General features: G+C 37.9%; 1 long non-coding RNA gene across 1 annotated transcript; it reads left to right on the plus strand.

The window, feature by feature from the left end:
• Positions 1–17,553: 17,553 nt before the first annotated feature.
• On the plus strand, positions 17,554–36,858 carry LOC142028636 (uncharacterized). The gene is made up of 3 exons (XR_012649648.1): positions 17,554–17,814; positions 35,530–35,748; positions 36,734–36,858. It is a non-coding gene; the product is annotated as an uncharacterized LOC142028636 (long non-coding RNA).
• The last annotated feature ends 35,231 nt before the right edge of the window (positions 36,859–72,089 follow it).

Raw genomic sequence — 72,089 nt, forward strand, 5'->3', positions numbered from 1 at the left:
TATGGTAAACCATAAGTCATGTTGTGTATGGCCCATAAACACATGCTTTATTTCAAACACTTGACTAATCCTATCGTTGTGCAGCAAAGCAGTCATCTCCTTCAAGTTAGTGGGAGTTGAGAACAGAATTAAGATAATATGTGTACTTGAGTGCTTTGCTAAAGCAGTACTCAAAAGAGCTCCTTTTGTGTAGTCTTTTCTGTGAGGCATACAACCTGCTACATTCCATTTCAATAATTCCATTTTGTTCATAAACTTGTATAATTATTCTCAGTTGTAAATTTTCATAGCTCCAAAATATGTTGGCTTAAAAAGCAAAATGTGGTAGTTAGCATTGGATTCATAATGAGTAGTGGGTAGATCAAGGGGGGGAAAAAAATTATTATTACTTCAATAAATGTCAAGCAATCCTTGCATTTATATTGTCAGCACTAGCTAATTTGTACATAAAAACATTCTAGAAGGTAGCACTTTCAACCTCTTAAAGTTAGGATTTCTTAACTTTTTTCTTTATGAATATGTGCTGGTTTTGGCTGGGTTAGAGTTCGTTTTCTTCATAGTAGCTAGTATGGGGCTGTGTTTTGGATTTGTGCTGAAAACACTGTTGATAACACAGGGATGTTTTCGTTACTGCTGAGCAGTGCTTACACAGAGCCAAGGCCTTTTCTGCTCCTCACCCCACCGCACCAGAGAGGAGGCTGGGGGGGCACAAGAAGTTGGGAGGGGACACAGCTGGGACAGCTGACCCCAACTGACCACAGGGATATCCCAGACCATATGGTGTCATGCCCAGTATATAAAGTTGGGGGAAGAAGAAGGAAGGGGGGATGTTTTGAGTGATGGTGTCTGTCTTCCCAAGTAACCGCTACGCGTGATGGAGCCCTACTTTCCTGGAGATGGCTGAACACCTGTGTGCCAATGGGAAGTAGTGAATGAATTCCTTCTTTTGTGGGATAATTAGAAAAATAGACACATAGTGAACAAACCAGACACAATGGGACTGTTCAATCTGAGCCAGAGGCCTCTGCAAGCAGCAGGCTTCAAGAATACTGTGAAGGACAACTGTTGCTACAAATTTGATGAAACAAGCACAAAAAGTAAAATGAAGTCAGGTCTACTTGATGGAAAACAGGACACCAGGCAAGACACAGACAAGAGGAATCATTCGCGTGATCAGAAGACCTTATCCAATCAAACTATTGCTTTAGGCGCGTGAACAGCACATGTTAATCAATCAGCAGATGGCTTGTACATGGTTATGGTATATAGCCAAATGTTACACAGCAAATAAATGGAGAAATCGCTTGATCCACAGTATCTGTGTTGGTCCGTTTTCTCCCCAGGGCGAGTCCCTGGTGATGCATCGTTTCTCCTAGATTGTCGTGACGAGGAAAACGTGACACTTTTGTTTTGCTTGCATGCGTGGCTTTTGCTTTACCTATTAAACTGTGTATATCTCAACCCACAAGCTTTCTCATTTTTACTCTTCTGATTCTCTCCTCCATCCCACCAGAGGGGAGTGAGCAAGCAGCTGCGTGGTGCTTAGTTGCCAGCTAGAGTTAAACCACAACAGAATAAAATTATTATCCCCATGTTATTTTAACTTGTAGCTATGATTTTTTTGTTGTTTTCTTTTGTTTTGATTTTTACACCCATTGATAGCATATGTTCTATGTGGAAACTGAAACGAGTTTGGAGACAACACTAGCACTTCCGTATGACTAATATATTTAAATATCAGATACTGAAATATCAATACTGCAATATATGTTTGTAAAGACTAGAATGAGAAAATATAGGTCTCACAATAGTGTTAAAGTTGTAATTAACTTAAGCTAGATTCAACACTGATGATTTAACTTGCGATAGGTATTGACCTGCTGCAGTAGCCTGATACAGGTACATGTGGTTATCCTATTTAATATTCTTCTGTGCAGAACTGATGACATTTAGAATATCTGTGCACATATGAGCATAGTTAGTTAATTCAATTAATAATGTAATTGACCAATTAGTTTCCTTAGTTTCATTGAATTCCAGTTCTTAAAAAAAGTTTCTCAAATTTACAATGATGTTTTGCTGATTTACTGAATAAAACCACTTAGGTGAAATTCTGTATGCCATTCATTTGGTGAGATCTGTCAGGAAAAAATACATATTTCTATCAATTTTATATATACATATAAATATATAAAAAAGGAAGGCATGCAGAATAGGCTTAAGGCTTACATACAGTCAGTAAAGACTGCCTGGAGAAGATTTCAGCCAAAATGAAAAGGGCTTTTCTCTAAAGTAAGAGGCAAATCAACAAAATAGTGCTCATTTAGTACATAATACAGAGTTCCTTCAAGATCCATAAGATGAATGACCCCAGGCATGTTATTTGGCTGCCTTTTCTGATTAAGTCCGTGGATCATTCCACTTTGAGGTGAAGTAAATGGAGTTGGAATGAGCCTTTGTTTAGAGTTCTCATAATTAAAGTGCAATTACACATTTTTTGCTGTTAAGTGTTTAGTGGAAAATGGTCCCCCTGGCAATCACGACTTCAGTGGAGACCCATTTTTGACAGCCTAAACATAAGACATTTAACATTTTTGAACATTACTTCCACAGGTCTATCTCCAAAAGATGAGTTTCAAATGGAATTAAATTTGGACTTGAGGCCAAAACTGTGCCAGATTATAAAATGATTCCTTCTAAGTGGGAGTGTTGTGAAGACATGTCTACCATACTCTAGCTGACTTGTGGTTCTCAAAGGCTGTAAGCTAAATGAACATCATTTTCATCTTGGCAATTAATGAACTACAGTGAAAGCAATATGTTATTATTACTGGTGATAAAAGAATAGAATCCAGCTATTAGTGTCTGGCTACATTTATATTGACCTAGAAGCAAGAGAAAATAATGACACTGTAAAGTAAGATTACTAAATGTTTTAATATAATTCAAATAGAAGTTATCATAAATTAACACAGTTTCTTATGAAATGTTGATCTTTGTAGGTTCAGTTTTCATCTAAAGATTTGCATCCTTTGGTGAATTTCAGATAGAAGACTAGTTGCACTTCTAATTATGGGATTTAACCTACATAAAAAAACGTAGCTGTACCAGAGCTTTACACTCTACTCACTTAATTACTGCAGTTACTGATATTGTAGAGGCGTAACTGAGGATGACCTTTTGAACACTCTGTATTCTCTTTATGCAATGCAAATTTCATACCACAGGTACTGGCTCTGGGTTTCCAGGGCACTGAAAGGAAAGTCTAAAGGTCTGAAATGAAGACATGAGCCAGCAATGACCATCTGAATTGAGTGGGTTCTCTGTTGATGCAGTAATTAGAGTGTGGTATCCATCAGGTTAGTCTTAGTCAACTAATCATTTTTCAAAGACACACTAAACCTTCTTTTTATCAACTCCTTATCAGAGTATCAGTCTGTTACTAACAATCTCCACAACAGACGCTGTCACGCTGTGACAACCAGAAAGTGAATTTGCTCTGTTAAATATTATTCCTTCTTACTCTTAAACCTTGATCAGTGACTTCTTGGCTTTGAATTGTGATACCATCTCTGGTGCAAACTGGATCATTTAGCAAACAGCCACATAACTGAGAATTCAGGAGTAGCCATGTGTGTAGCCATGTGTTGCTGAGGATTTATACAGCCATGAACATTTCTGTAATGCCAAATCCATCTCCACACTGCTGACCTGCCCAAATTTTGTTTTCACATTCTTGACTTTGTCATCTTTGTTTAAATCTCCATTTATATCTTTGTGCATTGAAAATTTGTTCCCAACCTTATTTTATCGCTTATAAATTGGAAAAGGATTAGCAGGAGAGAAAACTGAATACGGGAAGCCTATAGCACAATTTTGGGCCATATACTCTTCCTCATCTCATAGCATAAAAGAAAAAGCTTATAGCAGTTTTCTAATGTTTTGCCTCAGTGGCAAAAGAATTGAGGGTCATTAAGCAAAATGACTCAATACTGATGTAACAAAGGAAATTTCAATGTTCCCCTTGTTATGCAGACAAGAATTGTCATTTAGGAGATGGAAGGAATTATAGCCAAACAATTTAGCACTCTGTTGTCATTACGTAAAGGATAGTAATGCCAAGGATTTCTGGCAGGTTCTGTGTATAGTGCTGTAAGGAAGATTGCTGCAGCCAATGCATCCATAGGAAACAAGTACAAAGTGACTGCATGAGAAAGAAGGATGGGGAAAGAGGTTATAAAAAGCAGAAGTCACAACTTTTTTGCCTAAGCAATTGATAGATGTATAACTCTTCTCAGCAAGATAAATTTTTCAACAGATGTATATAACTAGCGATTCTAGTCTTCCCATTACTTTTCTACACCTGTCACCAACTTCAGATACCCTGTGTGGTAAAAGAAATGAAAAAAAACAATAACGTGGGGGAAATTACTTTCTGAATTGTATGAAATTTTTCATTTGTTAAAGGAAAACTGTATTGTAATCATTACACAGCATACAGAAAATAATCTGTGCTCCTGATGCTTGCTGTATTTTATCTGAGATTTTATGATTACTAAATAAATATGAGAAGCTTTTTTTATGCTGCATTAGTTACACAATAGAAAGTGTTGCAATAGCATTGCTAGTCTGTTTCCCAGGTGACAATTCTTCACGTTGGTTAGACGAGAAGACAGTGATTTCTCTGTAGTAAAATTAGCAGAGCTGAAAGTATTTTGGTAAATGTTACCTTTAAAAGTTACCATTAAAATGATATATAATTACTAGCTTTGGAAAATGCCATCCTTAACATAGAAAGTGAGTTATCTGAAATCATGTAAATGAAACATTATTCTGGGGACATCCTTGTCCTGCAGTGATCAGCACAAAAAAGAAATATAAGTGATATAAAATCAATGTCATTAGAAAAAACAAATGCATCAAAAATCTGACAGCAGTCTAATACTGGAAAAGAGGGGAAATTTAGGAGAGTAAAGTTGTTGTTACTAAGGGTTTAGGTTTATAAAACTTTTGTTTTAAAAATAGTAGGCCAAAGGCATAACAAACATGAAAAATATAATTACCATAGTCAGAAATTCTTATGGGTTTTATTAGTTATTATTAGATGTGCTGCCTCTGTATCACTGATGTTAAATAAGGTAAGAGCATGGAAGAGCACAGCTATTCTCTGGTTATGACAACATCATATGCCAACATTAAAAGTGGAAAAGAAGAAAAATCCTTGTAGGTAGAACAATAAATTCTTCAGTAATTCCATTGTTTTTTAAATGGACAATAGCCAAGTGGATTGATAAATATACCTAAACAGAGACCTCTTTTTGAGTAAGATCTTAATTTTAGCTTCAGGCTAAGAAATGGAAAACTTTGAGTCATGCATGGTTCTGGATAATGAAATTTAACAATTTAATAAAAACTAACTAACGCTTATAGATGTCTCTGTGCTACCAGCTGTCATTGTACATACTGCAAAATTCACAATATCCTTGTGGTCTCCTGCAGTCTATTCTGAGTCTGTTTTGAGCCCACTTTTATGCCAAAATGTTTCTTCTAAGCAGAATAGTTGATATTTCTTTATTTTTTTTAATGTTTTAAGTAAACACCACATACATTTGGTTAGAAACTCAGTTATAGTAAATTGTTTCTATGAAACAACTGGACAAGATTTTATGAAATTATAAAAGAAATATATTGATCAGTTACACAATTAAATGAGACATTAAAGTTATATTACTGCAAATGTTCCAAAGAGTTTATTAATTCAGAATGCAACAAAGGTATTTATAGGGATTGTTTAAAAATGAAGATCCTAAGTGCTTTGGAACTAAAGTGCCTAAAAACATTGCTTGAAAGATAGATGCTACAATATTTTCTAAGTTGAAATGCTGAAAGCAGAAAACCATGATGTAAAATGTGTTGTGTGCAAAAATTTTTTTTGCTGTGTCACTATTGATATTTTACCAGAATGACTTTTCCTAATTCTTTTTTTTTTTTTTTCTGGGGAGTGTGTCTTTCACTTTTTTCCTATTCTCCTTTATAATACCTTTATGATGTCTCAGTGTTGCAGCCTACTGCAAGCAGTGTTTTTTAATAAACCATAATCTTGCCTCATCATATAACAAGCAATAATAAACAGATTCTTACTGATGTCTGAGAACTGACACAATGACACTTAACATAGAGATATCACATAGAGATACTAACTCTAGTACCAAAAGCAATATGATGATATTAGCACTGTAATGTGTGCTTTGCGAGTAAAACTATTAAACTCTGCCTCTCATCATAGGTAAATAATTTAAGCGCAGGACAGTCCTAGTATGTCTATACAGATCCTCATTCTGGAAATAACTCAACTGCCGCTTTTTGGTTTCTTCTTTGTTGTGAGGACATGTCCAGAACTTCAGATGACAAATAATTCATTTAAATGTGCTGAAACTAACAGAGGAGATAGGAGGAGAAAGAAAGCAGAGAAAGAATGCCTGGGACAGCAAAGCAGGCTACGTCCATACATTATTGACAATTTGAAATTGTTACCATCCTTATAATCATGTAGTAGCTGCCAGCTTCATAATTCTTAGATGCAAACATTATGGCCTTTCTAGTTGCACTCTCCCAACTATAAGATGAAATCAATGATGTGTACATAAAACATTTGGTTTAGTTTACTAATATTTCACAAGTATATTCCTCTTGTTCGATGATGTGTGTTACAGGAATCACAGGTATCTGATATCACTTTAAACTTTTCCTATCTGTAGTAGCTTTAACGAGCAGTAAACTTTAATGAACTTTAAAGAATAAAAAAGAATGCCAAATGCTTTGCAGTTGCTTTTGTTTTTTCTCTAACAAAAAGTAAAAGTAACAGTGTCACTGATTATATACCAGATGACAGTGTTGTTGTAACATAATTGTGGTAGCAGATAAAGGCAAGTCAGGGTCTGGTCTCCAAAATATAACTTAATGTAAGAAATGGTGTCCCAAAAGCACTCATGCTCCCAGTGCAAGCCTAGAATGAATGCCAGAACAGAGCCAAAAAAGAACAGGAATGTAGGAGACACTCAGACAGTTACAGCTGACGTCTTAAGCAGTAATGCCATACTAACTGCCTAGCCATCAAATGTTTGGTAGCTGTCATGAAATGTAGAGTTTTGAGGTGAGTAAGTAGAATGCCAAGGTCATTCTTTTGCAGATGTTTTGGAACACTTCTCCCATGAAGGAAGGAGACGTCCTTTGATTTGATAATCTAAACCAAAAGCTAGCAGAATGCAAGAGGAGGTTGGAAAATCTACCATGTAGCATTTTACTCAGACAAGAGGGAATTAAATATCTATTTTTGTTATTTTTGAGTTGACTCTCCGTCCATCTCATTTTCCTTTTAGAACTTCTTGAAAATGTTCTGCTATATTGTCTTCTTTCTCTTTATACCACCTAGTGACTAAAAAAGATGGGCATTGAAAGTTAATGCTGGAAATTGTTTTGATTTGGTTTGTTACCTGACATTTCTTGTTTGTGATTGTTTGCATGGCTAAAGAGATTGATACAACCTATAGGTATCTGAATGGTACTGACTGGTTGATAGATGTATGTAACCATAGTTGCTTTTGTACTTCTGCTTTACCTGACAAAGGACTGAACAGAACTCTTAAATTTCACAGAAGACTACAGCACTACATGATTAGCATTCTTTGAGATGTTTTTGTTCGGCTCTAAATCAAGTCAGGGGTAATAACTTCAGCATAATCTTCATATGCACTGCACCAAGTATGCACACGAAATTGTTTCAGCTGTTTGGATTCTGTACAGCATGAGGACAATAGATGAACACCAAAATGCATATGTAATGAGTTCATGTGGTTGAACCAATAAATAAGACTATTGCAGCATGCAATCAAGTTTATTATGTACATATACAATAATCTTGGCAAATGAAGTGCTGAGTAAGTAAACTATTAGGAACCATTTGGGACTGTTTTGTATTAATTTTTTATTTTGTGTTTGTGTGTGTGAAACATTTTTTCTAAAATTATTTAAAATCACTTCTAGAGTGACCTGCTGTGCTGTCCAGCTGGCTAAGTGATTTCTGTTACTATATCAAACAGCGTAATGACATTTAGAGATGAAGAAGGAACTGTGTGCCAATGCTACTTTAGTCCCTCCTGGAGACTCACAAAATGTCATTTGTGTCATGCTGAGTGCTGTTTATTTTAGAATAAGAGACATTTACAGGTTTGACTCCTAAAGTACTTTGAGACAGCCTACTAAAAAGGCATAAACAAAAAATAAATAGAAGAATTGCACGATTTTAATGCAGCATTACTGACTTCCAGCAGCTGCAGAACCACCCTGTTTGTATTTCATAAGTCTACAGAAGGCTGTCTCAGACTATGAGATGTTTTCCTATGACAGTGTGTGATTTCACAAGAAGTTAAAGCAGATCTAGAATTGTGATCCTTACTAAAAGAACCATCTTAGCTGCATGCTGTTGCTGCTCTCCCAGCATTGGTTCAAGCGATTGTATGTGGTAGGATTGAACAGTAACTCTTCATCAGCAAAGCTTAATTTAGTTTTCAGTGGAATCAATGAGCATATTCAACTTCCGAGGTGGCTGTAGAATACTTCTATCTGCCTAGTAGTTCATACCCTATATTAACAACTTCCTAACCACTGTCCTATATTTCATATAAACATATCAACAGCCAGCAAAAGCTGGGGGGGAGAGGTGTTATGTTTGTTTGCTTTGGTCTGGATTTGTTTTGATTTTCTTTTTCTTGCCTTATTTTCACTAAGATAGATTTTTTTTTTTTCAGGTGTTGCACAGTGAGCTCCATAATGATTTCAGCTGGGAAAGGATTAAACTGGAAGAGCTGACAGACTTGGTTGCTTGGGTTTTTTTACTTGACAGTATTACTTTTTACATCCAGAAAATAATGCAGTCACAATACTATCTATGCAGTCAATAAGCCTCTGCATCTCAGGAGGTATATTTTTCCTCCTTTATAGGTACTTAATGCCTTCTTTGCCTCAATCTTTAATAGTGAGTCCAGTTATCCCCAGGGTACTCCACCCCTTGAGCTGGAAGGTAAGGATGAAGAGCATAACATACCCCCCCTTAATCCAGGAGAAAATAGTTAGGGACCTACTATGCCATCTGGACACTCACAAATCTATGGGACCTGATGGGATCCATCCAAGAGTACTGAGGGAACTGGCAGAGGTCCTTGCCAAGCCACTCTCTACCATCTATCAGCGATCCTGGTCAACAGGGGAGGTCCCAGATGACTGGAGGCTTGCCAGTGTGACTCCCCTTTATAAGAATGGTTGGAGGGAGGATCCGGGGAACTACAGGCCTGTCAGCCTGACCTCATTACTGGGGAAGATTATGGAACCGTTTGTCTTGAGAGCACTCACATGGCAAGTCCAGGATAAGAAGGGGATCAGGCCCAGTCAGCATGGGTTTACGAAAGGCAGGTCCTGCTTGACCAACCTGATCTCCTTCTGTGACCAGGTGACCCAACTAGTGGATGAAGGAAAGGCTGTGGATGTTATCTTCCTTGACTTCAGCAAGGCCTTTGACGCTGTCTCTCATGGCATACTCCTTGAGAAACTGGCGTCTTGTGGCCTGGATAAGTGTACTCTTTGCTGCGTGAAAAACTGGCTGGATGGACGAGCCCAGAGGGTTGTGGTGAATGGGGTGAAATCTAGTTGGTGGCGGGTCACAAGTGGTGTTCCCCAGGGCTCGGTGTTGGGCCCTGTTTTTAATAACTTTATCAATGATTTGGATGAGGGGATTGAGTGCACCCTCAGCAAGTTTGCAGACGACACCAAGTTGGGGGGCAGGGTCGATCTGCTTGAGGGTAGGAAGTCTCTACAGAGAGATCTGGACAGGCTGGATCGATGGGCCGAGGCCAATGGTATGAAGTTCAACAAGGCCAAGTGCCGGGTCCTGCACTTCGGTCACAGCAACCCCATGCAGCGCTACAGGCTTGGGGAAGAGTGGCTGGAAAGCTGCCCGGCAGAGAAAGACCTAAGGGTGCTGGCTGACAGCCGGCTGGATATGAGCCAGCAGTGTGCCCAGGTGGCCAAGAAGGCCAACGGCATCCTGGCCTGTATCAGAAATAGTGTGGCCAGCAGGAGCAGGGAGGTGGTTGTTCCCCTGTACTTGGCACTGGCGAGGCCGCACCTCGAGTACTATGTTCAGTTTTGGGCCCCTCACTACAGGAAAGACATTGAGGTGCTGGAGCATGTTCAGAGGAGGACAACCATGTTGGTGAGGGGCCTGGAGCACAAATCTTATGAGGAGCGGCTGAGGGAACTGGGGCTGTTTCGTCTAGAAAAGAGGAGGCTGAGGGGAGACCTTATCGCTCTCTACAACTACCTGAAGGGGGGTTGTAGTGAGGTGGGTGCTGGTCTCTTCTGTCAGGTGGCTGGAGATAGGACAAGAGGAAATGGCCTCAAGTTGAAGCAGGGGAGGTTTAGATTAGATATTGGGAAAAATTTTTTTACTGAGAGGGTTGTCAAACATTGGAATGGGCTGCCCAGGGAAGTGGTTGAGTCACCATCCCTGGAGGTATTCAAAAAGCAAGTGGACAGGGTACTTCAGGACATGGTTTAGTGGGCATGGTTGATGGTTGGCCTGGATGATCTTGAAGGTCTTTTCCAACCTAAATGATTCTATGATTCTATGATTCTATGAAAGCTCCTCCATCGATAAGTATAAAGCAAATATATTAGGATTTTATTCTTAACCATACTCTGTAGTCACCTGCCTTTTCTATTAACCTTGTGATAGCTTAATGTGCACACCTTTCTCTTGGCATTCAGTGTTCAGAGATGCACCTTTGATATTCTGCCTGTTTGTGTTATCTCTACTAATCAGTAGATTGATTTTTGTCTCCTTCATAATTCTCAGTCTCAGAAACAGAAATTCAGATAACTATGTTGATATTTTTTCATTGCTTCCACAATAAGAATCAATGCACACAAATAAACCTGGGTGGGAGGTATGTGTAAGTTACATATTTTACACAATATGTGCTGCGCAAATATATGTGTTTATAATTTCCCAGCATTGCATTATGCATTCTCCCTACTTTAAAAGGCTGATGAAGTCTCTTGCACAACCCACTGAGATATTCTTCTATATTTAATTTACTTCTTGGGAGCAGAGACCACTGAGAAAACAAATAGATTAGGCCTGCCCACAGATTTTTCTCATCTGAATTTTTCATAATTAACATTAGCTGTTCCAAGACTTTTATTTTTTCTTGGCAAAACAGTGTATTAGGGCAGCTGAAACCACATTCATTGCTCGTGAATGTTTCTAAGATCAGCAAACAAAGTATTACTGCAGAAAATTCCCATCTTTTATTTCTATTGACTGAAAACGAATACAGATCCAAATGAATTGCTCACATTTTGAGAATCAAAAGATGTTCCATAATGTATCTGCAGTGCTTAACTGAAAGGAAGAATATTTTGCATGTGATGTTTTTCAATGGCTAGCAGTTGCCTAAGAAGATAGACTTTATTTCTGTGACAGTTCCTAAGTAAAGTAATTTTAGATTCAGCTTCTAACAGACTGGTATTGATTTTTGCAGTGTTCAGTTTTTGAATCGCAAAACATGAGTCAGAAAGTAAGATGGATGTGTATGTACATTTTGCTGAAATTCAAGAATTCAACAGTCAGCAGAGACAGGAGGGCTTGCAATGTGAGAGCCAGTTGCCTGCATTTTAGGGTAATCTGGCCTCCATCACATATTTAGATTTAAGTGAGGTGATTGGTGGTATTGCTTGGCTATGCAATTACCCTAACAGAATAGTTGTGCTTGTACTGAGAATAGTCATGTGTGTCCTACTGAAAGGAAGTACAAATACACAGGCTTAATAATGAAAATATATTAGGAACACATATATCCCTAACCAATGTTCTCACACAAAAGATTTTGTGTATTAAACATTTGCTGACAGATAGTACATAATCTGATGCTCTCTGTGGCAAAGTTAATAATGCAAGTAGAGTAAATTGGTGCAGCTAATCACAGTTATCTCAACCAGTAAGTCCCTGATTGTGCTGAAACAGAAGAAACATAATTAATTAAATGAAAATGATAATTTTGTGTGATCGGATATGGGAGGAGTCTGTCTCTTCTGAGTGGAAGAACTTTTAGTTCCCTCTTCCAGAGAGATATCTGGAGATGCTGTAAGCTGAAGAACTCTACTAAATTGACAGACATCTGCCACCTTGCTTTTCTCTCTTCCCTTCTAATTCTGAATTTATGGAAGAGATTATGTCTACATGATTATTATTGGGATATCACTTGAAGAATAGTATATTAAAAAGTAACTTAACATCATTTATATATTGCTGGAAACATGATATGGTCTTCTACTGTTTAACTACATGGGAAAGAGTTCAATCCATTTGGAAGTCATGACTGTGCTTTCAATATAATTCAAAGTCATAGCCATAAAAAGGAATTTTTAAGTGCATGCCTAAAAATTGATTTGAGAATCTTATTTTTTCTTTGTTGTTAGTAAATCTGGCCAAACTCAGTAAAAAAATTCTATGATTGTTCACACATGTATTTCTTTCATCAAGTTTTTTAATTTGCAAACTATCAGTTCACTTTTTTCCCTTAATTCTCCAAGCATTCCCAAAGGCCCAAAACTGTACAATGACTTATTGTTTGTGATGTTGCTTTTCTCAAAATATCTCATCGTCTTAAACCCACTAATATAAAGTCTTCCATGGAATTATCCATTATTTTCATGTACTTTCTTCATAAATAAGATGAGGAAAATGAGTAAAATTGCGTATTTTTAGTATTCTGATATCATTGGACAATAAATGTCATGGAAAAACTAAGTAGTATTCTGTCTTTAATGCTAAATTTAACTTACAAAAATCTTAACGCATGTTAAATGAAATTTTGTTTGTATAACTTTACACTTTTCCATGATGACAGAAACACTCACTAAAAGCAAAAAAAGAAAGTGAAATTAACATAGGCTCATTCAAATTCTTTAATGATGTGTTATTCAAAGTTTTAAATTTATCATCTATGTTATGAGATGTACCAAAAAGTGACTTGGTCATTTTTTTCTCTATTTTTTAAAGGTACAGAGGAAATATATGTTCAGCAAAATTTGCATAGTGTTTGTCACTTTCCCAGAGATAGAATAAAATGAATCTTAAAAGGCTGAAGAGATAGACATTTTCTATCTTAATGATAAGATACAGTAAAAATTCAGTGTCTAGAATTAGAATTCCACAGTTCTTCAACATGGAAATCTTTGACAGTTCTTACAGTCTAATTGTAATATTTGTTGTTTTGCAAACACTTCTTATATGCCGCATTGTACGTTTTGTCACACAAGTATATTTATATATATATAAACCATATATATTTAGTACTCATATATATTTTTATATATGAAGTACATACACACATAGAGATTTTTTTGTTCTTAAATTCTTCATATCAATTGCTTAAGTGTTATTTTTGACAGGTTGTAACTCTTAAACAATATAAATTAACATTGCTATGCAATCATTGCATTAGCATGCAACATTCAGTAATACATCAGCATTGCATTAAGCCTTCATTACTCCCTGTATCTGTGGGAAAATTGGTTAAGAGTCCTAATGTTGATTGAGTTTTTCTGCTGGTTTTGTCCTTGGAAAAGGACCCTCATCTTACTCCTACAGTCATCATGAACCCTACACTACCAAAGAAATACATACAGTTTATAGCTTCTTATGAAGATATCACAGGTGAAAAGGCTTTTCAGATCATAGTCTAAATTTAAACTTAACCACGGAAAGTATGTCAAAGGAAGTTTGTGTTGGAGATATAAGAATTTCTGTCAGAAGATTTAAACAAAAACTTTTGAGGTCTCTAAAATGTCACAAAACCGGGAATGTAGTTAGATATTAATCTTCTTTCATTTTTTATGTTGTCTCTTTAGAATGAAAATGAACTCAGTTTCAGTCAAAATTAATATAAGTAAAATTGATGTGCATTTATCCATCTACACATATACAGAAAGTTTGTGTGCATAGTAGATAGTCCTAGTTGGCATATTGATCAAGATTATATCATCACTAAATATAATCACAGAATCATAGAGTAGTTTGGGTTGGAAGGGACTTTTAAAGGTCATCTAGTCCAACCCCCCTGCAATGAGCAGGGACATCTTCAACTAGATCGGGTTGCTCAGAGACCCGTCCAACCTGACTTTGAATGTTTCCAGGGATGGGGCATCTACCACCTCTCTGGGCAACCTGTTCCAGTGTTTCACCACCTTCATCATAAACAATTTCTTCCTTATATCTAGTCTAAATCTACCCGCTTTCAATTTAAAACCATTACCCCTTGTCCTATCTCAACAGACCCCACTAAAATGTTTGTCCCCATCTTTCTTATAAGCCCCCTTTACATACTGAAAGGCCACAATAAGGTCTCCCCAGAGCCTTCTCTTCTCCAAGCTGAACAACCCCAACTCTCTCAGCCTTTCTCCATAGGAGAGGTGCTCCAGCCCTCTGATCATTATTCCTTAATTAATTTGCTACTTTTATTGAAAAGTTAAGCAATTCACTGTCTGTGTGTAACATAACTAGTCCAAAACAATTACATACCTGTTTTGGGTTTGTGTGGCGGGGTTTTGGTAGCGGGGGAGGGGGCTGCAGGGGTGGCTCCTCTGAGAAGCTGCTAGAAGGTGCCTTGGATCCAAGTCGGACCCGCCTCTGGCTAAGGCCAACCCAGTCAGTGATGGTGGTAGCACCTCTGGGAGAATAGATTTAAGAAGGCAAACCTGCAGTGAGTAAGGGGATTGGAATGTGAGAGGAACACTGATGCAGATACCGAGGTCAGTGAAGAAGGAGGGGGAGGAGGAGCGGAGGAGGAGGGGATGCCCCTGCAGCCCGTAGTGAGATTGCAGGCTGTCCCCCCCAGCCCATGGAGGTGAGCGGGGGAGCAGATGCCCACCTGCAGCCCGTGGAGGACCCCATGGTGGGGCAGCTGGAAGCCCCTGAAGATGACCGTGACTCCATGGGAAAGCCCATGCTGGAGCAGTCAGTGACTGAAGATTGGGCTATGGAAAGGACCCACACTGGAGCAGATTATGAAGGACTGCAGCCCGTGGGACGGACCCCACGCTGGAGCAGGGGAAGATTGAAGAGTCCTCCCCCACGAGGACGAAGGAGCAGCAGAGAAAACGTGTGATGAACTGACCGTAACCCCCATTCCCTGTCCCTCTGCACTACTGGGGGGGAGGAGGTAGAGAAAACCAGGAGTGGATTTGAGCTGGGAAGTAGGGAGGGGTGGGGGAAGGTGTTTTAAGATCTGGGTTTTATTTCTCATTATCCTTGTTTTGACTTGATAGGTAGTAAATTAAGTTGATTTTGTTTTTTCCCCAAGTTGAGTCTGTTTTTTGCCCATGACCATAGGTGGTGAGTGATCCCTCCCTGTCCTTGTCTTGACCCACGAGCTTTTCTTTATATTTTCTCCTCCCCATCCCACTGGGGCTGGGGGGGAGGAGTGAGTGAGTGGCTTCGTGGTGCTTTGTTACCGGCTGGGCTTAAACCATGACAATATCAATATTCTATTTTAATAATTTCTCAAGCTATACTATTTTCCAAACTCCTGAACTGACTAAACACTCTACTATTATGCGTCAGAGGGCAGAGAAATTCTGATGCCATGAGACTATAAGTTGCTATGGATACTTTCAGTAAATGCGTATATCTGAATTTCACACCAGGTAGAGAGTAAAGCCTACCTCTAGTAGCAAAGGGGATTGGGAGGTAAAGCTTATCCTACAGTGTGTGTAAGAGACCTATAATTTCCGTTCTCATGGTGGAATATTCCTGTACTTTTGCATTGTGCTGCTTTCTTCACATACAGCAAGAAATTTGATGATCAGCATTCAGGTAGGTGACCTTAGAGTACGGAGTCAAAAAAATAATTTTGGTTGGGAATTGCTGTGTTCCTAAACTGCTGCTTCACTCTAATGTAAATAATAGAGCCAAATCCAGTGTTATGATTGCGGCATTTTGAACATTTGATCAGATGAACAATTATATTTTATTCCAACACAAACTTTGTTTCTTATTTGAGTGGGCCTTTGAATGTCACTCTGTCAGTGCCCAGCTCTCCATAGTGGTAAGCTTCAGGTAAAAGGAACCTTTGTGTCTTGGAACTTGACCTCAATTATTCCAGAAGACAAGTGTTTAAGTGCCATGGCAAAATACCACCAGAGATTAAACAGTGACAGTAAAAAAATGGAGTATTTCAGCCTGTCATATTTTTTTTGAAACACAGAAAGAATCACAAGCCTGAACTGACCCCAAAGCTCAAGTAAAATACTCTTCTATGGTATAATAGTTCAGGCTCCAGGTTTGTAGTAAAAGTGTCTAATGTAGTTGAAGGGACTTTAATTAAATAAAGATAAGATCAATCTCCAGTATCTACAAACATTCTTACAAGTACATTTTTTTTGTGAAAACCAAAGAAGGAGCACTATGCATTTTATATGACACAGAGGACTTCACTCATTGCAGATTTTTAATGGCAAAAGATGCCTTCAGGAAGAGAAAGTAAAATAAGGCAATATATAGAGAAAGTACAGAATGGGGACTTGGAGGATACACATTCAACTTCTGGTGCATTGCAACAACTTCATGCAAGTAAGTGAGTTTATTACTTTTCCTCAATGAAGATAATATGTCCCTTGCTGCCCTTAAAATGTATGGCAGGTAAAGATTTGTGTTGTCAGTCCTCTGGGACGATGTGATACCATTATTTGGATCCAACTAGCTTACATGTCTAAGCCTGACATCAAAGATTTTCACTGAAGTTAGCTGTTCATTTAGCTGAACAAATGTCAAGTCACTGCTTTTATAGTATTAGAAGATACTGATAGTGTAACTGCCTTAGGTGGGAAGAGAAGCACATGAGAGAAAACATGGATAAGCGGAATTGCTGTAGAAAAAATGAGAAGTGAAGAAGTTTGGTTAATAAAGAAATATGTCTGTTACAGATTGGAAATACATTGTGCTGGGAAGAAACATTCCTCAGGAATCTAAACAGAGTTGTGGGCCTTAATATGTATGTAAGCCATATCAAAGAGTTTTCAATGTTTTATCATATGAAATTAAAAGCAATTTGACATTCTTTTGTCACGTTTATTACAAGATTAGGCACTCCACCTATAGAATAATTATTTTTAAAATGGAAATGTCTTGAAAATGTTAAACTAGTCTGGTTTTGTTTGGGAAAAGTAATTTTCAATGTGAAATATTGATGAAACCTGAATATATTAATGAAATATTTTAGTATTACGGAGCTATGTTTTTCTTTAAAGAAGTGTTGTTTCATTTTTCTCTAGTTCTTCCTTCTGACTTGTCTTGGTAAGACCAGGATACATGGCTAATGCTGCTTCAAAAACACTTTCTTTTTATCCCAAAAGATACCTTCAGGAAGAGAAAATATAATTAATGTAGTGTTCGCTACATATCTAGGTGCTGCGACTAGATCACTGGTTGGCCCGGACCAAGGAAAGAGACAGATAACACACACAGTGTGAGCGCCAACTTCCGCCTTTTATTGCGCAGCTAATTCCTTTTATACGAACAAGGGGAGGCGGGATTACAGATGCGTCATAGGGCTGCGACTAACCCTCCATCTTTCCGTGACATCGCGAGATCTTCCGAACGCCGTTCCCTACAATTAAGACAATGTATAGAGAAAAAGCAGAACTGGGACTTGGAGGATACAGATTTGACTTTCAGTGCCTTGCAACACCTTCCTGCAAGTAAGTAAGTTTAAATATTGCTTCTCCTCAATGAAGAGAATATGTCCCTATCTCACTACCTTTAAAATGCAATACATCATCACAAATTGTTGCTTTTTAACAAATAATTTTCTCTTTCCCACCGCTGGTCTTAAACTAGAGACTTCGATAACACAGAAAAGGGTATGGAAATAATTTTCATAGCTCTGTTTAGTTAAGTCAAGAGATTTTGTTTTATTAATCATCCCCGCTGATGACGTTAATATTGAAATAACCAGCTTGAGGAATTGGATCAGTCTTGATCTTATTTGACTTACTATAGTTAATTTACAGATGAAATCAACAGAGTTAAAATCTCTTAAAGGTGTCACCCACAATTTCTAAAAAGATGATATGATCTGCTTAAAAGGGCAGACATGGGACTTTGATCAAGTCTGTTTTTTCACTTTCCAGCTGAAAGTCAGGAGTCTATTTGCTGCATTCAGCCAAATGGTACTTTATTTCAGGTTGTATTAGTATGATTTCTCTGCATTTACTATTAGCCATACATTCACATCACATAACTGGAGTCTTTATCTAAAGAATTGGTAACATCTATTCTGTGGTTATGGAATTACAGAATGGAAATAAGGGTCAAAGTGATCAAACTGCTAAGCTGGACAAGTTGCCCTCTCTAGCTCATATGGAACAGATGTCCCTCCAGGTGATCTAAATACAGGAGTGGGTAAAATTGAATTGTCATTTAATTAACAGGTCCTTCAAAACCATGGAAATAAATAAATGTCCTACCTTATCCAATCCTATTACTCCTTTATAAATTTTCACATCAGACACTGTCCTTCTTGGCTGAAGAGTGAATGTGGGTTGGTTATGTAATATATGGCTTATTTTCTGTCATAACTTGAGACGTTGCATTCTTTTGGATTTGGAATATGTGGATGAAATATAACAGAGGTCAGGAGGTGACCCTTCACTGCCCAATGGGTTTGTATTTTCTATATTTCTGCTTAGAATTAGGGTGAAGCACCCAAAGATAGTGATGTATGAGGGGAAACTAAGAAACAGCCGATGAGCATAAGGAAACTTGGAAGATAGGGAATGAGAAGAAAAGGTAAAATAATAAAAATGCTTTTCTAGGGGAAGGAAAGAGTAATGACAAAGGAAGCTTACATTCATTCGATCATATTTCTATTGATAGAAACTTAAGAGATATGTGGCAGAGAGAAAAGTACCATTACTGGGAGAGAGTTTAGGTGGGAGAAAATGTCTTCTACTGAAACTGTAGATTCAGTGTAAGTGGGAATAGTCAAGTTCTTCAGCTGAGAGGATGGCATAAGGGCAAATAAAAAGAACAAATTTTGTGGGAGAAATAATCCTTGCTGTCACAATAATTGGTGTCATAATTTCTGTAGCACAACTTTGAAAATGCAGGCAGGAAGGAAGCAGGAATTGTAGGTTAGAGGGTGGCCATTGGCAGGGTAGATAACATCTCAGGAGGGAGTCAAAGGTGGAAGGAAGCCTTGAGGGTGCCTGTGGTCATGGCAATAGAGAGATAAGAGATCTGATGTCCAATCCTGTGTTCTGATGGTCAACACGCCCTGCAAAACTGGGTGGAAGGACTGAGCACTAGAGAGGGGATGTTCAGCAACACCTGAGAGAGAAGGAGCAGGAAGGAGGACAAGTCGTGTTTGGTGAAGATCATGTAAATTAGGGGCCTTGTTACTAACAGCAAATTGCTAACATCAATATCTCCAAACACATGGTTCTTTGGGCTTATGTTGACGTTACAAGCTGGCTCACATTCTTATTTCTGAGACCTTACGACCTAGTAATGGCTTCCATCTTCTAACCCAGTGAACACTCTTGTCACTATCAAAATAACAGCTTTGTTCCTCTGGGAGGCAAGTGTTGGCTGTGTCTGGTTTTGAGGTAAACCACTAGGAAATCTTAGATAATTCAAGTCTTAAACCAGAAAGTAAACAAATTTTGTAGGATGGATTTGAATGGAGAATATGGTAGAGATGTAGGCAAATATAACATTATCTATAGGCTGTCTCCTATGGTCTTAACAAGGTGAAGAAAGGATTGTTGTATTGTTCTAACAAGATGCTTAGTTGTTTGCTGTCCTCTTGAGCCTTGTAGTTACCCCCAATAAAATGGTAACCAGACAACAGACCTCATCAGTGAAATCTGGATCTTTTCTACTCCTAGGCCACATCTTTGCTATTTACTTTGTGTATTGTGCCAGATTGAACCCTTTAGGAGGAATTTTACATCCTGCTTCTTTTACTGGAAGCAATATTTCAAGGAGTTCCTTTACAATAAATGAACCTTGAAGGTGTAAGTACTGTTTTTTATAAGACCAGAGTTTTTATAGCAGTGGGTAAAGGTATGTTCACATTTCTACTACAAACTTCATTTTGGAAGGGCTTGTAAATCTGCTACTATAGTATTCTCATTTGAGGAAAAAAGGCTGGGATACCAGATAGTGCTTGTATTCACTAGACTTTTGTATTTGAACTAACTGAAAGGGCCTTTTTCTCTAAAGGTGCCTGCTTAATTAGATAATTACACAGTAAACTGTAATGGTTACTTTAATTTCATCAGAATATTAATACGCTGGGAGCTGGAGCTATTCTTTGAACCCTGGAGGCAATTTCTGCGATCTAGAGTACTGGCAAATGGACAAGTCATAAGGGAGATATTTGCAGTGGTGCTGCCTGTATTCTATCTCTTGAGTGAATATATTTGTTCCTTTTTTGTTGAAAAGGAGTTTGGCATGATAGGCTGTCAGTCCAATAGCTTTTAGGCGAGACTGGCCCTTTTTGGACACCATGCACAGCTGCATTTTCTTGATGACAGTAGAAAACCAAGAAATCTTCTTCCACGAGAGGAGTAGGGAGATGGATAATAGCTCATCCTACTCTCTGGGTGCAAACAGCAGTTCATGTTGTACTGTCCTAAGGTGTGTGCTCTTCCTGTGCCCTAAAGAATACTGAGCACATGGAATTGTACACAATTCTGACCTCCTTTCCCCACTGCTCTAAGACAACATTGTTTGACTAGACCAGTGAATTATATAGTAGTCACCAATGCACTAAGTGTGAATAATTCAAGATGGATTGAATTTTAAATTACTGAGAGTAATAGAAGATAGATGGAAGATAGATGAGCAGAGGTGGGGTGCAAGTCAAACCCATGGCACCAAGGTACCAAACCTGAGGCAAAGGGAATACCAAGCATTTAATTGCTTTTGCTGTGCCAAGGGTGATGTATGTCTTCAACTATCATATGGGCAAGAGCAGCCAAGGGAAAGGAGATACAGGCAATACAGAAAAAGATGCATGTGGTATACAGAGCAATCCATGCTTAAGGAGGCAAAATAGCTCCTGTCTCATGACAGATGTCTAGTGTGTCCCCTCAGTGTTGCTCCTCCCAACAGATTTCAGAAACTGTCCAGCGTTTCAGGACTAAAGGGGAAGGCAAGTGACCTCTTCCTGGCACTGTTGATTTGTCCTTGCCAGATAAAACATTTTTTAGTGTTTTTCCCCAAGTGGAGGCCAAAAAAAGCACCTTTTTCAAAAAAATCCAAAGTTTGGACAGTTGTTACTTCTAACTCTCAGTAAAAGGGATACAAGACACGTTTTTTGGGGGATTTTTTTTGATTAGAGATATTGTTACCTTCTCTTATTTCTACTTACTTAAGTAGTATCAGTTTACTCCAGTTTACTTATCTTAAAAAAGCATGATGAAGTATGTCAATATAGCAAAACCAGAAAGCATCTTTAATAGTGTATTAGTGAGTCTAACATTCTGTACAGTGTGCAGGACACTAATAAAATGTGTTCCTTTCATCATATATCACTAACAAACATCAGAATAAAATAAATGAAATAATAAAATCCAGATGTCCCCAGAAGAACACAACAGATTCAAAGGCTAAATCCAGGCACAAGCTTTCAAAAAACTTGAAGGCTAGGAGACCTGCAAGCACTGCTTCTAGTTAATATCTTTCATATTATCTGAAGTGTTGGCTTTGGATTTTGATTGCCCCACCTCTTCTTCAAAAAGAGAAAATGCAAACAAAACCCCCTACACTATCACAGAAGGCCATAGAGATTTATTTTTTTATAACCCATTGTAATTCTGAAACATTTCAGTAATTTAAAGCAGCTAAGTCAGCCTAGACATTTTTCCTCCTACAAATCTTGAACTTCAGAGCTCTCTGCCTTAGAAGCAATAATTCTATTTGCTGTAATAAGTTTTATGGCCACATTTCTAAAGAAAGTAATAGCCACATTTATAAGAGGATAAATATGTTAGTGTCAAATCAATAACTGCAGTTTTCTGTATAGCTGCTTAAAATAAAGATATTAATCTTGTGGTTGTGAAAAAGAGGCACATATTTTTACAAAATACTTAATATGTCTTGATTTGAATAATGACCTTAAATCAGTTCATATATTCCTATGTGTATGTATTTTTAGCACACAATTATAAAATTCCTTTTACTATTAGATACTATTTAGGTTATTTTTAGGTATTCTAATACTTTGGAATACTGACCTTTCAAATCTTTAGATTTTAAAGAAGCAGTAGACATAAGGACTGTATTATTTAAGCACTGTAGCCTTTGAGGCATCCATAGTACAACAGTGTTATAATCTTTGAGATCAAAAGGCTGGCAGTTCTGGAGTAAGTACATCCCTCGTGGATTAATTATAATGAAATTACTCATTTGAAACACTATACTAGAGCTTTGACAGTATCCAAGCTGCAGTAAAAATTTCATGTGAGCTTTCTTTACACTGGAAGATATGCTGCAGTGGCAAAAGATGTTTTATTTATAGCAACCCTGTCTATACAGGAAAGGGAAGAGCTACTGCTCACATTTTGAGAGCCAGTATTTTTACTGTAGCATGTAGTTATCCTTCAGCTACATTACAGCTTTGATGCTTAAAATAGATACACATCATAGGAAGAATAAAAATGCACTTAGCTGTTATCTTCATAGCCCTCAACTTTGAAAGATCTCTTGAAATCTGGAAATTCCCCTTTTAAATATTATTAGAGACATTTTTAGTTTCAGAAGTGAAAGGGGAAACAATATCTGAAAAGGAGAATAGCTAGGCTTTCTGAAACATAATCCAGAGAATAGTGGCATTCTTGAAGATTCCCCAATCTGATCAAGTTGTTGGGAATTGCATCAGATGCAAGTGTACATGTAAGCAAGGCTAGTAGATCTGCGGGTTCACATGGAGACTTCTTGTCTTTATGGCTAGAGTCTGTGTTCCTAATTTCCAATGCAGTAGAAGTCCAGCTTAGCCTGTTTTATATGAGGTTGTTTAAGCAACTCAGCAAAAGTTCAAGAGAAAAAACGCAGAGCTTGTCCAAACAAAACACCTACTAGTATAGTCCATGGATTGAGCTGAATGTTTCAAGCAGTTAAGGGGAGCACAGGACTTGAACTGGATAGACCAGAATTAGTATGCTGGAAATAATTGTTGAAGAAGTACCAGAACAAACTACTCCATTTTTCTGCCTTTTGAGTTCTCTTCTCCCACCTTGACTTGATTTGTGGTTTGAAAAGGTTAATTCCTCTGCCGTCTCTTGGACTATACAACTCCCTGGGCTCTTATCCCACTCAACTAAGGATGACTACCACCAAGCTGCAAAGAGGAACCAGGTGACAAGACTATGTAGCCAAAGAAGAAAACATTTGAAGAACAGCTGATACATGAGAGTTATGCCATCCTTGACGTGTTGTTGTCTTTATTCTGCCCCCTTTTGTTTTTTAAATGAGGGGAGGGTATGTTGTTTCATTCTTTTACCTACCCTAGGTAGGGTCTAGGTTAACTAATCAAGAGAGCATCTTGTGACTGAAAGTGGAGCAGAGCAGGGGTCAAAGCAGACTTGTCATTAGTGCAGATTTGCTAGCTCAGGCAACATGGCTGTGCTGTGCTGTCCCTCCAGCAGTGAGTTCACACCAGAGGTCAGAGGCCATACCAGACCACTGACACCAGAAAGAGGACCTTCATCATCTTCGAGTCTTCTTTTCTTCCATTTAGCATAATTTTTGTCTTATTTTCCTCAAGGGAAATAACTTGACTTTACAACAGGCATGCTGGTTAATCCCAAACTCTCTAAAGGATAGTATTAACTGTTTAAAGTCTCACATGGGACTTCTTCCTTAGAAGATCTCTACACAGCTAAGGGTGAAGATCAGCAAAAATACAAAAAGGAAAAAAAAATACTTAATGGGAAGTTGCTTTTTGAAAGGTTGCTGTAGACAGAGCCTCTAGGCCTTGTTTAATGTTAGTACAAAGGTACTTTCTCTCTGGATTCTTTGGATGCATTTATTCTGTCCAGGCTAACACACGACCACCTGAGGTAGATCAGATTTCAGGGCTAGAGATCAGGTAGGGACAGTGAACCTTTTTGTTAACATGAATCATTACATTAAAATGGGTGAAATAAATACATTCAATTCCCAAATATCTTCTATAGTTTTTGCCCTTCAATTGCTTTCCATGAACTCCATGTAAGCTAAAGTGCCTTTTCTGAGCGTTAGGAGCAACGGATGATTGGAGTGAGACTGTCATAAAGACTGTATCTACTAAAAATGGTATTTCTACTGATGAACTTAAAGGGTATCATAAAGCACATTTTTACAGTTGAAAAGATTGGGGTGTCAAATGTGAGGTGACAATACAATATACAAAGGTGACCCTGCTCCTTAGTGAGAGAGATGGGAATTAAAGGAAGATCTACAGACTTCACAAGACAAGAGGTTTCTGTGCTATATTAACCTGTGCAATACCAGTACTTGTGTTCATATTATAATTAGTGCTGAAGCCTCAGGGCTGTATTGCAGCATCTCTCTCTCTCTCTAATTATAATCTCCTTGGTTGTGCTAGAATCTCTGACAATGTCTGTAATTCCGTTGACAAGAATTTAGAGGCTGATGGAGAGAGAGTTTGTGCCAGCGATGTTCAGATTTCTCATACTGTTCATTTAAAAAATGAACTATGATTATAGAAATTTGGAGGTTCCAGCTGAGTGGTGGGTAGGCCATTAGATTGTATGTTTCTTATGGCTGGAAATGAAAAATGAATTTCACTTTGAGCAGGTTTGAATCTATGTTTATTTTAAATAGTAATGGGACACTTTAGGTAAACTAAATAAGCAGTCCTGGAATTATTGACGAGCTTCCAGAACTACAAGCAAATGTCAACAATGAGTATGAGACAGAAAATATAGTTCAGATTATAAAGGATTTCAGGAGGGCTCAATTTCTATAATTCCAGTTTAAATACAAGGAAACTCTAAATTCTTTCCAACCTCAATTATGTCTATCCCACTGATCCTACCTATACTTCTATCAATTTCAATCCCTAAATCACTTCTCTCCCACCAGCCACTTGTCAGTTAACCATAAGCAATGGAGAGCTTTCCTTAAGTTTCCTTACATTTGTGAGCATCAACATTACTATATAAGGTATGTTGTCTGTAACATCAACTTAAACAGCCTGTAGTTTTGACAGAAATCCCAGCAGATTAACTATGATTTATGTAAGAAGAAAAATTCCATATAATCGTGGAGGATTAGTTGAGATGAGCAAACAAATTTGACTAATTTTGAAACCCAAATGAGCATACTCAGCTGTGGCTGTACCTCCATGAAACTGTCATTGTCTTCCTCTTGGAAGTACCAATTGTTCTACAGCTTTATTCAAGATTTCTAGGTGGCTTCTAAGGCAATATTGATGGTTCAGTGAACCATCTACTATTGTTTTACTTCAAAGGAAAGCAATAAAATAATCCCAGACCCTGTGATCTTCTGATAGTCTAGGAACCTCTGCTGAATAAATGTACTGCCAAACCATTATTAAAGTCACTTTGAAAAATTGATCTATTGGAAACAGTATTCTGTAGTGGAAGTTCAGCTTAGTACATCATGATCCCTGTGGGAAAACCATCAGTGGGTTTTGCCAACACAAGTTCTTGGCTGGCTTGTTAAATGCCAAAATGACATTTGTTTTCTGGGTAATAAAACTGAAAAAAACCCAGATTTGTTCTCCATAACATGCTTAGGAATCAAATTAAATCATTCTACAGCAACTGTATGATGGTTAACAATTTTGAGGTACAACTTACTAGTTTAGAACAATAGTAACTTGTACACAGTCTTCCTGCGAACAAGCACATTATCCACTTGTTTTATTTAAAGCGGTTCTAAGCTTGTTTTAAAGCCAAAAGACACCTAATTTTTCCCAGTACTATCAACTCCTCCTCCCCCATGCAACAAGACAGATCAGCCTAGGACTTAAACTTTATTTCTATGTGATTTTGATAAGTGGATTCTGAGAGTTATGCAGAGGGAATTTTAAACCATTGCTTCATGGAGAACAGTGTAGAAACATCTCAGAAAGCGCTTAGCTGGCTCATTCATGGTGGAGTGCTGCAGTATGTGAACAAGGGACTTGTTAAGGTCCAGAAGTAGTAGACTCATTACCACAGAAGTTTGTCTAAGCCTTGCCTGCTATGGTCCTGTGTAAAAAGAAGCTTAAAGTTCTTTACAACCTGATCCAGTACATGGAATTTCAGACAAGACATTGTTGTAAGAACATTTCTTAGCTTAAAATTAATTTATGCCAATGAAGAATAAGCACAAGAAGTTCCCATTCCAATTGGCTGTCCCAGAACTGATTTAATGTGTCTCAGTATTGTTGGTAAAATTTAATATTGTGATAGTCTGGGGGAAAAGGGCAAGGGAAAATACACACCTGGGAGAGTTAGTGGAAGCTCTGGATTTAGTGAGCATTCAGGGCTTCAAGGAGGAGAATGGAAGCCAATCCCTTTTCTCTCTCCCTCAATTATTAGAATGATTTCTGTTCAGGATTCAGTATCCCCCTCTACTTCCTGTGTAGCTATCTCCTTTTTCACATAGCTATCTTCCCTCTCACCCCTTTCAATTAATGTGCAAGAACACCCCTCCAACTCTCTTTCATTTGCTTCCCAATTTGCTGTAAAGAGACAAGGGATAAATTCTGTTTATTGTTTTACTAGAGAGAGGGGGCAAGATAAAAAAACAGAAGAGAGGACATTCCTACATATTCCCTTGCTAACAGGGTAAGTAGAAATCTAGTCAGGTGGTAAGTTAAAGGACAATCAAAGTCAGCTTTCCTACAGGTAAAGAAAGTCTGCCATGCCCTCCTGTCTTCTCTGTGCTGCTGGTTTGAAGTTTGGGCACAAATAATAACAGTTTAGGAAGTGACTGATGAATGAGACTCATAATTTGATGGATGTTGCTGCACTTTGAGTGAAAGAGAAACAATACCTCAGGACAGCTTGATTCAGCTGCTGCTGCTTTTGACTAACTGGGTCCATGGTGAAGGTGGATGAACGCTTGTAGCTGGCTTAGGGCTGGTGCAAACATTTGTTTTATGGCTGTTGTTGTTCTTGAACATTAATCGAAATAAATACAGTGACAAATGGCATATTTTTGCTAGAATAATTACATGCCCACTAGTCCGTATTGTACTGACGACACTGTCAAGGTAAGCACAGCTTCATAAGCACAGCTGTGGAGATAGTACAAAAAGCGTAGGTAGAACAAGCATTTTTGCAAAGGATCTGAGTGTAAGGAAACTATCTGTTTAACGCTGCTAAGAAGCTTATCTAGCATACTGAAGTCCCAGCCTCTAACCAGTGTATTTAGCTGTCATATTCAAACACAGAGTTTTTAATCTCTGTTCAGGGCTTTGCAAAGGGAGTTGAATTCCAGTAGAGCCATACTGACACCAGGAGGTTATCAGCATTACTGGTCAAAGATGTTTGACCGTGGGAGTATTAACATGTCTCACAAAAGCTTTTTAAAAGTGCAATCAGTAAACAAAAAAAGGGACAAAGAAGACTTGAAGTGTCCACTTTCATTGCAGAAACACGTTTTTATCTGATGTTCTATTTTCAGGATAGGTATCCTTCTCTCCTCGGGGTTTTAGCTGAAGGCTTTGCAGCTAACCCTGCATTCAATATAACTATGAGAATGAGGACTACACCTTTCCTTTGATAGTCATAATAAGGTGGGAGGTATTAATGGAAAAATCTCTGCAAGAATAAATTCGAGGATCCATTCAAACAAAGGAAATGTGCATGTCTGAAATTCTAAGTAATAAAATATTATGGAGAGGTGGTTCTCACTTCCAAGACTTTTTTCTCCCCTGTTAATTAAGGTGTGCTGCAACTGGCTAACTTTTAGGACACCTGTCAAGCCATTGTTTCTGTTGCTTCCTCTTACAAAAGCAGGAGAGATCAGTTGAAACAATTATGAAATTGGAGCTCTGCACCACTACAAACCCTGTTTTAGAAATAAAGATGGCACAGCAGATGCCTCTGGTGGTACACACTAGCCAAAAAGTCAGCTACACAGAAAATAACTGGCATTTGCAGAGGCAAGTGGTCAACTATTCAGACCCCTTGAAGACCAAAGCAGCAACTGCCAATCAAGAAAACAAAATTAGAAAATGAAATGTATAAATTTATGAGATGGACAGAAGCCCTTTGGAATTTAGGGGAAAGTCAGCTTTTTACCTGGGGGATCTCTTTTTTGCATACAAAAACCCCCTTAAATATAGGATTTTATATTTTGGGTTTGAACACAACCAAAGCCTCAGGAAATCATCCTGGATTTCTTTGTTTAGAATCATAAGTGTGGGGCTATGATATCTTCTTTAATATCACGTGCATCTAACTCTGTCCTGATCAACGATAATCTGGGCAGTAATTCTGAGTTCTTAAGCAGCAGAGTAGATGACAATACAAATCTGTTTCAGGTCATGAAGCCTCAGCTAACTAGACTTTGCAGGGTAAATCAAAGAATATAAATCAGTATTACAGCTGTTTGTTGTGGGTAGAGGCTATTGGACTTAGTGATAAGCCTAAATATTGTTCTGATGCACCAAATTCAACTGTAAGTTGATTAATGTGTCATACAGGGCTTAAAGCATTTTCTCAATGATGACTTGGTTGTGTCTTTGAATACTGGCTTGTAAAAATATGGTACCTTCTTTGGTGTTGCACACTCCAAAGTATTGCTAGGCATTATGACCCTATTTTTTTGGTGAGTAAGTTGAAATTGCTGTTTCACCTGGAGTTAAATTAGGAAAGACATCTGAATGTCAAGTAGCTTTGTTGGTTGTTGCAGGCAATAAATGCGAACTATTAGTATCTGTCAAAGACATGGGGATACAGAAGGGGCAGACAGTATATGTACTCTGCTTTTATTGAAATGACGGTATGTTTTTGGTGTGGACACTTGCACTGAAGTGCAGACTCTGTGCAATTATATAGCCCTAATTCCAGCATAGTATAATTTCGGAGCATTTGTGCTTCCTAACAATTTTCTCCTGGGATTTAATTGCAACCACTAGCCCGAAACCTTCCACGGGACTGCCACTAGGTGGTGAAGTCGGCTAACAGTTTGCAAGAGAAGTGCCCTTTCCTGCGTGGGGAGTGGATTCCTCCGAAGGCTGGGTGACACTGGCTGGCTCAGCAGGGAAGGGAACCCGCAGAACTGGGGCTGGTTCTCCCCGAAAGAGTAAGTCCAGCCTGCATGGGAAGCCAACGTGAGCCTGCTGCTTGAATAGGCTTAAGCTGTACAAAATGAAACTTCAGCTTCCAGTTATGTATTCTGCACTTTTTCTCTGATTATTTGAGAGACTCTAAACTCCTTGCATGAAATTAATCATAATTTAAATTCTAGTAGGGAAGTGAAAAGGAGTTTTGAAGTAAGAGTACTTCTCTCTCTCACTGAAATCTCTCTTACATTTAAAATCTGCACTGTAAGATTCCTGTCCACAATTTCTCTCATTAAAAAAAAAATACAAATAAACAAATAGAAGAGCTGGTTAATTCCACACACAAAACTAAATGCTAGCTGCTTTTTCTAAACTGTCCAAACTTTTTAATTTTTAGAGAGAGCTAAACTTTTAATTACTCCCCCATCCCCACCCTACCACACCCAAATTACTTCCTCTTCCATACCCCTGTATTTGTCAAAAAGTGGTTACAACAAATCTGTGGAAAAGAGAACAATTTTGAATTTTATGTGTTTGGGGGGAGTGCAACGCGGGAAAGGCGAATGTAGGTGGAGAGGCTTAATTGTCAGTGTTGTGTAGAAACATTTCCATCCTTCAGCATTGTTAAGTTAACAGTTGGACTGAATGATCTTAAGGGTCTTTTCCAACCTAAATGAGTCCATGAAACTCCCAGTGTGCTTTAGACACCACCTTTCCTTTTCAAGTTTCGCAAGTATTTAACAAGAAACCTATCTATTTTCATTTTTAATCATAACTAGAATGAGTACCCAAACTACACTTTTTGACAGAACAAGCTTTGGGAAAACATAGCAGTGTTTAACATGAAAAAAAGTGAGAATTAAGCTTCAGATTTGGTTTTAGGAGAGCTAGAATTTTCTAAATTTTGGCTAATTGCAGAAATATTTGCACGACTGGGTGAGCAGTAGCACAAAATAGAAAAAGCAGATATTTTTACTGCCTAAAAGATTAATCTTATAAAGTGTGATAGGCTTGTAAGGGAAGCAACAATATTTTGAGAATAAACTGTATTTAAATATTTCCTTCTAGGCTATAGTTCATTGTACTTATCTGATAAACTCACGGGACAAAATCCTAATTGTAAACTTTATTTCCCCTCCTGTATTTTGTGATACTTCATTCACACCATTTTATATATATATATGTATAGTGCCTTTTCCCATCTCAAATGAAAAAGCTAAAACTTGTTTTCAAAACTAAACCCCAGTTCTGCCAGAGGACAGTAGAGTGGCATCTAATATGCAAAGTCCTCTGAGAATTTGGGGGGAAAAATGTGTGCTGTCTTTTTTGTTTATTTGTTCCATTTGTATTTTATAAATCTGAAAAGTGAAATAAAAAGAAAAAAACCTTGATGGATTTTTAAATTTTTATTGGCACAAAAATATGTCATCAATAAACAAGGATTTACATAGAAAAATACAGTAACATTCAAATTCATCAAACAATATATTCTCTGTGTATATATAAAAATAACTGAAAAGAACCCAAAAAATCAGAGAAAGAGCCAAGGCCAAATTTGAAACATGTAAACTATTGGGAGAGAAGGAAAACATGAGCTGGGAAAAACAGAGGTGAGTGATCTATAAGAAGAAAAAAATGAACTATGGTAAATCTCATATTACATATGCATGTGTCCTGGTTTCAGCCGGGATAGAGTTAACTGTCTTCCCAGTAGCTGGTACAGTGCTATGTTTTGAGTTCAGTATGCGAAGAATGTTGATAACACTGATGTTTTCAGTTGTTGCTCAGTAGTGTTTAGACTAAAGTCAAGGATTTTTCAGCTTCTCATGCCCAGCCAGAGAGAAAGCTGGAGGGGCACAAGAAGTTGGCACAGGACACAGCCAGGGCACCTGACCCAAACTGGCCAACGGTGTATTCCATACCATGGGACGTCCCATCTAGTATAGGAATGGGGAAGTGGGGGTGGGGAATCGCCACTCAGGGACTAGCTGGGTGTTGGTCAGTGGGTGGTGAGCAATTGCCCTGCGCATCATTTGTACATTCCAATCCTTTTATTACTACTGTTGTCATTTTATTAGTGTTATCATTATCATTATTAGTTTCTTCTTTCCTGTTCTATTAAACCGTTCTTATCTCAACCCACGGGTTTTGCTTCTTTTCCCGATTTTCTCCCCCATCCCACTGGATGGGGGGGAGTGAGTGAGCAGCTGTGTGGTGTTTAGTTGCTGGCTGGGGTTAAACCACGACAGTCCATTTTTTGGCCCCCAATGTGGGGCACGAAGGGTTGAGATAATGACAAACCTGACCAGAGCTTGTTAAAACAAATCTGTTATAAGCATTCATTATATTGGTCTAATAGTCGCTGGTCATTATGTTGATTTATGTGTTCCTAGAGTTGTTGCTCTGTTTTTTAAAGTTCTGTTATGTATCACCTTGCTTGCTGTATGTAGTTCCTCTTCTGCTGCTTATCATCTGTGGGAGGTGGATTAAGGTTTTCACTTTGATGTATTGTATAACACTGGTTTATGGTATGATAAAGTCGTCAGCTGTGGGATTAATCCGGTACTTGCACTCAGCATTGTCACCTTTATACTCCGGAAGCCATCTGTGGGAAACTATTAACAATTACACCATTTACCTTTCCTCCATGGAAAACCAGCCTATGAGTGGGGTACCTTTCTTCCCCTCTCCTTTCTCCTTCAGTCCAGTTACAATGGTGTTTGAGAATTTTGAAAAATTTGAATACTCCTGGGCTGTTGGGACTAGCACGGTCCTAGCCCTACTGCTAGTAATTAGCATGCTTCTGAATGTGGTTCAGCTCTCATTTAAGGTTAAACAACTATTTAAGAAGATCACCCAGAGATGTGCCCCAAGGCTGGATAATTATGAGTGGCAGGGTGTGTGGGGTAGTATGGGCAAGTACCTAGAAAAGTGGGTACCTCCAATGTTTTGGAAATTCACCCCTGAACAAGTCCAGAATCCAGAAGAACTAGTAAGATATTTGGAAAAGGTATGCTGTTACCCTGGCAGGTCCAGAGAGATACAAATCACTGCAACGTGCTGGGGCCTGGCCCATGCCTATTGAGCCCTGTTCGACACCATTCAGTTCCCTCAAGGGGAAGAGAAGGTCTCTGGACCTAACAACAAAATTATGAGCACCGCGGCCACCCAAACCTCGGCAACGGGTGCTGCGGCCTCTCCAGCCCCGGCAACGAGCATTGTGGCCACCCAGACCTTGGCGACAGACACTGCGACCCCTCCAGCCCCGGTGACGAGAACTCGGGCTACTCAAACCTCAGCAACAGGCACTGCAGTCCCTCCAGCCCCGGCAATGAGCACAGCAGCTACCCAAACCTCGGCGACAGACACTGCGGTTATCCAAAACCTGGCGAGCGATACTGCAACTGAACCAGCGGACCAACCTGCACCAGTATCAGTTGCCCCCGTACATAAAAAGAAATATACAAAAAAATCCGTTCACTTAGCAAAGGATGAAGATGAACCAGGGCCGTCACGCGAACCGGAGGAAGAGGCAGAACCAGAGGTAATAACCTGGTCCCTATCCTTGAGTGAGCTGCGGGATTTGTGAAAAGATTTTGGCTGCCATATAGGTGAGCATATTATCACCTGGGTCCTCCGATGCTGGAACAATGGGGCTAATAGCTTGGAATTAGAAGGTAGGGAAGCCAAGCAGCTGGGATCGCTTGCCAGGGAAGGTGGCATTGACAAAGCAATTGAAAGAGGGACACAAGCCATCAACCTCTGGAGGCAACTCCTGTCAAGTGTGAAGGAAAGGTACCCCTTTAAGGAAGATGTTATATGTCAATCAAGCAAGTGGACCACCATGGAAAGAAGTATCCAATATCTGAGGGAATTAGCTGTGCTAGAGACTATTCATCATGACCCGGACAACCCACAATTACCCAAAGATCCAGACGAAGTCCAACGCACACGACCCATGTGGCGGAAGTTTGTATGGAGTGCACCATCGTCCTATGCCAACTCACTGGCAATAATGACCTGGAAAGATGAAGAGGCACTGACAGTGGATGAAGTGGCTCACCAACTCCGTCAATACGAAGAAAATCTCTCCTCCTCCCTACAAGCCTGCATTTCAGCTGTGGAGAAGCTGTCCGAGGATTTCCAGCAATTCAAAGAGGATATGTCCTACTCCACACGTGTAAGGACCAATGTCTCAGCTATTAAGAGTGAGTGTTCCTCTGCCCAAGAGAGAGAATATAGAAGGTACACACCACGAGGTGCCCTGTGGTTTTACCTATGTGATCAAGGAGAGGACATGAGGAAATGGGATGGAAAACCTACCTCGGTCCTAAATGCACGGGTACGTGAGCTGTGAGGAAAAACCACTACAAAAGGGGATTCTACCAGGAAAAATGCCGCTCCAGTTTCCAAACAGAATAGAAGGGCTGATCTTATTTCTGATCCTCTTGAAGGGAACTCTGAGCCAATTTTACGAGAAGTGAATACTGGATACTCTGACCAGAATTAGAGGGGCCCTGCCTCCAGCCAGGTGGAGGAAAGGGATAACCGGGTCTATTGGACTGTGTGGATTCGATGGCCTGGCACGTCAGACCCACAGGAGTATAAGGCTCTAGTAGACACCGGTGCACTGTGCACTCTAATGCCATCCAGTTATAAAGGGACAGAATCCATTTGTATTTCTGGTGTGACAGGGGGATCCCAAGAGTTAACTGTATTGGAAGGTGAAGTAAGCCTAACTGGAAATGAATGGCAGAAACACTCCATTGTGACTGGTCCAGAGGCTCTGTGTATCCTTGACATAGACTATCTCAGGAGGGGGTATTTTAAGGACCCGAAGAAGTATCGATGGGCTTTCGGTATAGCTGCCTTGGAGACGGAGGGCACTGAACAGCTGTCTACCCTGCCTGGTCTCTCTCAAGACCCACCAGTTGTGGGGTTGCTGAAGGTTGAAGAACAACAAGTGCCAATTGCTACCACGATGGTGCACTGGCGGCAATATCGCACCAACCGAGACTCTGATTCCCATCCACAAGTTGATTCGCCAACTGGAGAGCCAAGAAGTGATCAGCAAAACTCACTCACCCTTTAATAGTCCCATATGGCCAGTGCGAAAGTCTAATGAAATAACCCATGCTGCTGCTGAATTATATTTTTTATTCATGTTTTTTATTTTTACAGTTGTTTTCTATCAAAAACACAGAGACTGAAATAAGTTCCACTGCTGCTGCTGTTAGCTTGTAGAAGAAATGCAGAAAAGCTTTTCTGGTCCCGCCACTGTGGCAGACAGGATGGCTGTCAAACTTTGTTATACAGAAAGCTGCCTAGCCCTGGCTGAATTTCAGCCAAAGTGATTTTTACATTTGAGATAAGCTGTGGGTAAACAGCAGGCAAAATACCACAGCCTTTCCATGTGTCAAGCATCTCCTCTGAAAAACAACCTTCCCAGCTACTACTACTTCTTCCCAAATTTATCTGGGCATAGCCAAGTTACACAGTCTTAAACCTGTGTGACATTTGTGTGTTGTGGTGAAAAGGCGTTCATATACCTAAGAGATGAGCAGTTATTTGTATTAGACTCTGTACATTTTGTAATTATTAAAGCAATTCTTCTCAAGTGCTAAATCCTGTTGCATATAACTCTCAGGAAAACTTTAAAATGTTGATGGCAGGTTGGAAATGGAATGCTTGACTCACAGTTCCGTGCTTAAAACAAATGAGCAAACAAAAAAGCCCCCACAGTTTCCCAACCCATGTTGATAAATTGTTCGAAAGAGCAGAAAATGTAGACAATGCTACAGTAGGTTTTTAGGTTTTGGTAAGGAAGGGGGCAATAGTTACATCCATTGTACTTCTTAAGCCTATTTTTTGTCTTAAATGATGTAAACGTTTTGTTTTATAGTTTTCTTAGGTCTAAATGAAGGAAACATACTTTTGCCGGTCTTCCTTCATGTCACCTGAGGTATATATGCAGGATTTACATCTCCAGCGTTACTGGGGATCATGCCCTCACTCTCATGAACACTTGCAGCCACAGGGTGGAGAACTTGTCTAACAAACTATCTCATTATGACCAAGTGAAAATCAATCCAACTGTACTTTGCTGGCTGGGCAAATTTGTCTAATACAGGTCATATATTAGGCTTTTCTTTTCCAGCGGTCAACGTGGTTCAATTTCCAGCTAGGACATAATTTGCACAATAAACTGAAGTTGAAATTAATACTAAGAAACAAGCTGTACTGGGCTTCAGAAAAATCCATTAAGCTGTCTGCATTAGAGGAAGAAGCTGACCAATGGAGTTGAAGCACATTTGTTATGCTGTAAGGAGAAAGTTTCAGACAAATATCACAGGAACCAGGATGACACTCCAATAAGGTAACTTTAGGTTTAATCTTAGCTGCAAATAAGAATATTATTATTATGATTTATTTGTAGTACTATCTTGTCTAAAGGACTCAAATGAGATCAGAGCCCCACTGTGCTAAACACTGTGCACTTGTACCCAGGAGAAGACTGTACCTTCCCAGCAGAGCTTATTTTTCAGGTAGATAAAAGTAAGAATTGTCTGGAAGATCAAAGAACAAAGCAGGGTGGTCCAAAATCACAGAGTTGGTCATTGACAAATCTAAGGACAGAACCCAGCTTTCTAATATTTGGTCTTGTCTTCTTGTTACATCACAGCTTCCATGATATTATGACTTAAATGTATCATTTTGTTAAATGCTATTTCAAAACAGAGCTGGCACATCAGAGTTTGGGGCCATACTAAGTAAAGATTTTGAATGGTGACAAAATAGTTCAGGAGGGAGGGGGGACTTTTTTTTCTTTTTCTGGAGAAAGACATAGGTTTAGCTAAAACAGAAAGCAAATTTCCAGCTCCCATCCTTTCAAAAGCAAGGGGAATATACAATGGTATCCAGAGGAAAATTTGTTACTGCTAGTGAGCTATAAAACAGAAGTCAGCTCTACCCAGGAAAAAGAAAATGCTTTTCTTTCATGAAATCAAACTGCTTTTCCTGTGTGTATTCTGCAAAAAGGTTAAATTTCAAGGGAAACATTTTCATCAGGTTATTGAGTGGAGTGATATGATATCTGATACAATGCAGAGAGTTCTGTGAAACAGGGCAGATCCCTGGGGTTCTAGTGGACCCTGCTAAGAACTAGATACCTTGTAAATTATTACTTTTACTTTTTAAATATGGGTGACACGATACTCTCTGGATGTTACTTATAATGATCTTCTTTATATCGAGTCAGAATATTTCTATCACAAAAATCTTTGTCACAAAAAATGTCATATCATTGAAGAGACTAAATTATTAATACAGGATGTTCTTGTTTATATACTTATCTGATTTAGAAAGATGGAAGTTATTCTGGGATAGATTGCATCAGCTTTACTCCTGTTAAACACTAACTTCTGCTGCAGACCATCTCAGTGGTAAACAAGAGCAAAGTACTATGGAAAAAATTATGGACCTGGCAATATCAGTGGCAAAAAACTTTGAATGGAGTTTGAAGAGCTGCAAATTCCATCATTCATTATAGATAATATGAACTGGCTTTCTGTGGGTGCCTATGCCATATGTCTTGGCTTCCTTATACAAGTGTATGCTTTAAAAAAAGCATTACCCAATTAACCATTTACTTGCTAGCCATCTAGCTGGACAAGGATCCTATTGGTAATGATTATTCAAACAACAAGATTGTGTAAGTAGCAAATTGGCTGAATATTCAAACTATTTTTGTGTCTGAAGAAACCAATAAAAAATCATAATCAAATAAAAGTTTCTCTGTTCTTCCTCATTCAAATCAGAAACTAAATTATTTCAGGTTGTGCTAACCATGATATTTGTATTAGGATATCCAAAGAGAAAAGCATAATTACAGACATGCTGTATTACTGGTGGAACTAATGTTGCCCTTTTACCTAATAGTCCAGGGAGATTCAAATAATTTTCCCAGAAGCTGGTAATCAAATTCCTCCTCCTTCTGAGAGAAGTAGATATCCTGTATGTCACGCTGTAGTTGCTGATTTTATATGGCATTCTCTCATATGAGAGGTGTTGAAGTTCCTGTATCAATATTTAAATATTCATTGACCCTAGAATAAAACCCCCATATATTTTCAGTGCCCAGTGGCCAGAATACCCATCTGAGCCTTAGGAAAGCTGTGCTGCATTCACTGCTCTGTGAGGTGGAACAGTTCAGGAAAACTCCTGATATGGCATTTAGAGCTCTGTCCTCCGCCAAGTGGATTTAAATTTGGAGTTTCCCCAAGAAACTGGGGTTTGTTGAAAGCAGTCAATAGATGAGGGCTGCCTCGGAGAAGCAAGATAGAGATAAGTCTCTTCCCACTGTCATCCTGATATATCCCATAGGAGTTTAAGGTATGCAGTTACACAGAGGTCCCATCTGCTAAAAGACAGAAAGAGTAGTCATAAACTTTCATTACAGAACAATAAAAGATAATAGCTCGGGATTCAGCCATAGCTGTGGGACTAAGACCTGTGAGTTATAGTATTCTGCCACATCCTTTTAACAGTATCTCACTAACAGAACAAAAGTTGATTTTCCCAGGTTCTCCTTGCTGGACTTAAGTTAGCATGCCCTGCCTGTCATGCATAGCCATGTTTTAATGCAGTTCCTTTGGTTTCATCCACTTTGGAGGGAGGACATTGGAGCTTAGGAGGTCATCTGTATGTCTCAGTTTGTTCTGCATACTGCAAATCATAAAACACATCCAAACAAGAGCATAGACATTATCCAAAGCACAGAGAAGAGTTTTAAACTCTACATTTAGGTAGCTATTTTCTGGATGCACAGGGACCTTTGTTTTAAGTTTCCTGACATAAAATAGTAAAGGAGTGAGGGGGAGGGCTTTTACTTTTGATCCCTTGAAAGGAATTTTGGGGGAATTTACCTTTTCCTGTTGACTATGAGGAAGAGTATCAAGCTTAGTGTTCAAAGCTGGACAGTAAGAAGGCTGCACCTGACTTAGGTGCTGAAACAAAGTTAACGACAAGATGCCTATGGCCCTTTTGAAATCCATGTATTTGTTATTAGCTTCACCATGGACAGTTTCTCTCTAGCTTGTACATTGGGCTGTGCAGAAGAAAGAAATGTAATCAACTTCTGGCTTTCTGTGCATGTTCAAACACACTCCCCCTTTCCCTCCCCGATGTATAGTTGTCATAGTGTAAACATTCTGCTAAATATTTCCTCCACCTGCTTCACAGAATTAAAGAATCATCTCTTAACAGGAAAAATAAATGTACCAAATGTCACAATGCCTCAGGGGGATTGAAAATGATAAAACAAATGTTGTAACATTCTATTTTTGATCCAAAGGTAAACAAATGAAATGATGTGTGTACGTGTATATACACATAGATTCACTCTATCGGTCATGCAATCCATCACTGGGGCTATTGGTTAAGGGATAAATTGCAGTTCCAACATATTTTCCAAACATTTAAACCTTTCTCATAAAATTATTTTGGGCTGAAAAATGTCTCCTGCTCATACTCAAGCCAGGTCTCGGAAGTGAATTTTCTTGGAAGGTTTCATAAAAAAATATGTTCAGGGGTTTTATTTTCACATAATAACTTTGAAATACATTAGTTGACATTTTCCAGATGCACTTTTGTGCTCAGCAGCTCAAAAGAAGCCTTATTCAGGAGATGGACTAGATGGCAAAACACAAAGAAAAATTTTACCTTTAACCCTTCTGTTTGCTATCTGAGAAAAACAGTCATTTGGTTCTGATAGAAACACCCCACTTTATGAGGCATAAATCTGCTAGTTTTTATTGTCTCCTCCTAATAGGGCTAAATTCTGCAAGAAAGTGTAGATCAGTACTTTCTAGTGAAGTTAAATATGTACTTTTCTTTGTAGGAAATTAGGTCTAGATTTTGACTTTAACTGGTGCAATCCATAGGAGGTGGTTCAAAGAGGAAAAAGGAAAGAAATGCCTCCACTGTTTTCCCTTCAGAGCTTCCAGGAAGTGATCTTTTGAATTAGAGATGAAACAGGAGGCTTGCAGAGAGCTCGGGCTCCAGATCACATGTGTGGAAGTCTAAGGAATTTAGATTGATATTTAGAGATTTAGTAATCTCCTGGAGGCCAAAAAGTGAGGGCTAGTTCTTAGGAGTCCCCAGAACCATGTGCATAAAAGATATTTATTACTACACTTTGTCATAGTCAACCTTCTCATTTATTAGGTACATATGTTGCTTCATAATATTATGCTGTTAGCTGTTTAGAGAGGAGCCTGTGTATGTTCTTACTGCTTCCTCAGTGCCTACTTTTGTGTCCAGGCTGTGCGCTATTAGCTAGTCCTGGGATAGAAATAAATAACCCATTACCAACTCTGTGCGGACACCTCAAGCTAATCACAGCATGAAAGAACTGACCAATCATTTGACTTGGAGGCTTCAGTTCAGTTCTAGCTCCACTGTGATTTTCTCAGGTGGCTTAGGATATACTTGAATTAGCTTTACAAGAGTTTATGCAAGCCCTTCAAGCACCTTGTGTCCTTCCTTCTCCTAAGGGCATATTGACCTGCAGCAACATCCATATTGCTGCAGCTACACTGCTGCTCACGGTACCAATGTGAGAGAAAAAGCTAGCTCAGGCAATTCTATGCCTCACTGCAGTCTGCATCCTAGACGTGTATTGCCTGCTCCTAAAATAAAGGTAAGAAGAACAGCAGAGGTTTTGTGAGGATAAATATATGAATGATTATGAGATCCACGGTTATGCTGAGCCATAAGCCTTCCTAGACAGAATAGAAGGAGATGCAGTCCTGCAGAACAGCAGCGTACAATATTGTTGCAGTGGCCTTCCCTTTTGATGCTGCTCCTGGCTAATAGCATTTAAGCTGCTGACATTTGAATCAATAACTAGTTATCCCTTTTCAGAATGGAGATCATTCGATAATGGAAATGACAATGAAAGCTAAGGTGGACTCATCTGGCAAAATGAAAGCATTTTTGTCGGTGGCATTAGCAGAGATTTCAGAACTCTTTCCTCAGTCTTCAAAGCATTTTCTGCTCCTGTTCTCAAAAGGCAGCTAGTCTTTTCCTGGGTGTTCTGCTTAAATGCTGGCAGGACTTTTTAGCTGTCGGGTTTGATTATCTTATCTGTTCAGAGCACTTTATCAATATGTCTGATTTGCATGAAGAACGTAAATAAATTAAAACGTCCTAACACGTAGACTTCTCTACCAAAGAGCATGTCCCTGATGTCATACACTGGACTCTGACACCTAATGATTTCGAATCTGTTTGCTTTAGAATGAAAGTAAGAAAAGTTAAAAATAGCCACTGGATTAAAAAGTGTCCAGTGAAAAGATGATGTACCCCCAGCATCATCTAGTAAGCTCCCACTGAAATCGATGGAAGACTCCCTCTGGCTTCATGGAACTTGTACAGAGTGCATATGGATCACATAGTCATTCCTGTATTTACAGTTTGAGTTAAAGCTAGGGTCATAGTAATTTCCAGAATAGCAGGAAGAGACAGTTGATATTGCAAACAAGAGTGCAAATATGTGTTGCAACTGAAGGCCTGTTATCATTGAAGCCAGTTAGAAAGGGAAGCAGAACAATGTAATGAAGTAAATGAAGATTTCATTGTGAACTTCAGTGGATACAGTATCAGGTTGCAGAAGCAGTTAAAGTACTTTTTCTGGGTTTTGTTAGAACCGCATCAGATTTTTAATACAGAATGCTAAAGAGAATGGAAAAACTTAAGTATCTTGATGTTTTATGATGCATTACTACATGCATTTCAGCCTCTTCCTCACAGGTTTGTCTCATTTTTCCAAAGCTTTAAATAGCTAAAAAAATGGCTTTCCTATGTTGCCCTGATATTCTATTATATTCTGTTCTTTCTTTCTGGCATGTATGATATAGTGTAATGACATCACATCCATTAAATCTGTCTCTCTTGCTTTCAGAAACTAGTTTAAGGTTAACTGAGGCACAGGGGTTCTATTTCATGTATTTGATGCTATTTAAACTGCAGAGCTGTAATTCATAATGCCTTTAAAACAATGAAAGAATAACCAGTAAATGGGTCACTGAAGTTGATACAAGGCTTCTGCACTAACAATACTCTATATGTTATATGTGATTGAAGCACTTTTCATTTCCTGAACTCTTCATATTGCCAGGGAATACAATCCATACTTTGTTCTCCTAACAAAACTTTGCTGTTTTAATAAAGGTGGCTGATTTGGCAATAAGTAAATTAAATTTAATATTAATACCCATGTTAACTACCTGAGAAATTACACCTATAGTACTTCTCATCATTAATCTTTTCTTAAGCAGATGATGAACTAGGGTGAACATTACATATATATATCTACATACATGTATATATATGTAGATATATACATACATACATGCACACATATATACACATAACCCCAAGAAATATAAGAATAAGAAGCCTGATTAAGTGTAATGCTTTCATAAAGCTACTGCATATAATTCATTACATTTCTCCATATCTCCATTTATGGATGTAAAATGGACTAGCCAAAACTTGAAAATTACAACATTGTCCAGCTAAAAGTTCCACAGAGAACAAACCAGCTCTTAAATAACATATTTTAAAATAGGTTATTATGCATACTAAAACTAGTATGAAAATGTCAATTGGAGATCCTATCATTTATGAGCTTCAGACAGGTAATTATACTGTGTAAGCCTTGAGACAGAGATGGTTCCTTTCCAAGCTGTTGTCTAGGATTTGTTGTACTCAAGTATTAGACATGATACTCCCTCAGCCCAAAGCCCGATATGTTCCAGATATGATTACTTTTCCTCTTGCATGCAAGAAAAAGAGGCTGTCCTTGAATCCTGAGGTAGTAACTGTTGACGTACGGAGATGCTATGGTCTTACCTTCAGCAGCAAAACTTGCTCATGGTCCCCCACAGTCTAGGTGAAATGCACCCAAAATGTTAAGATGTTCCAACGTACAACAGCTGAAAGTGTCCATGATGGACCAACACAACAAGGCATGATGCTTACATAGCCGATGATAGCTATGTTATATAAACCCAAGAACAGGTTAAATAATGCCCTCCTATGCAGTCACACTACAGCCGTAGTTACCTTTCCTCTCACTCCAACCTATCACATCCCAATCAACACTAGATGCCAAGCCTTTAGAAAAAGGACCCTGCAAGTAACTCGTGTGTGTTGATATGTAGCATTTGGCTAATGCTGATCTAAGAATCATTGGAAATCCTAAACTATGAGCTATGCTTAATCTGTCTGTAATATGACAAGAGAAACAATTGGCCCACTGCGAAAGCTCATGTGTGTATGTGTGTGTATATTTGCATGTCATGACTGGAAAGAAGAAACTGATTTGTCACACTAGAGTATCCTCTCTGCCTTAGGAAGATCTTTCTTGCAGTGGCAGTGATAGACTCCGTCCCTGGAGGTTTTCATGACCTGCTTGGATAAAACCCTCAAGCAACCTTGTCTGAACTCATAGCTGAGCCTGCTTTGAGCAGGAGGTTGGATAAGAGACATCCGGACCTCTCCCTCTTCCAACAACCTTAGTTCTGTGATCCTGAAGCTACAGGATACCTACAGAGTGTCACCAGAAATTGCTGTGTTGTACTGGAGAACGTATTTGTTTCTTTGTAGTGTTGCTTTTTTTGTTTTGTTGGGGCTTTGGGGGGGGGGGTGGGTATTTGTTTGTTTCAATTTTTGCTCTTTTTTTTTTTCTTCAGAGACTAGCAAGAAAGTAGATTTCTACAAAAATTTTACATAACTTTAATTTCACCTGACTTTTAATCACAATTACAGAATCATTAATTTAAAATTCTTCTCTTACTGAAAAGTAACTCTAAAAAATATTTATTTAATAAAGATCCATTAATGTCCTGCCTTTTTTTCTTCATGTTTTAACCCTGATTTTATGTTTCTTCTTTTTCTCTCCATTTTCCTGGTTAAATAACAATAATAGCCTTCACACTGGGAATAAAATTGAAATAAAAAATAATTTCTATTTAAAAAGCTTTTCAAATTCTCCAAATTCCTAGGAAAAACATAATTTAATGAAAAATATACAAGTTATTGTTGTGGTTTTTTGTTCCCAGCCAGCTTTTTTCTTCAGAAATGGGCATGAATCATGGTAAGTTTTTTAATAGTAGTAATCAGAAGGCTTTGCAACTGAAACCAGTCAAATTATGGCTTCTAAATGTAGACTTTTTTTGTTAAATGTTTAGTATAGCCATTCAGGGAAACATAATGTTGTTTTATGCTAACTAGCACAGATTGAAAGTATTTTTCAGTCTCGATGTTGAGTTGTCTAAGAACCTTTGTTTATATTGTATCCTATTTATGCAAGAAAATGAACTTCATTTTAAAGCTAGTATCTTTGAAATAGAGGATAATTTGCACTGCATGGATTCTGTCTGCAGTATCAGCTAAGTTTGCAAAGAAAACTAGTGGTAAAAACAGTAATGTTCAAACAGCCATATCTCTACTCTATACTGACATAGCTCTATGGACTAGAGGTTTAACAATTTACCTAAACATTGTACCAGTGTAAGTCTTAATAACTCTTAATGGAATTATATCTGTTAAGTCTCTAAATCAGGTGACCATTTTTTTTTTTTCAGAAGTATCACATATGTCGTTGGGGACTGCTTGCTGCCTTTCCATTTCTGCTAAAAATTAGGACACAAGCATCACATTCAAGAATTTGGTCCTAAAATTCTACTAAAAAATCTTTCTCTAGGCCAGTTCCAGAGAGATTGAGTTCCTCCCCATCCTAGTGAATGGGATTTGACCTGTGATTCTTGAAACAGACCATAGTCTGAAGACAAGCTTATGAAGGGATTGGCTGATCCAGTGTGAAATTGTGTGTGTTTGAATGGTACATCACTTTTCTCAAGGACCACAAAATCTACCAAACTGGGAATAGCTATGTGATATATAATTGTGTGCTTTTGTGCTTTGGGGTACAATGTACATGTGTCGATATCAGGTTCACATCTGTCCATATATACTGACAATGTCATATAACTTTGCCCTATGACTTAAAGGCAGAGTTTGTGATTGGAAGAATAGAATCTAAGAGAAATTCTTGTACTACATCACCTACTATTTTCATGATTTTACAGAAGGGTTTTACTGTTTTCACAGAACTTTCTTGCCCATAGTACCAGAGTATTGCACAATAGAGAGTGCTTGTTCTTGCATTTTTCACACATTCGCAATGGATTTAACTACAGTAGTATATTAAATAGAGATGGGATACAGGGTTAGTCAATGGCATCCAATTACCCAGAAAGTTTAACTATTATTAGCATACTCCTTGCCACAGTTTTCAACTGGATCATCTAATATTTTCCAAAACAATTGTCAAGCATGTTTTGGAAGATAGTTTGGACCAAGGACTGTTCCCAGTAAATAGTTTGGACTGTAGCTGTGGGAAAGAAGAGAGTTTTGCTCTATTTTATTATTAGCCAGTAGGTTCTGTGCCTTAAGTAATTTGTTGCAAGTTTATGGATGAATAAAAATATAAACGCAAGTCTTCTAAGTTGTTGGCAAATGTCCAAGCTGTTGGGCCATCTTTTCTTTTGCTTGTGGTGGCTCCACACAGGGAGTTTTCTCTGGTTTTACAGGCCTAAATCTACAATCATTTACTCCTGAAATTAGTCATTAAGTCTCTGAATAATCATCTCTTCGTCAATGCATATGTAAGGTTCTGCCTGAACAGCACTTACAGAATTTAATAAATAGACCGCAAAGTCCTTGGGACACAGTTTTTTTTGATTTTTATGTTTTCACTTTATTGGGTTGATTTCCTCACAATTTCAGCTAGTCCCTGAGAATACAGGTGCTCTGTAAGCCTGGAAATACATTCCTCACTATTCACTCTTACTCTTGAGTATTTCCGATGCAACCAGATTGAAATGTGCCTCTCATATTCTGAGTGGCCTGGCTTCCTAACATTTTTTAAAGGGTCATTCACTTCAGTGAGAGTTTGCAACTGAATGAAAAATTCACTATGTTTGATTTTTACATTCTCACATGCTAAAAGGAGAGTGATATACAAAATTATCGCCTTCTTAGAACTTAAGAATTACCACGCCAAGATTGAATTACAGGCATGATGAAGAGATGCATCTTATCCATATGAAACATATACATGCTAGTTGATATTAGTATGCTGATATGAAGCCAGGAAGATTTTCAGAAGTCCTCAGTATCTAGATCTGGATGAGTTTCAAGACATGGTTATCTCCGGTCTAGTGCTGTAATGAAGTAAACCAGATTTCCAAAACTTTTAAGAGTCAATATCTCCCCCTCTTAATGCAAGCAGGTGGATGAACACATTTGGAAATCTAGTCCACTGCTGTACTGGAAGGAGACTGGAAGATCAGATGTTTTCAAACACATATATTTGTTAGTACCCCGGAATTGCACAAAGCTGTCTCATTATTTGTGTATATTTCAAACATCTGTGTTGCAGAAAGATTGTGGTGCTCCCAAAAGGCCAGGTATTACTTCCAAAACTAGAGGTGAAAAACAGTGGTTCTGTTAGCTGTCATTGGTGGTCTCATTTGCCACCAATTACTATTTAACTTCATAAATCTTTAGGGATTTTACGAGTAAAGCTCATGCAGCTTTGAAACTGTGGGGTTTTTTTTAAATCTGATTATTCACAGCTTGCTAATTTGTAATTGGACTTTTACAACTCAAAAACCTCCAGATTTCAGAAAAACTAATTTATTTTTTCTTGGTTTAATTGTGGTATTCACACTCAAAACTGTGGAGTGAGATTGCTTCTAGTGCATTGTATGCAGTGTTCTGGAACTAATAAAATATATTATTGATTGCTTAATGAAAAGCACCACGTTCATACAGATTTACTGTGGCTGAGGATGGATACAACAGCTACTTCTTATTCTGTTTAGAGGATCACCTGCCATTTTACTTGGGTGTATTGCTGCATATCAAGTGTGCTTTTAAATTAAGTTATGGTTGCCTACAGGGCACTATGTTGGGTGGCTCCATTAAGGTACCCTTATACTTTTCCTTCCATGCAGTGCTACCCGTTGCTTTTAATTTAGCTTAAGATCATCAAAATTAATTATGATAGAGTGTATTAAAAGTTGAAATAGCAAATCAAAGAGTTTTATTAAGTGCCCTTTAGATTTTCTTATGTGTTTAGTAGTTTTAGCTTTTTATATGCTCATCGCTGTCTGATTTGTTGTGATTACTATGAGATGGATGGGTAAAGTAGAACAGAAATGTCTGACTATGGTGGGAATAACTACAACTCTCTTAGTTCCTCCCTGGGCTTGATATCCCTACCAGGGGAAATAAATGCACAACTGTTCTAGCAGTGGTGGTGGCAACTCATACGCGTAGTTGCCCTTTCCCTGTTGAGCTGTTTGGCCTGTGCACCTTGGCAGCAAAGCAGTGGCTGTGCGTCAGGCATATGAAAATGCTGTTGTTCCCTCCTCCATCATCCCAATGGCAAAAATTCCAGGGCGTTAGTGGCACATCCCAACAACCGTCACTGCACTGTGATGAGTCTTGTAGTGGGGAATGAGCTCCCACACTACCTGCCAGACATAACACTTCATGCCCACTGCACCGAGTGGTTGGGGCAGGATTTATTGGGATTTTTCAGTTCACAATTGGTAGGGGCTGGTGGAGACCTATCCAGTGGTCCCCTTGGGTGGGCCTGCTTCTGTACTGTGTTGATTGCTGACCCAGGGCACAGACCCTGTGAGGTCCTCCGGGCGTAAACTCCTGCTGGGATCCTAATCTATTTGGTGCCCAAACAGACTGTTAATTCTATGATTCTAGTCCACACCATATGAACCTTTAGCCTCTTACTAAAGTAGAGCAAACTTCTTCACAGAGGTGCTTGAGCTTGCTCAGTCCTTTGCATCTACTGCACCTCTGTCTGTGTCTTACCACCTGGCTGCTCAGGCTGAAGGGACTCAAGGTGATGGGATGCATCTGCAACTGGAGAATAAGATCCAGCATTCAATAGTGATATTGGATGTACAAAGCTCCACACATAAGGGATTGTAACATCCATCACAGATTCCAAACCTAATGACTTCGTCATCAATATGGTCTCAGGCAGATGGGCCATCTACCAAACTCAAGCTGGAAAAGGACACATGTGGTTCAGCAAATAACTATCATGTATTCATCTTTCTCATGTTGCAAAGTCATAGATTTTTAAGCCAAAAGACATTATTATCACCTATAACCACCTTCAACCTTAACCTGTCTAGCCCATTACATTACATTAACTCAGATAATACATTCAGTATACATACTATACCCATTGATATGTAGACAAGCTTACCACTCTTAACCATGTTCTACTTTCAGAGGATTAACAGTTTAATGACCAATAGAATAACCACAATACCTATTCTAGAACCATTCCATCCATATACCGTACATAACAACCCCTGCAAAACATGACAGTGCTCAAACACATACCCTGAATGGACTCAGGTTAAATTAGCTCCTCATTTCTAGACGTACCCACAGTCAACATACCAGGGTACCTATTAGTTGCACTTCTCATGTGAAATCAGCAACCTGCCACATGTAAGACCCCACATGTGCTGGCTTCAAGACCATTCATTCCCCCTAAACTCCTTGCACAACTTGCTCTTTTGTACCTCTGGTTCCTATGTCAGGGCCAGCATACTACAAATCAAAGAATGGAATCCATTAATTTCTTTAATAAACCACAATTCTTTTGGGGTAAAAGGTGATAAAAAAAAAGTCTTACATAATTGATGCAATGCTGGGTAATCGTAATATCCCCTGTTGTTCCAAAAGTTAGTTCTCTCTGTTTCAAATCCTGCCTTTGCTTCTAGTACAATTTTGTTTAGATTCACTTTGGATCTTGTTATACCTTTTCCTGCCAGATTAAACTCCTACTTACTGTCAGAAATATTTTTTTCCATGTAACCAATGTGCAAGTTATCTCCAGGTTATTTGACAGATCAACCAAATAGGCTGTGCTTTTTCCATCTCTCACAGTGAGGAATGTTTTGAAGACTGCATCATTGCATCTTTCCAGAATCGCTTCCAATTCCTTGGTATCCTTTTAGAATTATAGATATTAATTCTGGACACAGAATTACAGTAATGGTGCCATTAATGCTGCCTTACCACTTTTATCACGTTCCCTTGCTTGCAAATCAGTTAAGGATCATGTTGGCTCACTGAAAGAAATCAGGTTCAGCTGGTCATCTACCGTTATAGTAATTTGTTATCAATCTTGAGACAGAATCGTTGCTCTCAAGAACAGCTTTTCTCATCTTACAAATATTCCTTGTTTCTAGATAGAAGACCTTGCCCTTGGCTGCATTAAAACCTATGTTTGGATCTGAACTGACCTCTCCAGGCAATCCAAGTCACTCTCTACAGCTGACCCTGTTCTCTGTAATATTTACCATTCCACCAATAGGTCACACCCAGTCCTCTGATTAATTGAAAGTAAAAGGAAATAGATTTTTTTCTATATAAATGAGTTTAATGCATGAGGCCATGACCCAAAGCCCATTAGACTCACTGGAAGAATTGCTATTGAATTCGGGGAGCTTTAGATCGGGTTCTGAGTCAGTTGCAGTTCTGCTATTTTAGAAATTGTCCTGACTCCAGGACTGAGCAGAATACATTATAGGCTTTCCTGACAGCTACAGAATTAATTTTGCTTAGTTTGGTCTACTTTTTTTTCTCCAGCAAAGAACAGCTGAACTATCTAGGCAGCATGGGGTCAAAAGCTGGCTTCAGAGCCCACACTGGAATTAAAATTAATTTTCAGTAGCTTAAGAAGCTAATAGACCGTGCATCCAGTTTCTGGAAGTATCCATATGCATGGTCTTAATATGTTCTGTATTTTCTTAAAGAGTAAATCTCTTTGTTCAATTATTTTTCCTTAATGACATTAGTGAAAAGCTTGATTTGATAATCCTAAGTCAAAATTCATACAGGTTGTAAATTTTGTGGAAAACAACAATATTTCAATTTTCATTCAAAAGTGGGATGTATTTTTTAAAACACTGAATAATCTTGTCACATATTTTATAATCTTAAAACACTGAATAATGCAAGTTGTCCTTGTTTCAAGTAACTCTAGAATATAATTAATAATCCTTAATAGAGGGAAAGTCTTTTGATACAGAAAAGAATAAATATTTTCATTCAGCTCAAGTTTCCTGAACCTCAGTTTCCAATAGGAAGTGGAATGTATTTCATTTGAATCTGTCTTGCCTATATGAGTTACAAACTAATTTTTTCAATGACTGTTGCTTAGTGTTTTTATGGGTAGCATCTAATGTAGTAGAGTCCCTGATCTCAGTTTAGATTAAGGCACCAGTATAATAACTAATAATAATCTTTCAATTGAAAATAAGCTGTTACAGAAATAAAAAGGGGTTACTTTAAGGTGAACATTCTTCAGCATTGGCTTGAAGCCATCTTCAACAGTCAACTACAGAAAGATTTATTGCTCAGATGACTTTCGTATGTACAGCACAAATTAAAATCCCAATGTTGGAAATTTGTGTAACAATAAAAACCTCAACCATGTCTACATCTAGATTGTTGTAGAGGACAGCATGAATCCATGTAAATTTAAGAAGTATAGCAACCTGCCTCAGGCCACAAGCTATCTATCTCCCCATTTTTCCCCCAAAAATCATAAGTGGAGGGGGGGTCGAAAAGTGTTTACTATGTTCTTTTATTGATATTAAAGATAGTAGCTACAATTTTCTCCCTGCCAGTGGCTAGAGACAGAAATTTATTTGCTAATTGTTGCCTATGTGCTTTGGCACACAAGGCTGTATCTTTCAATATCAAAATAGTTCAGTCAGCTAATTACACTGATCCTAAAAGATTCAATGCCTGTAGGCTTTCTTCGGTGCATTGTGTATTTATATCAGAAATGAAGCTTGTCTTGTCTGCTTGCTGTGCTGTGCGTGGGTTCTTAACCTCCTGCTAAGATCCTAGCTATTGATTTGGGTTGGCTCTCTCTGTAGGTGCCTGGCATGCTGTATGATGCCTTATTTCTCACAGAGCATTAAATACCTGCTTCTGAAAACTGGGACTTTTGCTGGTACTTTAAGATGGCCACAAAAAGCAGATTTTTACTGGTTAACTGAGAGTACTGCTTTAATATAGGGACCTAAAATCTGGAAATTGCTGGTGGCATGCAGTAACTTGAGCAATGGCAGCAGATGTTCTGCCCTTTGCTGAAAATTGGGTGGATAGCATCCTGCCATGCAGTTGATAGTTTGCTGCCAGTGGATTTTATTGAAACTTCTTATGTTCTTCCCCTCAAATGGTTTTTAATTTTTTTTCTGAAAGAAGATTTACATATCAAAGGATAACTAAGTTTTGCATGTGGTCCTATATAATAAAGTCAATATATAGGTATTGCTGTGTTCTTCTATTGCACTGATAATATGCAGTTCAGCAGCTGTATTTTTATTTGGACATTCCCCAAGTCTGCTATGAAGATACAAGGGGAGAGAGAGACACTGTGTTTTTCTGTGTTTTTTGATAGTGTTCAGATGTAAAAGAAAGGAGAGCTGACAACTGTAGTGACAATGTTAGATGCTGGTTAAAAGTTTTCCTGGGCAGTTTCAACAGGTGAAAGGTTGTAGGGGTCGGCGTTCGGAAGATCTCGCGATGTCACAGAAAGTTAGAGGGTTAGTCGCAGCCTTGTGATGTACCTGTAACCCCACCTCCCCTTGTTCGTATAAAAGGAATTAACTGCGCAATAAAAGGCGGAAGTTGGCGCTCACACTACGTGTGTTATCTGTCTCTTTCCCTGGTCCGGGCCGACCAGTGATCTAAGCGTGGCACCTTGATATGTAGTGAACACTACAAAACATCATGGCAGAAATAGCCAGTTAGGCAGTACAATTAAGGAAGCGAAACTAGGCAGATTGTCAGAAGTGTGTTCCTGGCTGAGTAATAGAGACCCACTCCGACAAGCATGCAAACACATATGTAACTACTTGTGTGAGCGGCGTTGCTGAAATTGAGGGAAGGAAAAATACTACAACAAATATTTTTTCAGGCTTTCAGCCTTCAGTCTACAGAATAGGATTTTACTGGCTTTTACTGCTCAGCTTTACAAAACACTTCAAAAAGTATTGATGTAGCAGAGGCAGGAATATGAGTAATTGAGCAATATAGACTCTTACAGCTCACATTTGTATGACTCATAAGATTCAGGCTATGAAAAGTAGGAGAAGCTTTAATGCAGGAAATAATGCAAACATTTGTTTCGGTTTACTTTTTCCATCAATAACTTTGAATGACAAAAGATTTCCCCTTTCTTTTCTATATTTTAGGGAGGAAAAGTAATTTACAGCTGCACCTTCACTGCTCTGCTTAGTGAAGACCAAGGACAAATGGAGAAAATCCCGGAGACTGTTTTCTTGTGGGTTGTCAGTAGCCACTAGGAGGAGCTGACTGCCTTAAAGAGAAGGTAAGGGATTGATTTACTAACAATTCCAATAAAAAGTGTTAATAAAATGAGTTCAGTACTAAAAGTAGTGCTAAGCTAAGATAAAGTTGAAGTATTTATATATTATTTACAATGGTTACATAATAACTTGTGGGATAAACGCTCTGTTTAATACTAATGTACTTCCAGGCAGCAAAGATATTTAAGGGCCTGATTTAAAAACAAAACTTAGAACACTGTTCTCTCCTAAAAGATAAGATCTGATTCATGTCAGTTCCTTAGAAAGAAATGTCCTGTATTTTATGCACCAGTGTGGGACACAGATAAAATACCTGATTGAATAAAAATAAAAGGTCTCAGTTCTGATATGGTTGAGTATCTGTGTATGTTAAGCCAGGTGGCCTTGCTCATAAACATGGCTCTTGGACAAACCAGCTTCTGTTTTTCCATAATAGCCTTTTTTGCTGCATTATAATCTCTTTATATATTTAATACCATAAATAAAACAGTGGCAAAGAAGACAACTATAAATAAAACACTGGCATAGAAGGAATATGCCAGAAGTGATCTCTCAACTTGTTTCTTAGTTATCAGTGCCATAGTTAAAAGAAAACCCTATTCAGTGCCGTACTGGAAGAGATGAGGGACCAACTGTTGCATACCTCCCCAGACTGGCAAACACAGTCACGCTGGGAAAGTTACATATGGGATTGCTCTTGGTGATTCCTATCAATTGAGGCTTCCTTTTTCTCCTCCTTCATATGGAATTTACTGTTTATGAAAGATGCCAGAGTGATGATGCTGACCTCCTATTAAGAGGTGTTTTGGAAAAGGTTGCGTATTTCAGCCAGAAGTCATGTACCATGAACAAAATATGAGTTATTTCTCTTCTACCCTAATTTACAAGACTGAGTGAAGATTTATGCTTGGCCTATGTTTGTAATCACTTATATTTGGTCGGGTGAAGTACACTTCAGGGCAAATGCACCCTGGAAATAATGTCTTTTCTTTTTTAAAAAAAGGAAGGAGAAAATTTGATTTAGAAAAGCAAATATGAAATATAAACTTTTTTTCTTTCTCTAATTTAATGAGAGCCTTGAAATCAAAAATATTGCAGCTGCCAAACCATAGCCCAAGAAACCTGGTGAAACAAGGTTTATTTTAGAGATCTGGAAAAAGAAGGAAGGAAAGAACAGAATCCTAGATTTTCTAAAGGCAAATTTCACTGAGGATGGAAATGATCGCTATGAAAAATGGGCTAAGAGTATTCTCCTTTGGAGAGAGGATGGTAATGATCAGGGTAAAAACGGACAGCATGAGCTGACTATCTGTATGCAACAAAAAAGATATTTTTTCCATATTCAGAAGTACACTGCTGTGAGTAGGAATCTTTTCCCACACTAATGTAATTAGTATCAGTACAAGAAACCTGTCTCCTGTTTGTTTATAAGCAAGGAAAAAAACCAACAGTAATGACAAAGTTAGAGCATGGTTTCAAAGCAGCCCTTTGCTCTGTGAGGAGGCAAGTTGCTGCCGATCAGCAGGGTACTGTTTTTAAGCAGGAAAGATCTCTGCTCCCACTGTGTTCATGCAGAAGGTGATCATCTGCCTGTCACAGGTTGCCCTGTGACTTCAGCGCTGACTTCAGGGTAGACTGAGGAAGTCTGAAAACTGCTTTTCACAGAAGCAAGTTCTTGATTTGCAGGGAAGAAGCAACTCCTGGTACCAGTGAATTCAAAATACCAGTGTAGCAAGGGTATAGGCTTTGCAAAAAGGCAAGTATCTGCATTCAGAACTTGGTGGGAGCTTCTCTGAGGCAGTGTGTTACCTTTGAGGAGGAAAAAAACACCCAAACCCCAGGTGCGAAGTGCCAGCTCCTGCCTCATTGTCAGCTCAGCTGAGGTGCTGCCTCTCACAGAAGTGTCTCAGTGTGCCCAGACCTTGCCAAACTCAGGCTGGGTCAATCAAGGGAAAGATTTTGCTACATTGAAAATTTAGATGTATGGTCTCATAGTTTATATTGAATTAGGATGTCAGAGGAGCTGGTGTGTGGGATCTAATTGCTGTCATTTTACAGGATCTTTTAACTGTGAAGGGCATTGATCATGACCTTCTCACTCCTGCTAAGGTTGGGAATCCGTATCGCATAGCTGCCTCGTGCAGGTGCTTTTCTTTTGGTGGGAGGGATCCCCACTCCTGGTGAGCTGGTGTTGCAACAAGAGCTGCCAACTATGGAGAACTGCCCGCACATCACAGAGTGTCTTAAAACACTTCATAACACTGACTCCTAATGAGTTCACTCAGATATTTTCAATTCCTTCACCATTGGCAATATTGGGAAACTCAAAGTAAAAGAATGTTGATACAGCAAGCTGTCCTACAACTATTTCACCTACAAACACCAACTATCTGGAACAGTTCTTTATACAGACCACTAGAAAATCAAAGACAGAAGTCAAATATCCAGACTAAACATTTCTGAAAGAGGAAAAGGAACAAAATACTTTTCTTTTGGTGTTTCTCAGAAAGCAGACTGTTCAGTCCTACATGGTAGGGCCATATACTCATGCTAAGTCAGTTAAATTAACAGATACATTATGGGCAAAAGTGATGGCTGGCCTAGTACCAAATTATTCTTTCATTGTGAGATCTGGGAAGAGGTGTCATTGATATAACTTGTTTCATGAGAATATATCTACCACCAAGCACACAAGATTCCCACCCACTCTGTCACCTGACCCGGTGCAGAGATACAGATATAAGATATTTAAACATAGGTCTATGGTTCCATTTTAGCTGTCTCTCCTGTTAGATCTTGTGTTGCATCTGCCATTATTGTGGGGAAGTATCCAAACCCCTAGACTGTCTAAAATGTCATTTAGCCTCTGTGGAGTCTTCCCTATTAGAATTCCAGTAAGGTGCTCTTTTGGACCAACTGGTGGGTTGTTGGCAGGTGAATATCAGTGCCTCTAGCTGCGGTGGCTGAAATACTTGCCATCTTTGGCTGCCCCCATGGCCAATCTGGTAGATCAGAAGAGAGATGGGAAACCTCAATCACCCAAGACCAAAGTGGCTTGGCTAAAATTTTGTTAGCAGCTTGAGTTAAGCAGCAAGGCTTTGCAAGAAACAGCTGAGAGATGGATGTGCATTGCACTTCACTGGTATGCAACCTCAGGTAGTTGCCTTCAAAACTTCTATCTGTACCTTGATGGTGTCCTGTTAAAAAGAAGATTGTTTCTTCATTTCATAGCACAATTTTCCTTATATGGAGAGCACCTATTTAATGTTATCCTGAATGAACTGTAATTTGAACATGACAAAATAATAGAGAACAAAAGGTCTCCGTTAGAGAGGGAAACTTGTTCTTTTGGGCTAAATTTGCTGGGCTTCTTCATATGGCTCCACTCCCTGTTGACAACAAAGATCCTTCGCACTAACACAAAAGCCTGAATAAAATCTGAGATTAGTAACTGTAACAGAAACATGACAACTCTTCATTACTCTTTGAGTGAAGTTTAGTGTTTAATATACATTTGGCCTAATTTTGCTTGGAAAATCTCATTCCTTTTATCTACATTTTCATGCAAACGTTTTACAAAATAAGTCTTTCCCATCCCAGTACAGGAATCTTTCTTTCCTCTTCCCTTTACTTTATGGGAGGGTCCCATGTAACTTGACAGGCTCCATTCTGTCAAGCTCTTTGTCTCTCATTCCACTACAGAAAATAAGGCACCTGGGATAAAATCACATAATAAAATGTGCTAAAGTCCAGTGTCAAACATAGCTTATGTGACTTCAGTCAAATACAGGGTTTTCACTGTGATAAACCTTGATTTTGCAACAGTTCATATTTTTATAGAAAAAACATGCTACTTGTAGATATCCATGATTTAAAACATTCTTGACTTATCAACTTTTGCTTGAAATAAAACTTCTAAAGTAAACATAACCTTTCGTGTGTGAAAGTTGCATATTATAGTTAATGATCCAATCCTAAATTCTTTGTGGGCCTTACCTAGTTAAAGCTCCTACTGATCTCAGTGGAGGCTGAATTACTGGCTCATCAGTATTAGTAATACAATCCTAAACACTGTTTTAAGAAACCAATACAAAATCCCTGAATAAATTCACCATGTGAGCACAGAAAGCTAGTGGCTTGATGGACTGGGAAGTGGCAACATTTTCTGCAAATGATCCTTGGTGTTGCAGCCACTATTACATACGAGAAGAGACCTTTCAAGAAGCTGGGTAAACTTGATGCATCCAAAATCATTAAACACCTGTTCAATTAATGACATGGAATTTGTTCTGTGTACAGTTGCAGCAGTTTCCATCTGACAATTCATCTGAGAGAATTGGGCCTAATAAGGAGGGCAGAGGTTCTCAGATAATGAGCAAGTCGAGGTTCTGATCTATTAGGTTAGATAGAAACTACCCTGTCTTTGAGACTTAAAATAAGACTGGGACTTTGGCCTTGTTTTCAAACATTTATTAATCATCAGTGGCTTAATCCTGCAGGACTATGCACCTGAAATCAGTGGAACTATTCACAGGAGTAAAAGAAGTACCATTGGGCCACAGATGTACAGTACTTCCCTGGGACACCATTAAGTCTTCCTCCACCTCTCAACCCCTCTTCCTCAACATGCTGGCTTTTCATCATCCAGGGATGATGAGTTCAGTCTTGCTTAGCCCTTGCTTAGTCTGCAAGAAACATACTAATAACTGAAGAGTGATTCTTTATAATCCAAATTCTTGAATAGTAGAAAAGCAACCTTTTTTTTTTTTCCACAAAAAGTTCTGTTCTTAGTAAAGTCATAGCTCAACATGCTTAAATGAATCTATTTTTTTGCCCAAAATGTCAATATTATTGAGTTTATAATTTCTCTTTCCAAAAAATATTAATGAAAATTTCTGTGAAGATTATTATTTTCATGGGAGACCAAGTAAGTTCAAAGAGAAAAAAACTCCAGAAAGAATATTTTGCAGATTTCTGTCACCATGTTAAAAAAAAAAAAAAAAAAAAAAAATTAATTAAAACTGCAAAAAATTTTGACCCTGTAAAATAGTGACTAACAGAGTTTGGGCACTGTGCTGCAATGATGTCATCCTGCAGCTGCTTTGGTCACTGATAGTTTGTTCTGTGTGTCGTGACTCAGTTCATAATGTATACTGGCCCTGAGAAAACCATGCTAGAATCTCACAAGCACTTATCTCCACTTGATGTCTCTGAAATGCAGCCACCAAAACAATAACTGTTAATACGAGTGCCAGACTTTTGTGCTAATAGTTTTTTGAATGAGACTTGATGATTTATTCTTATCATCAGGTACTCCGTTAGAGAGGTGGCTGAGGTACAGTGTCCTTGGGATGTTGTAATACTTTGAAGTCATTAGTATTTTAGAGGGAAGAGTGGAAAGAGGAAAATGAACTGAAGCTGCACACATGTAAGTGGTAGTGACTGACAGAGTGGTGATAGGCCCACTGTAATGAAAGACACCAAAACTACAAGTTGAACTGAAGACACAGACAGTATGGTTAGAAAGGTCTTTACAGACATCTCCTTTATGAGTCAGGCCTAGGACGATTGATGTGAAGTATAGTGTCTGGTACATCACATGTAACTGCTTGCCCATTTTTGAACAATGCCTGAACCTCCGCTGATTGTGCTATTACAATGAGCTCTTCAGTTAAGGGAGCCCATGAGATATTACAGTTTTGCCACAGGTAGCAGATGTTCTCTGTATGAAATTACAGTAATCTGATCTGTAATTCTTTTAAAAACTGGATGTAAACAAATACATTTTTTTTTCTCAATTCTCATGCACGTACATGTAGTATAAATAGCCCTGTGGCAAAAGGAACTGTTCAACTGCATTATCTTCCATTGGCAGCACTGATCTTCAAGGTGCACTCTTTCAGGTGGACATTCTTTGCCCTTAGTCTAATACCTAGTCAGTGCTAGAAAGGTCTGGTCGGCAGAACGATACAGGCATAGTTTCCTAATACGAGTACAATTTCCATCTCCAGAAAGTATTTTGTCTGTACGGCTAATGCTGATAAAATAAGGTATGCCACAAACAGTATGCCACATTTTGTCAGTGTAACCATCTAATTAAAATGTTTGCTAGATAAAAAATATTGTTACAGAATCAAACTAAAAGTTTTGAGTGTTGGCCTAGCTTATGATAATTATTTGGTGCTGGCCTGACTTAATATTTACCATTAGTAAATACTGCGTTAAGTTGGTCTGTTAAAGCTACATAGGGTGGCACCAACTCCTGTATTCCTTGGATGGCACATGCTGAACACTAGCCTACCTTACAAATATGTACTCAGTCTGAATAAAGATAGCTCATATAGTGTCAAAAGATTGGTTTTATTTTCTATTGCACAGCTTGAATTCTTCCTTGTTCAATGTGTGACAAAAGAAATCCTATTTTGTGGCTGCTAAATACAAGCAGTACAAATTCTGTTTTCACTTAATTAATTAAGCAACTCTGGTTTTACAGTGTAAGACAGTATTATCCTAGATTGTGCTAATATGGCTAACTTTGTTGCTACTCTATACAACATACTATATATTTTTCATCTTGTCATCTTTACAAAAGTGTAAGAAATTATTTGCAATCCCAGATCATATAGAGCCTCTTTTCAGAACCTGCTGACTGGTACTTCTCTGACATCAATGGCTTCTTTGCTAAGGCAAAGTAAATGTCATAATATGTTTTGTTCTGCTGCAAACACTGGCAAATAATTGGCATCTGTTTTCTGTTGTCTAGCTGCCATTCTGTTTTCTGAAACAGAAGCTTCCATTTCTCATCTAAATCCTTCAGGAATTCAGTCTCTTATGGGATTGAAAAAATTGTTAGGGAAAAAATGTAAAACATTCTGTTAAAGGAAACATAAAAAATTTCATAGTGATTTCCATGTAATTAATTGTTCAGACAGTGGGATTTCTTAAAATAATCCAAATAAAAACTCAAGGACATTTATCTTGACAAATGGAAAATTCTTCAGCTGAATTATATAACTGCTTCTGGTTTTATCTGGATGTTCTTGATAGATTCCATTGGAATTCAGTTACTTTTGTCATTAGCTTTCCTATTTTACCAAAAAACAGCATAAGGTCTGTGTGTACAGTAAGTAGATTTTTCAATTGTATCCAACTATTGGCTAACAGGATATAAAATACTTATCAAATTATGTATTCAACTCCTTATTACTAATGTTTTAAAGCAGATAAAATAGCACTCTGACTTCAGGAATTCTTTTGGCTAAGCATATGACAATAATACTCATTAACATGCTTTCAAATATATCACCAGAGTGGTAATAAAATCAACAACTTCTAATTTTTATATTGAAACTAAGCCAAAGTGCATTTGGTCTTGTCATTACATAGCAGTGTGCATGATACTTAAGATATCAACATAAACACTGAGTAAAAACATGATTTCTTTATTAAGTGAAGACATGTTGCCATTTTATCATGAACCAACATTGTTCAATTACATAAGCAAAATGCATGGTAACAGACTAAGAGTCAGCCAAGAGGATAAGAGATGAGATCAGCTTTTGTTTTCACACTTAAATGTTTTCATAGTTTGTCACTGTTAGATACCAAATAACACCCAGAAAGCTAATTCCAGTTTTTATACTTACTGCTTGCCATTTTGGTAAAGTCTCAAATAGTCACTTAAGTTTATGGGCAATATTTGCCTAGAGTAATGCATAATCAGATACATTTTCTGTGTTATTTCAGATCAGACCAACATACGTACATTAGCAGTGGAATCTGCCCACAGCGCACTTTGTTTCGGTAAAATTCAAATTCTACAGCCTTATAAAATGAGTTGCAAATTTCATCACTGCTGTGAAATGAAGAAGATACAGTTTTAGAAAATGTGGAACTGTGCTTATTTATAAGCAGTATCACTAAACATTTTGAAGATAAAAATACATAAATGTAGACAGATATTTGCTTCCAGAGTGCTGAATCTGCAAGATTATTTATTTGGCATAATCTAAAATTTGTTGTGAGATCATTCTTTTCATGTATAGTACATGTGAGACATTTCTGTTTCAGTCCTATCCTGTGGCCTGTGTGAATTACTGGGTTTTTTTCTGTCTAGTCCTTAGCAGATTTAGAACCCAAATCACTGCAGATCTTTATCAGATACTTTACTGCAATATCAAGTTGTGGTCTAGGACTGACAGGGCAATGACATGTAGAAAAAAAGAATAGTTACACTCTTAGACAGAGAGCTTTGATGCTAGCAGGAAAATGTGGAGAAGTTTTGTTTTGTAGAGCCCTTATTAACTGCACCATTTATAAGACAAAATGGTAATAATTTCATTTACAGAATTGTGAATCTGTATCACTGAAATAATGAGATCTCGCTGAAGTAATCCTCTCTCTCTCCCAAACCTTGCTGTTTTGGTTTTGGTCAAGAATAATGGGCTGAGGCTTCATTTTAACTTTACAGTTAGTTACCCAGCATCCTCAGATTTGACCTTCTCCATCAGTCTCAGTTACTGCTCCCAGTTTTACTGTATGCTTACCTCTCTCATTCTATTTTACTTCCTCCTCCTTTAAAACCTCCATTACAAAATTATTATGCTCTGTGCCAAGTAAATTCTTGCCAAGTAAATGCTCTATAATGCTCTCAGTTCTTCTAATATCAGAACATGGACTGCAGCGTTTCAAACTGATTTAATATTTTAAGAAATTTTCCTATGTTTTGTTATTCCAATTCAATATTACAAGAACAAAGAAGAAAAAGAAAAAGAAAACCTGTGTTATGAAGCAAGAACAAGGGCTTCTTTTGTTTTTTATAGAATCTTTTGGACATATTATGCCTTGCTTCTTTGGTTTGACACCTGAAGAAGAGCTGGTTCCAAAAGCTGTTCTATATTTTTTTTTTCAACTTTACAAGCTGATCTAATAAAAACAATGCCTAACAACTTTTTCTTTTAGCCCTCATGGCTGCAGCAGCACTACCACTCTGTTAGTGGTATTCACTTTTCTACTGTGATTTACAGCAAAGAATTTTCGAAGTCTTATCAAAGCATAAACATATTGTTACCACTCTTTCCATCACAGAAACAGCTACAAACAAGCATCACAAAAAAGTTTACCCTGTAGCAGAATCTTATTCTGTGTGAACGCTCTGGCCAATTGAAGTTTGCACATTTTTCTATGAAGTGCAAATCATGCAAGGAAACTGTGACTCAATAACCATTAAGCTGCAGTATACACTTAAGGACATATAGTGGCATAGCATAATTCAGTGAAAAGGCAGAAGGTCAAGTGGTTTGGGTTTCTTCAGTTTACTGTAGCAGAACTGGTTTTCATAAATTTTGAGGTGTTGTCACCTGAATTTTACTTTGTAAACAGTTTTAGGAAAGCTATTTTCATAATACAGAACCTAAAACTTCTTGAACTTTTTATGTTGGAATATTCTTCAGATGTATACTGCAGTTTTTCTAGTATTCACTTTTTCCCACTGAAAATGTTATAGCCCTACATTATCTAAGAAATTAATTATTTTAATTCCCCTAAAATTTCCTTTTTTGAATGAATTCAATGAAACTGTTGTATAGCATGGTACATTGTCATAGAAGGTGCAGTTTATTCATCCACCTTCACTCCTTTCAGGATGGAGTCTATGCTATCTAAATATCTCATAAGGTTTATGGCCATATTTCTGAGTAGTAGGTTTATCTGTGGCATTCACATGAAATAGTAAGTTCATCAAGATCAAGAACTAGAATTTCCACAAGAAGTGTGCAGGTCTGAGGAAATGTACCTTTAATGTTGAAATAATTCAAGGCAAAGCATTTCTGGTGATTTTGAGAAATCTGGAGAAACAAAAAATTCTGCACTTTCGCTCCCCAAAATGAAAGTGAACTGTTTTATTTTTGAGGTTTATCCAATGCATTTTGGTTGTTTTGACTTATTGTTATTTTATTATTTGACTTATTATTTATTATTATTTCCTTCTACCATCTCAAATGACTGATTTCTGTCCCCAGGTAAATTGCTTCCTTTTCTGATGTCTGACTTTTCTTGTAGATCAGAGTTCCAATATGGCCATGCTCTTGAAAGGGAAGCACTGAATACACAGCTCATTTATCAAGGCAAAAGTGTTTAACTATGACCTTAAGCACATGCTGCTGCTTGTTAGTTTAACTGAAGCTACACAAACACGATAAAAGGTAACTGACCTTTATTCTGTGCTCTGGGTATCTGTTTGATGATGATCTCACTTTGTCCAGAGGTTTAACAAGTGTTTACTTTTTAACTAACTCTCTGATTACATGATCCTCTTTTCCCTGACTCTCTTCCTTCATCATATGATATAGCTTTTTCTTAAGTCTCTGACATTTCAAGTGAGGGTCACTGTATTTATGCAGTGCCAAGAACTAGGAACAGTCTTATGTGCTGAGTGTGCTCTTCCCCATTGTTCTGCAAATTAGTCAACATGAAACCAAATAGTGATAATGTGTTGTTATGATTAAGGTTAATATGCTACTGATTATCTCCATAGACTACAGTTCCAGACACATTATTTAAATGGATTGCTTTGTTGAACTAGTTGATAAAAGATCCAAATTTCCCCTTGTTGTGATAAAAGATGTTATAAGCCTTTAGAGGGAGAGGGAAGCATTACACAACAGGAACAGTTTACTCTGTCCAGTACATTACAGATTTACCTTATGGTGACTATAGCACACTATAGCTCGAAAAAAAAATTGTCTGGTAACAAAAAGATGCTCCTTTATGTCTCGGAGACTAAGCCACTTGAAAAAAACAACCTGTCTTAAGCAAACCATTATTACCTTTCTGGTGTGTGCAACAAGTTTAACAAATGATGATGTCCAGTTAACCTTGCTTTCTAAATTTGATCAACATGCAAGGCCACTACTTGTATGTAATCTGGTCTTTGCCAGCAGTGATCTAAACATGAATTCAGTAGTTCAAGTCAACTATTTTTCAGTAAACCACTGACAATGGGGCAGTTTATACTTTTCTAAAACAAACAAAACATCCCCAAACATAATTTTAGCTGAGTCCTTCACAAAACTAGCAGCTCGTAAAAATACTTTCTAACCTTCAAAATCAACAAAAGTTTTTAAAAGAACAAGCTTGAAAAATTTCCCTATATATGTTTATAGGATACGTAAATCTCAGTTCAGAAATTATGGATAGAACTTTTTAAAATTATATTTTTTTGGCCCAGTACTAGTTTTTTCCTTCGAAATTCAGTCAAATGTAGATTTTTCCTAATGACAATGCTTCATGCTCAATTTTTCACTAGTCCCAGGAAAAAAAGCAGCACAAGAACTGGGTAAAGCTTTCTCTGACTTTTTAGCCAAGGATTCTGAGTCCTACCAACTGGGTCATTACTGACAAGCTTGTATTTTTACGCTTTATCACGCTGGTTGACACTCACATACCCCAAGAAGAGTAGCTGAACATTGAGTTAAGAAAGGGCACTTGTTCTGCCAAAAAAGCAAGGTGCATTGTGTGAAAGTGCTGTGACAATCAATTATTAAGAATTCAGAGATGACAACTCGTATACATGTATATAAGTCGATAACCTTTGGGCACTTAATCCCCAGGGATCACAGCAGACAGTGGCAGAAAGGATCAAGGTCAGTGATAGTGAAGTCAAAGTGATGGTGAAGACCATGGAAGAAATGCAATCTAGTCTAGCCCTAAGAAAGAAAAGCTCTTGCATTTGTTTTGAGAAGTCCTTCTTGCTTCGCACCCGAATTACTAAGTTCTCTAATTCAAATAATTTGTTTTCAAATCTCTCTTGCTTACCTTCTTCTTCTGTAACCAGCTCCACAAGACACAAATATGAAGTCATTCAAAAAACGGGAAAAAATGGAAGCCTGATACTTGACTGACAAACTGTAAGAATTCTTTAAGCATACAGGAAAATGCAGGTCATCATATGCCTGTATCACAGGGATGTTTGTGTGAGGGACAAGTAGTAAGATATTTAGTTCTATCCTTGTGCATTTTTACAGATGGGGTGAAAGTTTTCTTTTTGCTGAGTGAAATTGAAATAAAGTATCTCACTGTTAGTAGCTGAATGCAAAGTTAAAATTCAAGAGCTGGTGCTGCAAATACTCAATTTTACATGTGTAAGATAGGCACTTCATTAAATAATAAGACACAATATGTGTCTCAGTATGTGTCTCCTACTTAGGCAATTTATTAAATCTCTGTATACCTACATATATAAAATAGTTAGTCCAGCAACCCACCATGATCACTGAAATGATCATTATTACAGTTAGGATCAAGAAATATCCTTTCTAAAATATCAATCCAAAATTCATATGAGAAAATTAGGGCTACAAAATTTGCATGCTGATAAGAAATCTGGAAATTATATATTGGGTGTACACAAGCTGCATTTTTACTTGCAGTACTTCAAAAAAATGTAGCCCATTACAATTTCACTGGCTAGATTAGGAGTCAAATCAGGTCCTAAAATACATCAGACAGATATAAGCAAGCCATCTATCTTTTTCATTAAGATAATTCTCTCTGTCATTTCCTCTGAAATAAAGAATTTCATAGAACAAATCTGAAAACTTGTTTAAAACCTCAAAGTAAAAGAGTGAAGGAGAACGAGGTTCTGGCTCTTTTCTCATTTAGAAAATACAAAGAAACCACATCATTTAAAAAGAGCCAAGAAGCATGATATCACTGCAAGAAGATTAAAAAAGCCACTCTGTGTTGTGTGTCCTATGCTATTGTAGGGTTGGAGTCTTCTACCATGTCAGACAAGTCATGTCTGTTCTGTGTATGTGCAGTACATCATGGGCCATTAAATATAAAGGCGTGAACTCTAAAACAGAACTTTCTATAAATTGCAATGGTCTGGGAGAATAACTTGGAAAATTATCATTACATGCTTGTTGTCGGGAAAAAAGTGTCGAGAAATCTTCAGGATTCTGGAACCCGCGTGCAGAGGAAGAAATGCAGCAGACCCAATATGAGTGATAAAGCATACTTCACTTTACTTGCACGGATAGCTCATATTTATACAGTTTACGATAATCATGCCTACTAGTCCTAATATTATTGGTACATTGCTAATGTTTATTCATTACTAAAACACACCTACTTGTGGTTTGCAGCTATGTAGGTTCTGCAATTTTCTCATGGGAACTTTCTCAAAGTTGTCTATGAAACCTTGCCAAGGTCACAGTGGATGCAGTTACTTATCTCCTTCTTCAGCATCCAGGTGTTGCTTGTAAGGCCAGGCTCTTCTTATCTTCTTTTTTCCCAGCACACAAGGACACAGTATTTTGTAAATTTATACTTTGTTCCCACATAGCGGCTGGATTGCTCACATACCTTTGCCCAGCCAAGAAATCCCCAACAGCTTGTCATGTTTTTACACTTTTTTTTAACATGCAGCCGCTATGAGTCACTGACAAAGTTGGGATGTTGGACTACATGGCTCTCTTTGAGTTCTTGATTGACTACAGCCTGTTCTTAGGACTTCTCTTGTCACATGCATTAGACAGTACAAATGGGACTTAGAGACACTGAAGCATCACTTTTGTTTGCATTGGCAGATTTTGAGTGTAGTTGTAATGAGAATAGAAAAGCCTCCTCCTCTGCCAGCCCTCTTTCTGTAAAGAGGGGAAAGAGAATGGAAAAACACAAGCCTACTGCTTGGGCACACTGGGGATATAAACTTCTAAAGTATTTCAGAGTTGTTCCCTGGAATAAAAGGGGACCAGGGAAAGGATGTCTCTCGGGAGTCATAATTCATGTTCCAGTCTGCTTATTGAATGGGGCAGCTCCTTGAAAGATTAATAGATTTTAAGGTCATTTATGATTGTCTTGCCTGGCTTGTGTGACACAAGCCATAGAATTTCATCCCTTCAGTGTTGCCTTCCAACCCATTAGGATTATATATTACCCCAAGTATATATGTACTTAATGATTCTCCAGTAATAAAAGAAATAAAAAGTTAATGGCCATAAACACAGCAACTTGTATGGTGCTACTAAAGACCAGAGAGTGCAGTGTTGCTTGTCAAGTTTTAAGTCATTCGAGAGGAAAAATAAATATCTAAAAACACTTTGAATGCTCCTGATAGGCTTGCCTTGTGTAAATTGAAGGCAGTGAAGGGAAACAAAGCAGTCTGTCCTATTATCTCTCTATTTGGGGGAATAGTATCCATTCCCCCAACTGTGCTGGCAGTGCCCTTTGCTGAGTTACTGCCACAGATGTAAGCAAAGGGGCACAGAGAAGAAGCAGAAGTGGCAGTATTATCATTGTAGAAGATGAATGTAGTGGCACTTCTAACTTATTTAGTATTCAGGATTTCGACTTTAATTAGGATTCTTTTGTCACATCATTCATCAAATGCACTTGAAAGAAATGGAAATTAACACCAAAGTTTCTGTTGCCTCAGGCATGCTTTTAGTACTTCTATTCGTTTTGGTTTATTGTTGTTCAGTTCAGTGAAATAGTTTACTTGTGATAGTTCACTTAGCTGTAACTGAATTTCAAAAGGGGTAGAATGAATACATGCTCTTTGAAAGTGCTGTTTTGTGAAGCCCCTGTAGCTCCTAACACCTCTTTTATTGACAAACAATTCTTTTTCTCTCTCTCTTTCTCTCTCTCTCTTTATTTATTTTTTTTTTTTTGGATGACTGACTTCTGTGTTGTATAACGTAACATAGTATACCAGCTTTCACCCGAAGAAGTCATTATCGAGCTAGGTAGCAGGGACAGACTTTGTGACTGCTGGAATGTTAACAAGTACAGACTGTCTATTACTTATAAATTGCACTTGTGTTTAGATGAAATAATATAACTTATTTGCTGAAATCATTATTGATGAAGATCAATTTATCTACAATAATACTGTCTGCATGGGAAAAAGTTCCTACATTAATTATTACTCCAGCTCCATGCCTACCATTGTAAAATTTACATTGTCCTGGCATAACAGCAACTGTGTTGATAAATGGTGCTCCTTATATCCAGAGCTTCTAGCTTGTTTAGGAGAGGTCCAGTCAGACATTTGAATGAAAGGAATATGAACCAATATTACAGTCTGAGGCTACGCATCATATCAGCAAAGCTACTACTGTCAGCACAAAAATCATTAGCTGGTGTCCAAAACTCGTGCTTAGTTTAAAATCAAAAGGTTTATTGGGCAAGTATTTCTGAGAGCTCTGTAGTTAATGAAGCCTGGTTTCTGGTGCTTGTGAAGATGAATGGCAGAATCTAAGCAAGTGCAAATTCTGACTGTAGGATTTTCTGCAGTTTTGGAATTTGAAGGTTTCTTCCTTCCAGATTCTCTGGTGTCCAGTGAGATGTGTAATTTCATGTAGCTTTTCTGTAAGTAGCACCTCTTTCTCTCTATTCCTCTTTAATGTTTTCTGGTTGCTGATTAAAAAAAAAATAATAGTGAAGTTCAAAGAAACTTAGCCCTTTTTGTGCTGTCTGCTCATATGTACCTGAAAGTTAAATGGACGAAGAAGTACAAACATTTCTACATATTCACTCCCACATAATTTTTCATAGGAAATGTTGCTAATACCCAATAGTAATATTTTAGGGGTATTTAAAACTTGCATTCCTATTACCAAACCTTTTAAATAGCTCTGGAATATCTCTCCAGCTTTTTGTCTATGTCACAGGAACTAGAAATTACACTTCAAAAAGGCAGACATTCTCTTAGAAAACATTTGATGCTGCAAGTCGGATGTGTTCTGAAAAGTTGTAACTATCACAAGCCTACAATGCAGCCCGTGCTTTGAAATTGGAGATAGGTCTCTGCTCTACAAAGTGTTTAGCACACTTTTCAAGGGAGCCATAAAATGATAAATAAGACACATTTGAGAAAATCAGAATTACCTATAAGCTCATCTACCTCCTGGCTGAATCAACTAAACATTTCAACTAAATAAGTGGGAACAAGACCAAACTCCTCACCAGTTTTTGAATACTACCAAAGAAACAAGACACTTTGTACATCATCATTCAAATACGAGAAACTAATGTGTTTCAGGGCCCTTTCTTTACACTGACTGACTGCTGCAGTATATTAACTCTGAAGTATAATACAGTATTTCTAAGAACTCAAAACATACATTTTAAGTATAATGCAAATAAAAATAATGGAGTCTATATGTTTGAGTAAATTCAGCTAGTAATAGATTGTTTCAAATAACTGGTACACTGAAACACAAGTATATTGGTGAAATTATTATGGAGATCAATTTAGTCTTAAGGAAAAAAACCCTGGCAGCAGAAACTGCAATGGTGGCTAAAAGATCTCTTTTATAATAGGACATCATGAACACAGATTTTGTGGGTGCCTAAAGCCAGTTCTGAGTATAAATAAATTGTAGCTCTGAGAATATTATCTATGCCTTGTACTTCAGAGCTGTCAGTCAGTATTTTTGATCATTAGCCATCTGTGATTATTTTAATTTTTGCCAGCAGGAGAAGGAACTCTTTTCCACCAGGGAGCTCTGTTATTACAATATAATTTATATGTAAAGAGCTCATTTCATTAGAGGGGAAAAAAAACCCCAACTTTTTACATAGGGTTTTTTTTATATAGTTTAAAAGAAACTTGTAACATTAAAATATATATTTTGCATTTCTTTTTGTATTGATATACTTGGTGTGGTCCATGTAAAGGCAATTAACATCTTACTGGTGGGTTAAGAATAATTCTGTGTCTTTAGCTCAGTTTTTGTTTAGCATCTAGTATGGAAGACTTAGAAATTGAGTCAGTCATGGACCTGAAGTATTTAACTAGAGAAATTACTATTTTCAGTTCCACTTGAAATTACTGCATTTTAGACCCTGACTATGTCTTTACCACATGCTAGTTAAAATCCTTACAGGGTGATTTTAAATTTGCCTCCCATCAGTTTGTTGAAAGAATGACTTTATAATTACCTTGGTTTTACTAGGAATGACTAGTGGAAGGTGTCCCTGCCCAGAGCAGGGGGGTTGGAACTAGATGATCTTTAAGGTCCCTTTTGACCCAAACCATTCTATGATTTTATGATTCTATGAATTGATGAAATGAAAATGCTGCATCTCCCTGATTTACTAAAATGAAACTCTGCCCAATGTTACATTACAAAGCTCTATTTTTATTGGCATTGTAAATGCTGACGTTATAAAATAAGTGAGTTAAATTGGTTCATAAGAGTATCAACATAAAATAAATTAGTTTATAAACTTTACGTAGTTAATTCTGACTTCTTTTTTTCAAACTATCCTTGTTTGTCAATGGTGCCAAGTACCTGTTTCCACTACTTTTGGCTTTAGGTCTTGGAGGTCTTAAAATTTGAAAGTATTCAGGTGAACTTAAAAATAAAATCCGCAACATTATGGCTGTCTACACACAATGCCTGTGTTTAATATCCTCAAAAGGCGATGGAGTTCTGTGTATATCAAGAATGGTTCCTATGCTTTTATGTATGTACACAGAAGTCTTCTGTTTCATGCACCTTAACTATGGTACAGATAATGTCGGTATTTTTAGCTCTTGTCTCACAGATCTGCAAGAAGCCAGTTCTAAAAGCAACGAAAATTGACTACTGCAGTTGAATTGCCTTTTCTTGGTATAACTAAGCTTTGAGACTGTAATTACATTAAGTTCTCAAAGCAACTTACAATACATATTTGACTTCTGAATTTTAATCAATTCCATGATCTAACGTATAAGGTCAGATTAATAGTCACTGTCAATTGTACACATACTTCAGCATCTACAGAGCATTTCTGTTTTACCCTATCTGATCATATGGATTTATGACATACAGATATGCTGCACATAACAGCTCTTCCAGCATTAATCAGTAGGATGAGGTGAATTTTAGTAAGCAGTGTGAAAATTAGTTATAAATCTCTCTAATTAAAAGAAAAATACTCACATCGTGAGGACATAGAATTTTTCTCTGTAGTTACATTATGAGGCAAACTGCAAAAAGGAAAAAGGTACATTGAAATAGAAAGAAAATTTTAATGTAATAATTGGTTGCTTGTACTAGCAATTACAATTGTACTCAGTGCTCAAATCTTGCATTCCCAGGTACCTTGGGTTTGCACATATACGTCACCTTACTATCATACCAACTGATTCTTCACAAGAAGATCCCTAAACAATAGTAGTAATGGAAAAAAATTTCATTTTTCCCCCTCCTCACTCTCTTTTTTGATGTCTAGTGAAGGATTTGCTTTTCAGCATTTTCAAGGTTGTCTCTTCATTTCACGAACATGTAGTAACTTACACTATTAGTACGACTCAGCAAGAGTAAATATGTAAGGCAAAAGGCCTGTCTTGAGAATCTGATGATCACACTACAAATAATGGAGTGGGATGTAGGGAGATCGGTTACCTCAGGTTAGCTCTTGTCCAGTCCCATGAAGTGAGAGCTCTCCTGGACCTCCATCAGTGAGTCAGTTTTGTTCAGAAGAAGGCAAATCCATTATGCAACTCACAGCAAAGTAAAGAGGAACAGCTGTGACATTCACTTAAGAAATGCAGGGGTGATCTAATATAAAACACTAATGTAGACATACCTGCAACTCCCATGAGATCTCTGCTTCTCTGTCATATTCACTGAAATTGGCCAGTAAGTATATTGGTGTAAGGATAGGAATAAGTCATGCACACTTACATCACAAATATATAAACTACCTTCTTCTTAACAAACAGCCTAAAAAGTGACAGTTAAGAGGTTTAATGAAGATAACATTCCATAAGCATCTCTGAATGTAAGATAAGTTTTGGATAAAATAACTTTTGAAGATTGTAATAGCTTGCAATTTGTATAGTAAACAAAGTAACAAGAATTGATCAGGACAAGGTTTTCTACATTTTTGGCAAAACTGCCTTCATAAACTATCCTGGTTCTGTTAAACAAAAATATCCTTGGGACAAGCTGAAAGTAATTCACTTTTTACCTCTTTATTGCCAAATTTGATTTGATTTGATTTGATTGAAACTATATTTATCATCATGTGGCTCATGGAGCACTCACGAACTTTCATAATTCCAGTCTATCAGGGCAAATCTGCAAGTAAATAAACTCACTTTTATCAGCAGGTATTCAATGAATGGCGGATGGCAAATAAAGCACTTAGTGAATTGTTTTAATTGCATTTCTCTCCTGTCTCCCAGAACTTGAGAAAGTTTTAGAAAGCTAGAGAGGAGCAGGGTGGATTTATTTGCTGCTTTCATTTTGTTCCAACACTGCTTGCTTTCAGAAAAGACTTGATATAATTTCACTGCCTTTCATGTATGGATGATATTTTAACTGGTACAACAAAGGCTATATTGTAGTGCAGCAGAGATGTACATCACAACAGATATGAATGCAAAGAGCTAAATTTGCTGCACCTACTCAAGAATATAAAGAAGCTTTTAACCTGAGTCAGTTGACATGGAGTGCAGAAAAAAATCCTTTTCTCCTGGGAATTAAATAGAGATGAAGATTAGCAGTTTTAGCTGTGGTTATGTTTTCTGCCATTGGTTCACTTCATAGAATTACGTTAATGCAGTGCTACAAGAAAATCATTAACTGGGAAGTTCAGTGTTCAGCTCAAAAACTTTTCTGACTTACACCGTTGTTGTTATTATTTTTCCTTGTTTCATGCAACAAAGAGAACACAGAAGATAATGCATACCCTGTATTAACGAGTACTTGAGTTTGGGCTAGAGATTCTTGAACAGAGTGAACATTTTTTCAGTGAATGAAGCTGCTGAAGTTCCCTACATATGATCTTTGTTTATGGCTGCAGCAATTTCAAGAGCCCACTTAATTTAAAAAAATCATGTTTAATTTCTTTATTTTCAAGGCTTTTGACTGGGATCTCTAGATTTGGTAAACTTACCCTGTGAAATATCAACTGTATTTATGGGAACATGTGAAGGAATCTTTTGGTGTATAGCTATGGCAAGAAGCTTTACCCTGTAAAAATATCGTACTGCTGAAGTATCTCCATAAAGCCGTAGAGTTAGTGTAGTATGGAGATATGAGCAGGCTGAGGATCAAGGGATGGTAATTATGCACCATTCTTGTTTTATCTTCTTTGCAAAGTGAGGTGAGTGATACCTGCTTGTTCCTAAGAAAACCATGCAAAGCCTTAGGCAGTAAGATGAATTGTGATAAAGGATAATTAAAGGAAAATA

Source organism: Buteo buteo, chromosome 2 (assembly GCF_964188355.1).
Source record: "Buteo buteo chromosome 2, bButBut1.hap1.1, whole genome shotgun sequence".
NCBI classification, from domain to species: Eukaryota; Metazoa; Chordata; class Aves; order Accipitriformes; family Accipitridae; genus Buteo; species Buteo buteo.